The following is a 72,089-nucleotide window of genomic DNA, read 5'->3' as shown; positions in this document are numbered from 1 at the left end:
TAGAAAATAAAAAATACCTCCTTGTAGGACAATTCTACTTAGTTTGAATACATGTCAGAGCACTTTCTCACTTTCACTTGAGTAAAAATGTTGCTTCACTACTTCAACTTTTACTTCAGTATATGTACTTCTACTTAAGTAAAGTCTGTAGTTTTGTCACCTCTGACTATAACACAGAAATAGGTGAAAATAACCTGGATGAAAACAGTTTAAAGACAGGTTTTTGAATTCTTTTGCAGTAACTTTTTAGGTACAAAGGTTTCATCTTTAGTTTGAGACCTAACTGACTCATTTTGGAGGCCTTCACAGAAGAAGTGAGAATTTTGGAATAAGGGAATCTGCACAAACCATTTCCACATCTCTCTGTTCACATCCAGGCTTCTTTTGCTAACTTCCCTTTCTGGCTGTCACTCTGAAACCAACCACTGTGTCTTTATATGCCTATTTTTTCTTCTTGTTGTTGCCTTTTCTCTCCCTGCAGTACATTATCACAGCACAATAACAGACATGCTGTTGGAAGTGGAACAAATTGCTGTCTTAATGGGATTATTTTGAAAATGGCGCACAAACGTTGTTTTCTGTCACCTTTTCTTCCCCACGTCCTCGCTGCGTGATTGGATTGTCATTTAAATTCATCCAGGCAACAAACTTTATCCCACCTTGTGTTTTTGTTCCTTCTGCTGATAGACTTCAGGCACGTGTGCGTGCGTCGACATGTTTGTATGAGGACGGTTTGCGTTTGGCAGTGAGGCGCGTTGCTTAAGGACGTCTCCAAACTGATTTCTCAGAGAGAAAGTGAAAATAAAATCCATTAAGAAGTAAATAAGTTATTTTTTTTCTCAGCCCCCCCAGCAGACAGCCGTGCCTAAACCCGTTGCCAAGCCCTCTTAATCTCTTAATAAGCTTATAAAAGTGAAAATTTGTCTGTACATGCAGTAGCTGCGGATAATTACATGTCTCGTCACATTGTGGAGCCGCCCTGAAATCTGCCCCGAATCGACTCGTCGCTGGTTAGAGCTTTAAATCACGGCAGAATGGATTTCAGCGAGTTCAATTTGTGTTTAGAGGAGAGGCTAAAGAGTAGATCAACCTCTGAGGCCTCACAAGCTTCTCTTCATGTTGCATCTTTCTTTTCTTCCTTCTTCCTTTCATGCCTCTCGTTTTCCCTTTTCACCTGTAATGATTATTCAAAGTAGCTACTTTATGTCCCCTTCTCCTGATTGCACTACTTTCCTGTTTACTTGCCTGTTCTCATGTCTTTAACATCCCCCGTCCTCTTGTTTCTCTCCTCGTTTTCATTTGGGTTCCCCTGCCTTCTTATTTCCTCAGCCTCCCGGTTTCCTCCTGCGCATAATTGCCTCCTCGTTTCCTTACCTACCTCATTTGTCTGTTCCTTTTCCTAGCACCTGCGTGTGAAATTTGAGGTGAGGACCCTCTCAAAATCTGAAACATTTTAGGAGGGCTCAGATATGCGCCCAATTATTTTCTGTTTATCTGCACTACTAGTTTTATTTTTTTCATGCAGATTTTTGAAACAGCTGCTCTCTGTTATCTGCCCAAATGTAACGCAAGCTCAAAATGTCAGAGAGGAAACAAACCACACTCTCAGCAAACGATGGTTTCACTGCCAAAAGCAAAAAAAAAAAAAAAAGTTAAGGGCTGCACAGAAAATGCCAACAGCAGTGAGCAAGCAGCTAATGAAGATTGTGCCGGTGCTTCAGTTTCCCACTTAACTCTTGGAGGATCTGTAGCAGAAGGCTGCAGCCGAAGGAGTGTGTTGAAGTGACCTGCCCAGGCACCAGACAAAAAAAAACAAATGGAAGAGTGCCGGATTTTGCAATGGAGAGCTTCGTGTCATGTCAAATTAGGAGAGCGAGCGAAACGTAAATGTTATCTGCTTCCCGAGAAAAAATTTGAGACACACCTGGCAGAAAAATGAATAAACACGTGTGTGTATATTTCACATTCCAGGTGACTATGAAAGAAAATCTGAGCAAAGTTTTGCTTGTAAAACTGGAGATAAAAGAACCCCCCAACAAGTGAAGCGTGAGAGTAATGCTTGTGTTTATTTGTGGATTTAAACTGCCTACCTAATCTCCTGCATTTTGAGAGCACCTGGACTTTAAGACAGGTGACTGCAGTGGCATAGGTCGCAGCTGCACCAACTTCCACTCTCAGTATGGGGGCGCTACTGAGCTCTGGCTGGCAGGAACGTCGGTCTCTGACTGAGGGTGAATTTTCACCATTGGTCAGCAGAAGGCTCCACTACCCGAACGCAGCAGCACTGCTGCCTGCAGCTGTCTGTGGTGGTGCTCAAGCATTTTTTAAATCTATACATAATAAATAACATGCTGTGTGCTGAGTCAGTTGCATTGTAATGTTTAAACTCTCAGAAAAATATTTAATTTTTATTTCTTCCCGAGCTCCGGTGAGAGAGCAGCACACCCTTCCTGGGATGTTTGGGTGATGTCTTCAGGAGATGTGCGCAGTGCTGATTTGGTGCTATATAAATAAAACTGAATTGAACCAAAACAAAGAGTTTTGGTGCCTCCAAACCAAACAGTGAACAAAAATGAAGTGAAACTAAAATCCTTCTTGGGACTCAAACTGCAGCCTGACAATCTTGTTATCGCGCTTTTTGTGTTTGTCCACAGAGGAGCGTTTGATCTCGGCATTGAACACCATCGTCGTGATGTGTTACCGCACTAGGACCACGGCACTCCCAGACGGTAGCGCCTTTGAAAGAAAAGGCAGTATTTAAAGGGGTTGACTGCCTTTCACTCCTCTCTACTGCTGTTGTGTGATTCCTGCTTGTCCTGGCTGTTTTTTGTTACCTGCCAGCCTGATTTTGATCTTTAATAAACCACCAGATCTGTGACTGCCTGCCTGCCTGGTCATGTCTGCACCTGTTCCTCCTTCCTGCTCTTCTTATTCCAACTAATACCGAAATTTTCTTTCACAACCAATGCGCTTTGATTACAGAAGCAGGATAAAGAAAACCAGTTTCACCAAAATGACTGAATCTTTGCTGTTTTAAAAGGGAAAAGTGACGATGGCTTGATACAGATCAGCACGGCGACACAAAGAGCTTTGAGGGGGGGGAAGAGATGTTGCCTGTGTCCAGGGCATTTTTCTTATTCTAATACTAGCTATCTATGTTCCAAAAATAATATGATAATAATATAATTTATAATAAAAACCACTGCTCCTCATTCTCCTCAACCTTGTAGGTGCCCCAGTCTCGTTTACCCTACAGCTTGGGTTTTGTCTAATACGTTACAAACATCTATCTAATGATATCTAATGACAAGTGTTTGGTGAGAGCTGTTAATGCCGTGTTGGACGAAAGAAGCATCTTTTTTGTGTCTTTGTGTTGATGTACAGTAAATGTTTTTTATGTATAGCATGTTATTGGATGTTCAAAAGCTGCATGTGAACAGATGGTCCGGTCTATTTTTGTTGATGCCGGTTAACCTTTTACTCAAAATAAATGAAAACTGACGGCACCATCTGTTTGCAGCTTCAACACCATCAACTCTGTCACTAAAAGCTCCCCAAAACCCCCAAACACTCTTCGTTGCAGCTTCACGCTCTCCTTGCCAAAAGGAGGCTGTAAGTGAACTTTGCTTACATGTTGTTATTTTAGTGACGAGAAACTAGAGGACTTGATTTTTTTTCCTTTATTATCCTTGGATAAACTGTCCTTTCACAATGTGCTCTGGCTTGTTTTTAATGGTTTCTCAAGGTGCAACTCTCAAAAAACATTACATCTTGAAATGACAGAATTCCTGAGGAGGAATGGGTTCATTTATTTTCTCCTTAATAAAAAAGCTTACAGCAGGATATTTGTCTTTGCTGTTTATTCATTTATTTATTTTTTTGAAGCACATACAAGTTACAGTTTCTTGAAGGACGTGTGGGGGGTGAACAGCAGCTTGTTACTGTCACTGTAATTTAGTCCTTAAAACAAATTTGCAATCAAAATCTGAATCTTAATGCGGAGCTCCAGGAAGCGCAGATGAGGAGAAAAGGAAGAAACAGTGAAAGAAAGTGGAAGACGGGAGACGTAAATAGAGGTGGAGGTAAACAGGAAGCTCATTTCGTGAAAATCTTCGGACTCTAAATGTCCAGGACTGAACCCGAGACTCTGAAAATGAAGCAGAAATCTATCCAGGCTGCTGCCGTTAAAGAGTAATTCCAGTTTATTTGAACCTACTTGTTTCTCATAAAAGAGCCTGTTCTGGTTCATTTTGCACTCTGACATAGTGTTTGCTGTTTTGTTCTACCTGTCTAAAGGTTTTACAGCACCTTCCTTTATAGAAAATTACGTTGTGTTATTGTCAGTGTACTCTTAAAAACATTTTCTTCTTTTTCTTGGGTCAGCTGCTGAGAGTCACAAACATATATGTGCTCCATCTTTCAAAGCTCATCTCATCACTGAAGCAGAAGTTCCAACAAATGCTTCGTGTAGTTTATCCAAAACCAGCCTGACAGAGTTTAAAGTTCCTCCTTCTGATGCTTTGGGTGATTCTCCTGCTGTGATCTGAATGCCTGTAAAACACGGGGTGTAAGAGTCCTCCATATCTAAATACTAATTGGCTCAGTGGTATAAGTACAAATGTATTTTAAAAATATAGGCCATGTTAGAGCCACTAGTCCAAAAAAAAAGCCATATGAGGCAGTTTGGCCATCCTGGAAGTGCCTCCATCCTCCGTCTTGGTGTTTCCCTGCATAAGCTGGAGGATGTAGCTGGGGGACAGGGAGGACTGGGTTTCTCTGTTTAGATTGCTGCCCATGTGACCCGGCCCGGGGGTGGAGGGATGGATATATTGTATCCAAGCAGGGCAGGTAGTGAGTGAAAATTTGTCGTTATTACTTTTGTTGGATGTTCTTCCTCAGACACTCGAGGATGTGTCAGTGGAACTCTGATGCTGTGAACCTCGAGGATGGATTCAGTGCTGAAGGAAGGGATCAGCATCCTCCTGGTTGAGCTCCTCAACCTGGAACCTGTTCCTACTGATGCAAATGAATCTTCATGATAAATGGAAATGTGTGCACTGACATTTAGAAGATACCAACAAAACATCTGTTTGTACCTGGAACACTGATACAGTATTTCATACAGGTTTTCAAACAAAATAAAAAATTAGAACAACTTTTATTTAACTGCCCATCAGCCTTCAGCCATCAACATAATGAGTCAGATGCATTTAACAGCGGTGAAATATTGTCTCCTATTGTCGGCTTGTCTGATGTGCGACAACACAACACCTCCAATTATAGGTAGGAAAACACTTTGCTTCCTCTCTGATTTAGCTCAGTTTTTTTTAATAAACTCATTAATTGCAGGTCTCTCCCATCTGAGACACATTTTCCAGATCAGTGTGTCATCTGAAAAATATTGCCACAGGTTTTATTTCTGCGCTGACAAGAGAAAGAAACGAAAGAAGTACTGTAGCTTAATTTGAGGTCATGAGCTCCTGAAAATATCTGCTGGAAGCAGAGTGTGCCATATCAGTTATATCATCAGTTCATCCTGCTGCAATCTCCTCACAGGACATTTAAGGAGCAATAAGGAGGATAAAAAGGAAAATTAGAGGAAAAGGGAGAAAAATTAATGGCGAGATTGTTGATAAAGAAAAGAAAAGGAGAAATAAAAAAGGAAAAGGAGAAAAAAGGTGGCTAGGAAAGTAAGAATTATGGATTAAGAGGAAAAGATAAGAGATTAAAGGGGAGAGATCAGAGAATGGAAAGCAAATAGTTTTTGGAAAACAGTGGAGTGATGAGGAAAAGTGAAAGAAGGATGATGGGATGGTAAGAGAGACAAAACAAGGGGACATGAAACGAGAAAGGAGAGGCGGTAAAGAATGAACAGACAATGAAGAAAGTAAGAAGAAACTGATCTGAATGTAACTAACAAGGCAGAAATAATTTCCTGCCATAGCATGAAAGAATTCTGCTGGAGTGTGTGTGTGTGTGTGTGTGTGTGTGTGTGTGTGTGTGTGTGCGTCCGTGTGGTTACTGCAGGGAACCTCCAGTCCCCGTCAATGTCGATTATCAGCCCTACTTCACATCAGCTGAAAGTAATTTGATTATTACTATGTCTCCGGGGTTTTTTCCAGTGATCACTGATTTACTTAAAGAAAAGAAAAAGTAGAAAAAAAATTTCAATTTCTTTCTCCCTGAAGGAGGCCTTCAGTCTAATTTGATAACGAGCAGGACGAGCCGCCGCCTGACAATCACAGGAGCCGCTAGAATAAATGCTGAGATGAGATGCACGCTGATGGAAGAGTGACAGGACTTACTCATTCAATCTAAAGTCAGATTAACTGCTAAACGTCTTTCAAAGGACCGAGCTGCTGGTTTTTACAGTTTCGGGCACTGAACTGTGAGCGGCTGACCGGTTTAGGATTGATTTCCTGCTTTCAGGATGGCAAAAGCTCAGCACAGAGACTTGAAACTTGAAGCAGTATGATTCATCACAGACAGCATTTAAGTCACCATTATTTTAACCTCTGTCTGCAGGACGCCCCCACATCTGGGATTTGAGGGAGGCAAGAAACAAACAAACAAACAAAAAAATTGCATCGGTGGAGGCGTTTTCCCAGGCCCAGTTCTCTGTACGGTGAGTGAGCTGATTTCTGTAACAGGATTAGTTTATTCAGAAACTTCCAAACATGCGCTATTTTTGGGTTAAATTTCAAAGAAATTGATCTCGGGCCAGCTTTAAGCAGCAGCGTTCAATCAGATGCATTATAAAAGCGCTGGGAAAAAAATACTGGGCCAAATACCAAAATGTCAAAGCACATAAGCCCTGCCAGAAAACCCTGAGAGAGAGCGTGTGCGTGTGTATGTTTGCGTGGAACAAGGAGGTCAATGTCTGAATATTGCTCTACTTTGATTAACAGCAAGATTTCAGCCACTCCGACAGTAAACTTTATCCTTGAGCATTTCACTGTAACCGCTGCGGTGCAGGGGGTGGGGCTCCATCAGGGATCCGTGGGCACAGAAATGAGGCGCCCCCTTGGCCGAGCACTGATTAGTATTTGACGACGGCTATCTCCCCGAGGGAGGTTTGGACGGCTGACCTAGTTCAACCTCGATGGTCGGAGGAGACGTTTGGTCCCCTGGCCTGAAAAACCTCCGTCTTATTCAAACAGCTTCAAACACGCGACCCCGACTCTCCTCAAAATCTCTCGCTCCTCAGCACAAAAGCAGCCCGGCAGCTGCAGCTCAAGGCCGTGGTGGATTGTGGTTTAGCGAGATCGGCGCTGAAATGCCGTCTGCAGCTCCCTGGCAACCCTCTCTGTTTGTGCATTTGACAAATAATGATGTACTTTCAGCCTTTGCGTTTCCTCCTGAAATTGCTTCTGGTAATTTGGGACTGACGGCCGCTCTGCGTTCTGTACATGCAAGTATGGATTGAGTGCTTTTCTCTGTGCAGAACATTCACTGCTCAGGCTGTAACAATAAATGTTCATCTGAAGCAGACTGAAAGGGAAATAAAGTATAATAAGACAAGTTATGAACAAAGAAGAAAGCAAGTAAATTACAAGTCACATTCATTTTTACTGGAACTCTCAGCTTCTGGGACAGTACAGACCTCGGTGTAGGCATAATCTGTGTCACATAATTCCATTAAAAATGCTCCAAAAGGCCCAAACAATACAAACATGGACGAGAGATCCAGTTTTGGGACAACAAAATTAGCAGCAGGCTGCACCGAAGAGCACATGGCAGTTAGCTACAGCCACCTCTGTCAGTCAAAGCAGCCCCAGCCCGATCTCGAAGTCTTTGTAAATTCATAAAAACCATCTTGCATTAAGAAGTCTTTGTGTTTTTCATAAATTCCTCGGGGCTCTGCCAGCTCTTTCACACACGTTTATTTCTGCTGTAACGTTTAACATGTTCATATGTGGCTCCATGGCAGTCCTTCTCAAATAGTGAGACACACCCTTGGTGCGATGCCGGGGGCGCGCGTGTGACAAGTGGACATTAGAGGAATTGCACTTTACGGTGCCTCCAAGGTTGGTCCTTGAATCTGGTCTAAGCTGTGGGAAACTAACAGGTGGTCTGATTTGTATCCACATGATCACCTTTGAGTCTTGTCTGTGATTATTCTCTATACACATCTTGTCTTGCGTCTAAATTAAAAAATGGGCACATTCATGCTTGTATATTTAAATTTATGTCCAATATAACTCCTCATTTCTTCCAAGAACCCTCTGGAGACAAGTCTCTTTTTTCTTCTATTGCCTAAAATCTGTCACTATAAAATCCGCCTGTTCTGAAATCAAGAGCACGTAACTGTGCAGAGGCCCAAAGGCTTTTATTTTTATTTTCCAGGACATGTGTCAGGCTGGAAACTCAAATACTGAGCTGCTCCACCATTAACAGCCACAGAGGCATGAAATTTGGCAGAAGGCACCCTAAAACAAAGCTAAAGCTGAATAAATATAATCCAGGGGCTTGTTGGCCTTTATTTTCAAGATATCATTCTGAATGTTCCCAAAGAGACAACAAAAAATCTGAAAAACTGGCCACACAGATGAATATTGAGTTTTGATGCTGCTTTTAGTAACCTTTCCAGGTGTAAGAGCTTTGAGCGTTACAGAAATAATCTTTATCTAATCTGCATACAATTTGGAGCTTTTTAACCCTTTCACACATAGTGGTCACTACAGTGGGCAGCTATTCAAGGGCTGTTTTCTTGTATTTGTGTCAGTGTTGATGGTGTACTTGCACATAAACTACTACACTGATGTGTCACTCCATACCCTCCCGCCCACTGGTGTTTAATGTTACTATAGATGTATGACATGTTTCATTGTAATTATTGTTATTTAACCCTGTCATGCATGAATTATGACAACCTCCATCAGGATTTTTTTCTTAAGTATTTTTATTCATCTTTTCATGCCAAAAGATGTTTCACCTGCTCCAGACACTAAAAAAACTGTTGTTTTTTCTCTGAGTTGGAAACCTGGAGGAGGTGACGTGTGCAGGACCTTTAATGATCCTATCCACATTTTAAAGGTTAAAGCTTTAACTGGGCTTCTGCCGCTTTTGTCCTGAGCAAACCAAACTTCTACACAGTCTCAGAGCAGTTTGTAAAACCCTCGCGACCTGTACTGTAATAATTCATTTTCATTCAATTCATCATCAGAAAAAAGTTGCTTAAAGCCAGCATGGCCTTAAAGAGAAAGAAGCAAGAAATTGCTCATTTTAAAGAGAATAAACTGAGGGGTTGACGTGAGTTGAACTCAGGCGCACTTTGAGAGTCATAATTTACATTTTTATTCTCTGCAGGCTTCTTACCAAACAACCAGTTTTTTTATACCATACTTTTATTTGACCAAAGTACCTTTGGGAGTCCCTGACATAACTCCTTTAAGGCAAAAATCTATTTAGACTTACACAAAAACAAAGAGATACAAACTCTGAGAGGAACAAATCTATAATAAAGTTTTGTTTGATTTATCTGCTCGCAGTTGTGTATTTCTGGGTTTTTTTTCCAGGTTTGTGGTATGTTGTTAGTCATTACTGTCCAAATGTTTTCATGCCTGAAATTAGGCGCTGAATGTTGAATGTGAACCTCGGTGGCTTGTTATGGCAGATATTTTCCGTGGTGTGTCAGTTTTGACTGATAATCAGAGAGGATCCTGTGGCGCTCGCGTTTGTCTCCATATGCTCTTCATGCTCTGCGTGCGTGGAGCTGATGTGAACATGCATGAATGCCTCATCAGCTCCAATACAATTGCCTCTGCTGGCGTTGTTATCCCATCGTGGGTTTCCCCGCCCGTCCTGTACGCACGCCACACGGAGGACTTCCTCCCCTGTGGGCTTCTGGGTAATGTTACAGTCGACATGGAAACCGAGCATTTGATTGGATGTCTGAATGAAAGGCTGAAAGGCTGTAGAGTGGGTAATCATGTTTCATATAAATAAATCACTTGTGATTTTTTTTTTCTTTTTTGCTGCCATGCTGCGTTATATGTTTTATAGATACCGGAGATTTCATTTTTTTTGCTTTATTTATTTTAGATGTAGCGTCCTCTCGGCCCATCTGAATAATGTGGAACTTTGAGGGGTTAATAACATAAAAGGAGGTTCTATCATTACGAATATACACAGAATGAGCATGACTTTAGTCGATTACTCTAATAAACAAATGTGGCTGTTTTTAGGGAGTGTCATTTATGCACCAAACTATATTGAATAAAAAGATGGAATTTAAAAAACGATTTTCTTTTGGATGTTTAACTTTTTTAAACAACATTTCTTGGATGTAATTCCATAAAAATGTCCCAGATCCAAACACATTTTCACACAATCATGGCAACTTTTGGCACTTTTAGTTGTGTGGGCCAGATGTTGTCAAAATGTCCCAACACATCTGGACATTTGGCTGACATAATGCAGAACTGCAGCTGAGGTGTGGCAGCCGGCGTCCCAACCCAACATGCCCTATGGTGCCAGTCAGTTAATGTCACCTGCAGGATGGATGAATACGATATAGTTCTTGCTTTTATTAATAAACCTAAAGCATTTTTTATTGCACCACAACAACACAACAGTCGTGTCAAGGTGCTTATACTGCAAGGTGAAAACCCTACAATAATAGAGCAAGAACTCCAATAATCAGACAAGCCCCGATGAGCAGCACATGCTAATGCCGACTTCCTGTTAAAAACGAGATCTTCAAGGCTGAGGATATCTCTACTGATTGGATGTTGAGGAGAAAGGAAAGAAGAGTGCAGAGAAACCCCGACAATGAACAGGAAAAAACACAAATTACAGGAGAGACAAACAAGACTTAGTAACACGCAGTAGCCGTACATACATAAATACATCAGGACTTAAAAGCCAGGGGGTGGAGGAGGAGTTGGAGTGGGAGGTCCCCTAGCAGTCTGAGCCTTTAGCAGCATAACTAAGTGATGGATCAGGGTCACCTGATTAGGCCTAATCTACAAGTTTTATAAAAACGAGACGTTTGAAGCACGATTTTTAAAGCACAGAGGCTGACAGTCTCCCTATTAGTTTCTATGTATGGGGCTGATTACCACTAATAACACCCACTGAATGGACTGATAACATCTGAAGCAGGTGAAGCAGAAGGCTCTGTCTCATTCTACTCATAGAAAACCTACAAACCATAAGTAAGCATGCATGTTAGGCTAACTAGTACGTGCACATCCTACAAATTGGTATTTGCTAAATTGGGTGTAGATGTAAGGTGACATCATAATATAATATAAGATGGATAAGAACCTTGAGATTCCTGAGATGTGTGTCAAGTTTGGTTGCACAGGTCCTGACTGTGCATGAGGAGTTCTGAGATATGATGCTGTGAAGCCTTTAGGATATGAGAGGAACTGATCATTCAGGACTTTGTTACTTCCAGTCCACACATTTGTCTCCAACACATTATCAGTAATAGCCAAAGTTTGATACATTTTATCCACACATCAGCCTGCTAACGTCTTCTGGCCTGTGCAGACAGCACACCACAATCTTGCAGCTTCTTTGTGAGTCTGTGTTAGTAGTTGAACGTGTGTCACATGACCCCTGCACTCTTCTTGGCTTCAAAAAGCTCACAGTTTTATGTTTTTTAGATGTGCAGAAACACACAGTCTGGATAAAACTCTGAACAATGACATTTTTTCTGTACAACACTAAAGTAATGTGTGGTTAGTTTTAGCACCGCCACTCCAGCCTCCACACCCACTTAATCTTTCTGCAGAATTTGTATTTAAGGTGTTACGTGCTGCAGCACTAAAAAGCTCGAAACAACATAAAATTATGTTGCTTTAGCACTTCAAGTTATGTTGAAGGGCTGGAGCCTTCAATTATTCATGTTGTTACAAATGTCAATGTGATTATTGTTTGTTAAAATTCATAACCTGTGTACGTGACCTCTAAGTCACATCACAAAGTTCAGCTGCACACAGCACTTAATGTACTTTATGTAAATGAAAATTCAGTCAGCATTTGCATACTTCCTCCTCCCCCCGCCTGCTTTGTTGTGCGAGCGTTTCAACCTGGATGACAGTTGTGTTTATTTATAGTCATACAAAGTCTGCACAACAGTGAATTCATGTGGGGCATCCTCCCATCATGTTTACCCAGGCTGTGTTTGCTAACAGTGCTAAGCTAACCACACATGATAAGATAACACACACATACACTCAGTCAGTCAGTCGGATCGGATGCCACAACAAAACGCAACCAGACAGAAACAAACACGGGAGCATGTTAACTCTTGCGTGCTGTTCAGGTCAGATTTGGCTTGTTTTGACACTTCATAGCAGTAAAATGATGGCTTTTTGTAAAGTGACCCAAAAATTTTAATATTTTTCATTGTTTATTTAGCTCCAGTAGTGTGGGTCAAATAAAGGAGAATGGTGTTTTACTTTAGAAGATTCTGAAACGTGGCCAAAATCACACCTGAGCAATGCAGTTTTCCATACAGGAGGCATCTTGAAGCCGTCATCACCAACACAGGCTTTTGTACAACATAATAAATACATTTCAGTAAGCTTGCTCAATACTTTTCCCCATTTCTCATTATTACACATAACTTTATTTACAAACCTCTGTGGTTTGGTTTGCATGTGTGGATTGGCTGGGTTGTTACAAACATTTGGTAAGAATTTCATGTAAATAGCACCTTTAGAAATGTATTAACTTATAAAATTGGTGATGTGTTCAGTACTTATTTTACCTGCTGTCTGTTAGATTAATGTGGTGGCATGTTGGTTAGCACTATTGCCTCACAGTAAGAAGGTCCTGAGTTCAATTCCACCATCCAGCCAGGGTCTTTCTGTGTGGAGCTGGCATGTTTGTACTCTGGCTTCCTCCCACAGACCAAAGACATGCAGTGAGTGGTGTTAGGTCACTCTAAACTGCCCATAGGTGTAAATGTGAGTACGCATGGTTGTCTGTGTCTTTGTGTTAGCCCTGCGACAGACTGGTGACCTGTCCAGGGTGTACCCTGCCTCTGGCCCTATGGTAGGTGGGATAGGCTCCAGCCCCACCCCTCGACTCTGGAAAGTATAAGAGAATGAATGGATGATCCTGAATTAATGCTAAATTGGGCATGGGTGGGGCATAGATAAAGTACTAGCTGCAGGGTAACAAAATAATCTAGAAAGAAACAAATTATTGTTTTTATTATAAATTTGAGTGAGATTAAACTAACTGAGAGCCAACTGAAACAGATGAAAAGGTTGGGGGTGGTCATGATGTCATAAAGGCTCATGAGCTGCCATTTCAGAGAGTGTGTAAAACACAAGGTTTGTATCACTGCTTACAATCCTTAGACAGTTTCCAGTAACAGGTTTTGTTTTCTGAGCAGTGTTGGTCAAGTTCCTTGAAAAAAGTAATCAGTAACTAATTACTGATTACTTCCCCCAAAAAGTAATCCCGTTACTTTACTGATTACTTATTTTCAAAAGTAATTAATTACTTAGTTACTTTTTAAAAACACGATTTACAACCTGAATAGATAAAGCGATAGATCTTTCAGCCCAATTCTCCTTTTTCTGCATAATCCATCATACAAAATGTAATCAAATGGAAACGTCTCTTTTTAAAACTTTAAACTTTAAATCTTTTAACTTTATGCATCAAGCAAAAATTAAATTATATGCAACATTCTCTGACTGGAAGAAATTTGTTTAACATTTAAACCTATTTTCTGCACATTCCAGCACATAAAATAAAATATTTTTTTGTGTTTACACTCAGTCTTTCAAATAGATGCAAGTAAAACACAGGAGAAAATAAATAAAATCAAAGACTAGCAGTCCTGTTGCTCTATTTTCACCTGTAAAGCAGGAGTGGGTTAGGCGGAGGTTTACCCTGGTGCAGGTGTGCCGCAGCGGTCAGTTGAAGAATCCGCGAGTTTCTCTGTGAATTTCACATTACGTCATAGTACACTCGCTGCTTGCTTGGAAGTTTAGGGGTTTTTTCGCTGTAAAAAGAAGTTTTCTTCCCACGCACAATGGATGCTAATGTTTTTGTCACTTTTGATGGAATCAAACTCAAAATAAGGTCAGTACTTCCACGCTTTAAATGCTGCACGCTCATACTCTCTCCGCACTCGATATATTATCCATTGTTGATCTGCAGACAGCTGTTGTCACGAACGTCGCACTCGCTTACGTCACTGTCATGAGACATTCTCGCAAAAGATCACGGTTTTAGTAACGCAGTAACGCAGCGTTCCTACGGGAAAGTAACGGTAATCTAATTACCGTTTTTGCAATAGTAATCCCTTACATTACTCGTTACTTGAAAAAAGTAATCAGATAACGCGTTACTGCCCATCTCTGTTTCTGAGTGTTAATTATTGTTGAATTCATATTTGAGATGGAAGTTTTTTGATGATACACAGTAGCAGTGAGGACAGGGTTTAACAGATTATATATGGTTATGTAATAATAATAATAATAATAATAATAATAATAATAATTTGGCTGTTTTCATATTTTTCATATTTTTGGTAAAAACAGAAATGGTTTTTTGTGATAACAGATGTTTTCTTTCTTCAAAAAAAAGACCAGTGTTAGAAAACTTAAAAAAATACTCTGACTGCTCTCTGAAACATTCATTAAAGATTAATTATCCATCTTTTAATGTCAGAAAGGGTATTTACACATTCTGAATAGATCCGTAGTATAAAATGTTCACTTACTGTGAGGGAATTTTTGGTCCATACTGTGAATACATCAAATATGAACAGTAGGATTAAGGCAGCTTTTTTTCTTTATATCCACTCTGAGTTTTCTGATAGAGCTGCAATCAAACGCAGTGGAGGATCACAGCAGTGCGCCTCACTTATCCCTAACCTCTAATAGTGCAATAATGCACTATTTTCAGTAGCTGTTTCTGTAACACTGGGTATCGAAAAATTGCACTGACATTTGGCACTCACTGGTTGGTCTCATTAAAATTTCTTTTCATTAGTCCTGAAACGGACTTTCCTTCAACAAACGTGAAGTAAATAATCTGATAATCAGACACAGTTTCCACCTCCCTTCATTATTCCACATGCCAGAGTGTGAAGTGATGAAATCCTTAGTATTCAAGGATTCTTGTGTGGTTTATGATTAGTTTTCTCTGATATATCAAATGCTTTGGTACACAAACCCATGTGTGAAGTTGAGCTTGAAAACTCTTTCTGCAAATACTTAGTTACTTAGTTTGTTAAACTGTTTGTCTGTCACCATTTATGCGAGCCGGGCCAATTGACTGGGAGCTTCAAAAGCAATCAGTGGGTGTAGCTCACTGTGTAGGTGACAATTCATGCACTCTTTGCATGAATAATTTTCAAATCCAAATGGCTTGTCTGCTCAAACATAACTGGCCTGTGAATGAATGAATGAACCATCTGTTTATTCTGACACTGAAAACACACCTTTAGTGATGACTTTACTGATCATTGGATCCTCATATGATGCTGATGGCCAGCGTCCTTTTAAAGACCAAAAGCATGCATGGCATGTTGTGTTAACCAGTGACTGTTAACTGGCCAAAGCTGCTACTGTGTGTTTTTGTAATCTCTGTTAAATAAAGTAGAAAGTCAGCTCATTTGATTTGTCATCTGCAGATGGACACAGCACACTAAGGTACAAGAGATGTGCAGCTGAGCATGAGCAGAGGAGACGTCAGTCTTTTATAGAAGCCTGTGACTCACATAATTTGAACTGAGGGCTTCCATTATCGTGTATTTTGGTACAAAAAGCATTTTAAAGCGAGATAAGATGATCTGCATTGCTGTATTACCTTCTTTTCTTGTTCTTAACTGAACAGGAAGGCAAGTTATGTGTCACATAAGTCCATTAAGGTCCAGAAGGTCCAAAAGCATGTGGTTTTGGTCCAGAGGTCCAGTTCAGGGACTCCAGTTAGCTGAAGACTAGCGACTCAGAATAAAAAATTAATTCTGAAGACGTAGATTTCATGAAGGGGTAAATTATCTATAGGGGCCAGAAAGGTTTTTGCATCAGGCTGTAAACATGTTTCTGCTGTAAAGTTGCATTTTAACATGCGGACTGAGACGCTGCTGGAGCCTCTGGTGGACGTTAGAGGTACTGCAGGTCCTTAGATTGTATACCTTAGAGCAGGGCTGTCCAACTCCAGGCCTCAAGGGCCGGTGTCCTGCAGGTTTTGTCTTTGATCCAACACAGGGGGTTTAAATGGCTAAATGACCTCCTCAACATGTCTTGAAGTTCTCCAGAGGCCTGGTAATGAACTAATCATTTGATTCAGGTGTGTTGACCCAGGGTGAGATCTAAAACCTGCAGGACACCGGCCCTTGAGGCCTGGAGTTGGACACCCCTGGATTAGAGGTTGCTGCTTGATTAGAGCTCTCTAATTAACTCGCAACCAGTTCAGGGTCCACTTAGATTCTTGCCCAGTGTCAAATGCAGAGACTTGAGCACTTGACTGAAAGTTTAGCTGTTTAAGTTTCTTTACTTTCATAGTTTCTGTTTGAATCTGTGCTGTTTAGAATTCCCTTTCCTTCTTTGAATTGTCTTTATATTGTGCATTATTAGCCAATTTTTCTGCTTTCAGCCCTGGAGGATGTCTCTGTTTTAGTTCACCGGGAGAGTGCTTTTATTGTGCAGAAGTAATAGAAAATTCAGTGTGTTTATCACCAAGTTAGCAACATTTTTAATATAGCGGGAAAACACTAAAGTGAGCAACGACAGCTTGACTGTGATTCTCCACTATTGCAAAAGTCTGTACATTTATTACCGCTTCGTATCCTAGATTGGGAAATCTCAGTTGACTTCCTCTCCCTGAAACGTTTCACAAAGACTTTTCCATGTTTGTTGTATTCGTGTTTGTAATTTGTGACAGAATTTATAAAGTCGTGTTAATCTGGTCATGCTGGTGTCACAGTGCCGAAAGAAGTATGAATTTAACAGAGAATGATATGATATTTATTAACACCATAAAAATATCTCTGAGCTGGATAATCACAAGTGCAAATGGGTGCAAGCCGAAGGTAATGGATTTCTTGATAAGGACACCTGCAGGTCTCATAATTTCACAGTTTCTCGGGCATTTGAGAAATTTGTTTTATAAATATGATGAAGTCCTTTTATTTGGCTATTTATGAAGCCTTCTGATTCTTTGCTTTGTTTTGTTTATGGCAGACCTGTAGCAGGGCTCAGAGAAATGGTAATAATGCTGGCAGTCGGTTAATGGTACTTTTTTTCAGTGCTGTGAGTCCTCAAATCGTCTCTGAACTAATCACAAACTGTCCTATTGGCTGGATTAAAATCTGTCCCACTGTCTTTCTGTTGTTGTTGCACACACACACACACACACACACACACACACACACGCACACACACACACTGTCAGGTTAGCAGGTGGTGTAGTGAAGGTCCTGGTGTTGTTTGCTGGCCTATGCTCCCTCCTTTGCCCAGGATCACCGCTGCACTTCCACCCTCCGCCCCTCGAGAGTCACTCAGGGTCAGGCAGGTTTAATCACATCCAGCTGGATTCAGTGACTCTGAAGAAAGACAAAAAAAAACACCCTCTCAAGCGTTGTCCTCCTGAATGTCAGGACAGTTTAAACTGAAATTTGTGTGATGCACACAGACTCTGCACTCAGATCATTAAAGTCTTAAATCGAGTCCAATGGGAGGATTCAAAACAGGACACTGAACACCTGAAACTAACGAGCAGCTAATTAAAAGGAACCCATTATGCTCATTTACTGAGATAAGATGCACTTTATTGTGCCAAAAGATGGCAATTCTTTTGTTACAGGAGCTAAAAAAGCAAACAACTCATCCAATAACAAAATAAAATGCTGGCTTATTGTAGTAGAGTAGCTTGGTAACTTTACTGATACAAGCTATTTGCACTATTTTTTACAATTACATAATAAAAACAGTTGAACAAAGTAAAACTGTTCAAGCATAAAAGAGTTCAGGAAAATAAAACAAGAAGCAACAAAAACCAAATATTAAAGACAAAACAAAAGAATAAAATAAATCAGTTCAATAAACTAAACTAAAATAAATTCGAATAAAAATACAATAAAATGAATAAGAAATATAAAACTCTTCTGGAGTATCTTAGGACAACTTACATTTCTGGGCCACACATTATGTGTAATGTGAGCATCCACTGTTTCAAGAATATATACATGACAGGATATAAGAAAAGGCAGAATAGCCCCCAGTTAAACATAAGGGGACAGTAAAGGTCATCTCTGTAAACTGGGGTATGGTTCAGATTCAGTTTGGCTCATTATGGCTCATCTCCTATAAACTGAAGCAAATGTCCACCATGTGACCCTCTGCTTGGTTCACTGATGTCCCTGAACCAGAAGGACTGCAGGCAGAAAGCTGTTCCTCTGAGCTGTTTGTATTAGAATAAATGCAGGAGTCACGTTTGTGTTCCTGTTTGCTTCTGACAGTTTTTTGTGCTTGTCCTCTCCAGTCAAACCTGTTTAGAGTAATGAATTTCTTACTGTTTGTGACTGACGGACATGACAGACTACATACTGCTTCCTTAGGATATGAAGGAGGTGCTAGCTAACAGTTAGCTCAACATTAAAGGTCTGTGTGACTGTTTGTATGTGTGGCCAAGTTAATCTTAATTGCACACTTACACTTTTGTCTCCACACAGAAGCTCAGCAGTCGAATTTGGGAGAGATCACTATGAGAGCGAGGACTCTGTTGAGAAAAGGATTTGTGGCTCTGTCTGTTTGCCTGAGCTGGACCTCGCTTTTGCTCAGAGTGTCTTTAAAATTCCTTTCAGAGTCCTGCATTTCAAATCCAACACAGTCCCTTAGTTATGACATCTACAGCGTCCTGTCTAAACTTGTAAGGTGTACATGGTGTGAGCTTACCCCTAAAACATCCTTTACTCTTTAGGCTGGCACAGTCAGTTACATTTGTCTTTGCAGAATCATAATTCCAGCAGTCCGCAACCCCTGGGCTGGTCCGTGAGTTGTTTGCTACTGGGACGCGAGAGTTGAGGCTCGGGTGTGAAATTCATGGTTTTCAGGGTTTTTATCGGTTTTTATCGTTAACTCGTCTGGTACCAGTACTGGTTTTATTTTGTTGTATTTATCCGCGACACCTTAAAGGCTGCTCCATGAAAATATTGTCGGACATAAACCGGTCCGTGGCGCAAAAAAGGTTGGGGACCGCTGATAATTCCAGTGCATGAAGTGTGAGGAGAGCGAGCAGAAGTTTTATGGTGTTTAGTGATTACAAGAAAATAACTAACTAATAAAACTGTCAAACTTAGAGTACTAGCTGAATCTACTTTGTACTGGCAGAATACAAAGTAGCTTATAAAAATAGCTTTTAGACCTTTACTATGTGTGTGTGATGGTAAGGGGTTGTTGCGTAACTCACTGCTGTCAGTCACCGCACCATGCAGCGCACAGATCAATTCAACACCTCCTCTCAATTATTCAACCTGCGCTCCTCACAGGAAGTCTGAGTGAGAGCGCATCATCAGGCCCCCCGCCGCTGCCCCCTCCCTTTCTCTCTGCCGCACAGTCATTAACCCAGCAGCTGAGTTGGAAAGTGGCCGGCAAGTGGCAAGAGAGTGGAAGGACCCCCAGCAGAGAGGCAAGGAGGGGGGGACCTTCAGCAGCACCCAACGGATCCTGTTTCCGGTCTTCTTCCCCTCAGTGCCCCCAGGTCACCTCCCTGGCCCAATCACGGCTTCCTGAATAATTCAGCATGTTCATCAGCCATAATCTGATTATTCGCCGGCTACTGAAAAATGAATAATGAAGGAGCAGAGCGGCGGCCATTTCCATATTTTCTCTCTAGCTCAGTTTGCTGACAGGAGAGGACAGATGGACAAACAGATACATGGACAGAGCGGTGGGAGAATGACACGGATATTCTGGTTCTGTTGTTCACAGTTTGGGTTATTTTTGCTCTAATTATATGCATCGTACAATGATTATGAAAAAAAGCATTCTTTAATTTTTTACAGTGCTTGAAGTTATCAACTAACACTAGCAGGTTTACTTAGCAACCTGCAGACACCCATCTGCTGACTTACAGACAGACACCATACTAAAATTTTACTTATCAAAGCTGCAGCACAGACGTCTTGAATGACCTGCACCTCACAGGAAGCCAAACTGTCTGTCAGAGAGAAAAATGCTTAAAAAATGCACCGTCTACAGAAACATGGCATGGAGGTCCAGTTCAGTGACAGACAGCATCTGACTGCAGCTCACTGTCTCAGTATACAACAAAGCAACCATCCTTTTTTTTGGAACCAGGCTGTAAACATGATTTTTAATAATGTTTAGTTATAATGAACGTGTGAGTCTGTGGGGACTGACTGACTTCTGGAGCCAGCCTCAAGTGTCTATTAGAGGAAGTGCACTTTTTCATGGAGGTCACTGTTTGCATTTGACAAACAAACAAGGAACCTGCCGACAATTAGAAGAAGATAAAGTGTCTGAATATCAGGAGTTGGACCACGCCTCTAAACACACCCCTTTTGGTTTTTATCTGTATCTGCTAGGCCCAGGAGCCGCCGCCAGTCCCCTCCGAGGCCTTCCCCAAACCACAGCTCAGTTCATGTTTAAGCCATTCACCTTTATCGACTAAAACTGCTGTCAAACTTAAAATGAGGACGTGGACCCAGCTGGTGAAATACGGTCATGTGAAAAACTAAGTGCATCTAAGTGCAGCAATTACTTGAAATAACTGACTCTATCAGTAGTTTTAGTTTCTTTTATATTAGTACCTACTTGGCTCGACTTGGCTCAGTTTCAGTCATTTTCCATTACAGTTGAGTATCACCTAATGTGCGTGGGGTTGTTATAGCAACGCAGCCGAAAGTCCCGTGATGTCATTTGCATGCAACACAAACACGACAATGGAGAATGTCAAGGCGATGGTGCACCTGATGCCTTTTTTCTCTTTTACTCTGGGACTATGGCGTTGGGGTTTGTGCAGCCATTTCCTCAATGCCAGGTTTAAAAAATTACGTTTTTTTGGGAAGGAGTTGAGTGATGTCATTGACTGGCCAGCCGGTGGCATGCAATCTGTTGAAGTCACATTTTCAGATTGAACCTCTGTGTTCAGAAAACACTGAAAACCAAAGTAGAGTAAAATCGCTCTGAGTGGATACTAGCTGAAAAGAGGTGTATCATTCCCACCGCCGCAGTGGAATTTTGGCCCACTCTTCTTTATAATATGGGTGCAGTTCATTAAGCTCCGGCTACTTGGATCAGGATCGTCATCCTGTTGATGACCCAGTTTCAGCCAAGCTTTAGCCGTGGGACAGATGGATCCCTTCTAACTCCAGAATACTTTGAAATAGTTGACTGGAAGGTGCAAAAATCATCACACCTCCACCACTGTATTGATAGTTGGTGTGAGATGTTTGTGCTGATACGCTGTGTTCACCTTTCTACAAACATAGTACTCTACTTTATGGACAAACATCTCCACTTTGGTCTCATCTCTCTAAAGGACATCGATCCAGAAGTCTTGTGTTTTTCACAGATGCAGCTTTGCCTTTTTCAGTGTCTTGTCACCATTTTTGATTTTGAATGAATTATAGTAAATCAGACAATCGTACATATGCATAGGAATTTTCTCCAGATAAAAAAGATAAACTCTGGTTCAGTTTCCATCATCAACATTTCTTCTCCAACTTTATCCATGTCTGAGCTTCTGTTTCTCTCATATTTATAGATGTTTTGTCCTTTTCTTTCCATCACATTTTCTGTCTTCTCCTGCAGTCTTTGTAGGTATCCCACCATGCTCCTCCTCTTTAACATTCAAAGCAGCACTAGAATAATTCCCGTTTAAATAATTGATTTTCTTTTACTTTTTGTCTGCTGGACTGCTGGGTAAATAATGGATGGCTCCATCATCATCAGGGACTCCCAGACCCTATTTGCTAGCTGGGTGGGGTTGTGTATTTTGGGAGGATGCACAAGGTGCAGATGACAGAAAATGTGACATAATCTACCTGAGAAAAGGAATATTCTGTAGTGACCGCTGTCTGTAAACTTTGGCTATTAAAACATTTTTTGTGTTTAGTTTATTTTGAAACTTCTGTTTTTAACTTTTCCTGCACATCACACTCGAGCCAAAATGGCAGAGCATCTATTAAAACTTAAAAAACTTTGTTTCTCTAATTAATATGGAGTATTTGCTGATGTACAGTTATACATGTTTTGGCAATTAGAGTGGTGCCCCTGCTAAATGTAGGATAATGAGAGTAGTTCTTAAAACAAAGGTTCACATTTACAGTCAAATATCTCCACACTAACAATCAGTGTTGCTGGTTTAAGAAATAAGAAGAGTGCTGCTGGTATCCCTCAAACTGCTGGTGCTCAAAAAGAGATTATGATCAAAAAATGTCATAAAACTTCCAAGTCTAAGTTAGGTCTGGGAAAAAATAATAAAATTCCTTCATTTTACTGGGCTTTAGACATTTAAATACACCAATGTGTACTGGCTTTGTGACTGTAAAATAAGGACTTTTTAATATTTTTCTAGCCCACCTTGAGAGCCTGGACTTGAAACTATTTTGACCAAAGATCTACAAATAAAACTTCATCTTTCTTCTTGTTAGTATTGTCAATGTTGCATCAACACAACAAATCACGTTGGAGGGAAAATTAGGAAAATGATACAGGATTACAGGAACAGATAGACCACACAGACCTGCACGGACACAACCTTGTTCTTCCTGGTGCTCATTGTAAAAGTGCTGCAGTGGATTTGTTGCCACCCCTCGCCTTCGTCTTCAATTGCAACTTTTCTATCGGGGACGGTTCCTTTGCATTGACCAGTTATAATTTTGTTGACCATTAATTTTTGTTAATGACCTTTTCTTTCTGATGAGCACAAGATGATAACTAAATAAAAACTAAAGCACAACGACAAAAACTATGATGAATATATTGATACTTGAGAGATGAAATCAGGGCAAATTTGGAAGTGATCAAATCGGATCATCTTGATAGATGGACACATTTGATCTGTCCCTGGGAAACGGTACAACAGTGCACCGTGCTCCCATTGTCCCTCTATCCCATGAAAATGTGACATAACAGGAGGAGGAGAAGAAACACATGGACACGGTGTCAAGGAAAATAAACCGTGTGGAGCAACTCTCAGCGCTAAAAACACAACAAACCTTTACACTTTATATTTCAGTCAACTGAATCTACTTTAGATTTATTCTGCTATAATCTTATGATATTTAAACTGAAGGACTTTGGACGCCTGAAATGTGACAAAAACTAAATGACATTTTAGTCTAAAGACAAAGCTAAGAGTAAAACTAAATCTGCTGTCAAAATGAACCCTGTCCAACAAATGCAGAGCTCCAGTCACGATACCCTCCATCTATTTGTGGTCACAGCTGGTGGTTAATATGGGGGAGAACTCCTGGAGGGATGTAGTTCTCAGAGGAGCTGCCCACTTGTCAATTACCCTCAGTGAGTCCTGAGAACTGGTTTATCTGAAAGCACCTATTAACACGCTGATGGGATTCCCAGAATGCATTAGCAGACACACAGCATCACACTGACATCCTGTTTATGTCTATGCTGATGAATGCAAGTCCAATATTCATGCTTCTTTAAGATTTTATTTACCCCTAAACAACTCCTGAGGAAAAAAATTGAGCTTTTTAGCTGCTGACTGAAGTGGAACTAGTTTCTAACTGTGACGGGTGCCTAATGCATTATGTGGGTAAATCGGTGACAATATGAAGCACTCAACCATGCAATCCATGTCTCGGTGCAAAACTAAAAGTAAAAGAGCAAAAGTGAGTGTGAAATCAAACTTTATAGTTAATGATGTGGTTTTCTTAAATGATCTAACATCTAACATTTACAAGACTGGGCGGCATGGGGGTGCAGCGGTTAACGCTGCTGCTTAATAGCAAGAAAAGTTTACACGTGGGTTCTCTTCAGGGACCGTGATATCTTCCTCCCACAGTCCAAAGACATCCATTAGTGGGGTGTGAGTGAGTGTGAATGTCTGTCTGCCTGTATGTGTTAGCCTGTGACAGACTGACAACCTGTCCATATACCCCGCCTCCCACCCTGTGCTCCTGCATGTTTTAATAACATAATTTGACCTCCTTGCAGCTGCACTTCAAAAAGATTTAACTTTACAGCGAAACATCAGAGCTGCAATTCAGTTCAGTGGCACATTTTAAACCTTTTCACCCCATTCAAAGCAAATCACAGGTGAGAGCACTGAGCCTGAAAATGTGTATGTATGAATGCCCCTTTAAGAGCAGATGAGTATGCCTAATGACAGGCTGTGCGGTGGGATTCATTATACCTGTTTTTGTGGAATTTCTCTTTATATTTTAATTGCCCTAATTGTCCACTACTTCAGTGAAATGCAGAAAATTCTTAATTTCCTTTTAGTTTCTAGTATATAAGGCAGCGTGGTAGAGAAACACGTAATGTGCCATGAGTGAAGCCAGAACCCGGCTAACAGTAAGACGAGTTTTTATAGAGGGCTCTACATCACAGACTTCTGTTAAATGAAAGCAGGATCCATTCTGAGTTTTCATGATCGTGGTTTAAAGTCTTTATCGCAGTCAGGTTTTGGTCTGTGGAACTTTTAAAGTCCTGAAATTTCTACCACAACTTCAAATTTCCACACATGCATCACAAAGACACAGAGATATACAAACACAGTTTTAATGAGGGACAACCCCAGTACATTAATGTGTTGATGCTAACAAATTTTCTTCTTATCCCCAAGTGACTCCAAGCTTCTCTGCTTTTAGTCGGCAGTTTATATTTGTGGAGGCTCGCTTCCTTTTTTCTTTTCTCAAACTCTTTGAACAACCTTTAAAAGCAAAGCCAATCCCTCAGTGCGACCTGTCTGCATCACTCCACTAAAACATGTCTGGATTCAGCTGAAAGATTTGACTGAATAGATGCTTCAAAGCGCCATAAAAGGTTTAATGGGGCTCATTTGTGACCTCATTCAGGTCAGGTAACGAACATTTTCTCTCTTCTCGAGGAAGTTGAAAGGAAAAAAGAAATCAGGGAAAGAGCCCAGCATGAAACAACCTCTGACCTCCCACTTAGATTAAGGGTTTAGCGAGGTAGCCCTTTTTAATTGAATGTCCTTTACTTTACATCCAACGTCCATTTCCTTTTAGCAAATAAAGAACTTTTGCTTTAATCAAGGCAATACTTCATGTCGGTGTGTTTCTGGCAGGGCACCCACACGCTCAGATCACCTTTGCTGCTTTCTAAAAGGATTTTTCCTACTAAAACAGGCTTTACTGAATAAAGCTATTAGAAAATGAGAATTTATCACCTCTGTATCGAAGCCCATCAAGCTCCCTTCTCATGTCAACACAGACACTTCACGAGCACATTAAAAATAGCCTTGAAATGAACAGAGTTATATCTGCCCGGAGTGAGAAGACTGCAGAACACGAGTGGGCGTTCTTCAGCCGTTTGATGTGGTTGACTGGGATCACCGATGCTGCTCCTAACCCTAACCTAGCAGCTGAAGAAGCCCCCTTGTGTTCTACATAGACCTCTGCTTGGCTGCGCCTACCGAACGTCTGAGAGTTAGAGAGACAGTACGGGACTCTGGGAAATACGCTTTGCTTTTTGTCCCAGTGCCAGGTTAGATCACACGGCGGTGAAGCTCATTTGGTGCTAGAAGTTTGGTGATATGTCAACTATACTTGCGGGGCCAGTGGGTGCATACGCACAGCTGCTGAGGTTAAATACCAGCGTGCAGTGAGCTGGGTTCATATTTGACACAGTGCCTGGGAAGATATTTATGGTCCAACATTGATTCCCAAGGATTCAGCGGGACGTGCACGTGTGTGCTTCTAAGAAAGCGCACGCTACACAATACATTTTATAAAATAATTGAGCAATATAATCAGCTGCATCTGAAACTCAGCAGTGGCAAATGAACCAGTTCTACCACTCACAGCCAATCTCCAAAGCAGGAGATTGGCTATAATCATCTTCAGCTGCAGTCGGACATGGTGGAGCCGAAGTATGACCAACCACAGGATGAGAGACTGGCGATGAGGTTGAATTATACTGAAAACCCCCGCGACAGCAACCGCCGAGTCAGGAAACACAAGGTGTGAAGGGTTAGGGGCTGAACTTTCAAAATAAGAGCAACGCAATTGTGGATGATGTCATTCTCTTGTTGAATATGTCGCTCTAATATCACCAGCACAGCACTGAAAGGATCCATTACACTATAATTTCAAACTTTGATTATATTCCCCACAATAACTATGTTTACATTGTCATTTGCTTTGTGATATGTTCGGCTCTGCACATCCAGCCATCTTCATTTTCTCACTGTCTCATCAGTAAACTGAAGACTATTGTCATGCAGATGCCGAGTATACGTTCTTTTGTGTGCTGCAATAAAGACGAACGCTTGTAGCAAGCAGATGCTTTGAATTGGAGATGTCTTTATTGGCTTCTTTTCAGCCACACGAATCTTATAAACAGTGAAGGAAAGAATAACTCACCGCCATTACTTCTACGCTTCAATTACAAAATTTTAAATAATTTAGAATAAAGCCCGAGTAAAGGCAAATGCATGTGAAGTTTGTTAAATAAAAAGTAGTTGGTTTGCAGTAAAATTGGACGTTATTTGACTCCCTAATGCATCACTGTGAAAGCATCATTTCAGCCACACAGTACATCCTCCATAACGACAGCCTGAAGGAGCAGCACTCTAAAACATCAAGTGAAAGTGTGTTATGTCTGAATGCCAGCAGGTGAAAGGTCAGCACTACACTGGGCAGGCAATTACTGATGAATGAGTGCCAGCATGCACGTCCTTCAGGTCAGAGGCACGCGGGGGGATATAATGCTTCATCCCTGATAAGCTGTTTTCAGCCGACCCGAGGGCCGCAGGAGCACCGGGCAGACCTCCGTGTTTTGTCTTTACCTCTGTTATTATCTGTCTTAACTGGCACTTAGAGAGCATTTGGGCTTTTTATCGTGTGCGCATCACCATATTCAGTGGATGGACTCAAAGTAACTGGATCCTGCTGCATGCCATGAACTACCCACACCATTAAACACAAATCCAGCAACTAAATTCAAGTTATTTTAAAAAGCAGGAGAAAATGTCAGTGCCATGTTAGGTGGAGAGCAGACATGAAAATTCCTGATGTGTTAGATTACTAACTGAAAGAATTACTGCTTTACCTCACGTTGAGCAAAAACAAGATGCCTATTGTACTAGTATGAGAGTTTGTAACAACACGTAAACGCTAAAAGTGAAGACACTAAAAAACAACTTATCCTTTTCATTTTATACCTCAGATGATTCTTTTACCACATTTTTCTTCAGTGTTAAAATTCCAGCTAAAGCTATGCAGATGAGAGAAACGTAGGAAACATTTTCTCCTGGTTTGTCATTCTTTGCTCTTGTGTTTTGTATGTTTTGCTCTCTCATTGAGGAGCGAAAGGTAGCGGTTCCGCCCAAAAACTGGGGTCTGCCAAACCCAGCCTAGACTTCAGTGTCCATGCCATTCACTTCATTACCCCACCAGTATTTCAGAAGCAGCTACCTGTCTGAGCAAACCAGTGCCCCCCCTGACCCAGATCCAGACTTGAACATTACTCCGATCTCTTTCCCATCACTTCACTTGAACTAATAACATTCTCCTCTGTCTCAGCCTTTCCAGGACAGTGGAAGTAACGTGTTAAACTTTAACTACCGCTCTTCAGAGTCCGCTCTCCTCTCAGCATTGCATGCCCTGACACACGACCCAATCATATTGTTGCATGACACATGCTTAGAGCACAGTTTCGCAGCAGTTTCCGCCATGTGGTGGCAGACATGTCTACTCGTTGTCACAATAAAGCTGAAGGTGAGACTGCGATGTCCTTTGTATGCACTTTTGTTAAGATATTGCATGAAATGTTTTGTTAAGCTGAAAGATTAAACTTCAGTCACATCCTGATTAGTTAAAATCCAGTGTCATCGTGTCCAGGTGCACAAATACAGAGCACGTCATTGTCCAAATACTTTTGGACCTGTCTGCACAGTATTTAAAGAAAAAACAAGCTTTGATGGATTTTGAGGCAAATTAAGAGACTGCTACAAATCAGCTCAACACTTCACTCACCTGGAAACTTTAAATCCTTCCCAAACAAACTGATTTGCCGGTTATTGAAATTAAATCAAAATTTAAATAATATTTTTGGGGTTTTGTCTCAGCAGAGTGGTTCCATGCTCTAAGTTTGTGTGCGTTTGTGTGTCAAGTCCACAGTGTTGCTCATGCGTGTCGAAGCTGAAACTCATCTTGTGTCTGTAAACATAACCCACATGACAAACAGACACAAACACAAAACATGCAACAGGCACCTTATCAGCTCTCTCAGCGTCACGCACACTCGCAGGAAGTGCTGCAGTGTGTCTTTGATGTGTCTGAGTGCGACTACTTCACTGCCCGCTTGGAAAAATGGAACGAATCAGAGGATTAGGGAGGCCTGGGAGTCACTGCAGGCTGTGTGTTTGTTGTGCGTGTGCATGTGTAGTCTTTCGGGGGGGGGTCATGCTATGTTTGGTACACTGATTGCTGATCCAGTTCCTCTTCATCAAAGAGAAGAGGAGGAGGAATGTCACCAGCAGAGCTGGGAGCCTGGCGGGGAAATCAGGGGGGAGTTTGAGACTTGACAGTGTGATTTGAGAGGGGGTACGGTCACATTCTGGCAATTAGGAGGAGGGAGGGTTGTTTCCTATGCTGACACTCTGTGTGTGTCGGGGGGGGAGTAAAACATAAAGCGATGATGAGAAACCAGCAGCAACCACACAAAAAATAATGTTTTCTTGACTGCTGGCCTTTGTCAACTTCTTCCCGTCGGGTCTGCGGGGACGTGCAGGATCCTTGAGGTGTGTCGTCGAGCAGACGAGCGTGTCATCCTTCGCATACGGCGGGGTTTCACACGAGAGCAGCCGAGCTCTTCAAAACGAGTCCAAGTACACAGAAAAGAGGCTTCAACAGGGAGATGGCTCTGATTGGAAATCTAGTTTGAAATGAAAATACATCTTACTGTGCAGTGATGCAGACAGTCTCCGTCTCTGTCTTTGATAATCCCTCAGTGCAGGCTGTAGTGCTTACAACTCACAGCCAATTTATCAATAAAGTTTGAGTTTGAAGACTCTTGTCATGAAGTATGTAAGAAGGAGAATGTTTGAGTGTTAGGGAAAACTTTTCAAGGGGGACTTTGTGTGGTTTATTGTGTATTTTTACAATTTAGATATTAAATAATCAGATCTACAAAGGAAAAGGTTTATGTAATTTAGCAGGTAATATATTTCTTCTATAATTCATTTTAAACAATTGTAGAATGTATATTTACAAAAAAGCAAAGACAAAAATAAGTTAGAAAAACATCAAATGTAAAGCAAAAAAAAAAAAGATAATTAGTACTGGCCAAAAGTGCTGAGCCACCCCTCGTTTTTTTAGATTTTGCAGGAAAATTGGAACTAAGTGAAGTGGTTTGAGCAAAAATACTTAGAAATACAGAATATAAGGCAAAAACAGAGCCTGCAAAAGGTCTGTATTCGTATCACTACCTTTATTCTTCAGCACAGCCTGAAATCTCTGAGGCAACTGTCTATAATTTCTTTATCCGTGACCAATGCTCCATTGTGTGTTTTCCTATCCAGGCATGTTTACTGCATGTAAGCATGGATAGGAACATGTTTACTGCATTTGCAGCACCATATGATTGTTAGCTGGTGAAAAGCACTGACAATCAGATGCTCTACACGCGGTGTTGCACGGTGGATCAAAGTCTGATGGTGCTTTTCCGTGTTCACAATTCCATGAATGTTATCAGGATCTCCAACATCACTGACTGAAATGCAGCTGAAACCATGACAGAGCCTCCACTGTGGTATACAGATGGCTGCGGACTCTCACTGTTGACGTGCTGCGTACATAATGATGACGATTTGAACAAAAAAAATTCAAATTTGGATTGATGACTCCATCAGACCTGTTGCCACTCATTTTTGGTTCAGTTCTTGTGTAATTTGACACACCTCAACCTTTCCTCCCTGTTTCCCATCATTAATAACGGCTTATTAACAGCCACGCTTCCACTGAGACACTTTTGTCCTTCACTCGTTCACTCGTTAGCTAATAGCTCTTTGGAAATCACCTGTCAGACTGTTATCTTTGGTATTTTTAAGATTCAACTAAAGAAATGTGAGCAAATCATGCGTTTTGGTAACAAAGAGCCTAAAGATTCAAATTAAAATGGGTTATTTACTAAGTTTTCAGTGTTAAGTAGCTTAGCAACAATTCCTCTGAAAACAGTCAGCTACAAGGAAAACCTTGAAATATCACTCTGGACCATTTTAAGAAGATTGCAAAAACGTCTGACTCCTTTGAAATGAGGTGTGGCTCAAGACTTTTATTTATAGAGAGTTGGGATTATATATATGTAGAGAGTAAGCACAACAAGACTGATCGGTAGAAAGAATGAGGGTAAAAAACAGTGGATCAAGTAAATGTCTATGAAATTTCTTACTGTGGCATCAGAGGAGACAGTGAGACTTCCAAAGGTGACAAAGTTCATTATCTGGGGACTGTCCCTGAAAGTTTTATGAAAATTTGATGAGTCATTATGTTATTTAATCTAAAAAAAAAAGTAAATAAATAAATCAAATAAAAAAACAACCTTGTTCTAATTTCTTAGTGAGTCAAGTTATTGAGGCGTGAATACTGTGAATAAATGTAAAACTCATGACGATTCACATTTACAGTCAGCCATTTTTTGTGGTGTTTTAGGAAGTAATTCATGGTAAGAAAAATATGTAGCTCTGTTTTCAGGTGGCTTAAATGTGTAAAGAATGTACTTCTTTTTTAATGTCAGTTCCATCCTGGCATGCACAAAGCTAGCTTCCCAGTTTCCCAGCTGGACTAAAACCCCAAACATCAGTCTCAGGCTCCGTAGGTTGGCTGGGATATGCTCCGGCCAACATGCTCCAGGTTTGAGGAGGAAGATTTGGCTCTCAGTCTCTGTTTGATGTGGACCATTTCGCAGGAGCAGTTTTGGGTTCGTTTTGTTTTCCTTTACTGGTTTCTGGTTGTTTACATGAATCATATGAGAGCTAACCCTTCAATGAGTTGCTTTTTCATTTATTTTTCATCCTCTGATCATGACATTAGCGGTCTGGTTGCGGCAACGCTCACAGAAACACTTTGCTGTCCCTCGTTGTCCAAATACTTTTGAACACGTACAGTTCCTCCATGGAACAAAATCCGAAATGAGTATGAAATCCTTGTTGTGGTGCTGAAGGAAAGGTCACAGAGGGTCACCCAAAATTATTCAAATTCACCCTCTGAGGATGATGAATATTCACGGATCTTTTATGCCGAGGACCAGAGTGTTGGAGGCGACTTAATTCAGAACACAGCGGCTGTGAGTCCACGAGTGCAGCAGGAATACAGAGCAGAGTGTGCGCTGGACTGAAGCTAGCTCTGTCAGTTTGCTGTGGATCACACTGATCCTGCTGTTTGTCTGTCGCTGGTGTTAAGCTTCTGTTTACGGCAGCCGGGGGGATGTTAATTAAATCGAGGGCTCTTCACACCATTGTTATGCATAAGCAAAGTATTTGAATGAAATGAGAGAAAACACTTTCCATTTGTTGTCCACCTCATCTCTGCTGTCGATTACTGGTCTGCAGGTGAAAGCTACAGAAACTGACACACTGCTGATGGCATTCAGATGACTGGGTGTTGATTTAGATGCCCACAAGGAGACAAAGTTCTAAAAGAACCCAGTAAAAACTACATGCAGTAGTACATAATCAAATAAAGTGAAATGAAAATCTGTGACTTTTAAATCAGTAACAGTTTAATAAGAGAGCATTTGACTTTCCCCTCGATAGCAGACACATTTGGACATCACTTTCGTGACTTTGGGGACTCACAGACTGCCATCTCTAGATTTTAGTACTGAAACCAAGTTTGAAGAGTCACATGGCAACATGTTAAAGTCCTAAAAGTAGCTGTGCTTTGAATCCCACGGACAGAGGAATGGGATTATGTTCATTGTTGTATGACTCAGTGGAGACCAAACCAGTGCTAAAAAAAGGGGGAATACTGGACTATCAGGAGGACACTTCAGTGGTGTATTCATGTTGCAGTGCAGGAAGGTCGTATCAATCACACTGTGAAGCTTTCGTGTCCTCTTTTGTCAAGGAACTCTAAATTAACAACCTTGGCACAAATATATACCTGTCAAACGTGATCTTGAAAAAAGCCACAGAGCTCTTTTTACTTTCCCTGGATGGAAGGAAAAAAGGTTTAACAGTGAGCGGTAACTGACACTTGGCGTGATCATAATTAACATGTGTTTCATATTTCACACAGCTCCTGGTGGAAAGGACGGGGGTGTTGGTAGAACTAGTGTTGGAGCCAGAGTGCGTGTCTGCGCGCGCGCGTGTGTGTGCATGTGTATTATGAAGCTCAGAGATCAATGCAGCGTTTGATCTGCATGTATCTGAGTGAAGTGAGCTTCCACAGAGCTTCCAGAGCTACCAGCCCAGGGGGAGGCTCAACGTAACGGGCAACACCTCACTGCACCACATCACCCCCCATCGCACACACACACAGACACACACACGCACACGCAGACAGCGTTTCATCTACTCTGCTGTTTCATCTCACACACACGCGTGCGCGCGTACACACACGCGCGCTAGCAGCAGCGTCACGTCCATCATGTTCTTGCAGGAACAAAGGCTCTGAGTTCAGACTGACAAGCATCTGAAGCTGACTCCCGCTCACATTTGTGCACTCTGAAGGAGTGGCTTCAGATACTAATTAAAAGTAGTTTCATAGTGTTAACTGTTTAGACATATTTCTGCAAATTCTTCCCTGATAGTGGTCCTTGAAAAAAGTCAGAGGTTCATAAAAATAATGAGTCATGTCGCAGATCTATGCTTACATTCTGACTCAGGAAGCATTCCTGTTGCAGAGCTTACAAACAGCTGGTGCAGCTGTTTCCTGTTCGAGGACTTAAAGGGAAACAAGTCCCACTCTTGGCCCTGTCTGGTAGAATAAATCAGATGGGTCAGAAAACTACTGGTGTGATTCTATCATGTGGACAGGCCTAACTTTAAAGCTGGTGATTTTCACAGTGATCATGTGTGTACAAAGTCCACAGGCAGGCCCACGTGGTTGTGTTTACATGCAACTTTTTCAGAGTATTGGAAATCGTTTGGCGTAGATGAAGTTGGTAGGAATGCTAACAGAGTCGGAGGAGTCTTTGATTGATTTTGAACTGTTGTGGGTCAGAAGCAGAGCTTTACAAAGATGCAATAATAATCGGTGCAATAATAATCCCACAGAATGACCAAGAGGTACCCTTCAGAGCTGAAAATGCAGGCAAGTATCAAAAATTGCAGTTCCTCCAATGCCCACACGAGGGTCCAACAATGAGTCAGTCTCCATATACTCCCATGTTAAAATGTCCAACTTTACAGCTGAATTAAACAAATTTGCAGCTGGATACATATAACAGTTTTGGTCTAAAGCAAATTTCCTCTTTCAAACAACTGCTGTATACAGAGGGATCATTTTTGTTTTCTCTTGTGTGTGTAGCTCAAACTGCTGAAAAGGTTAATGCTGCATGAACTCCATGTCAGGGTAACCAACACGATACTAGGCAGGTGGTCATAATGTTATTCCTGATGTAGGCGGTCCATTGGAATGAAACACCAATAGAAAAATATACAGTCAGAAAGGTTGACAAACCAGGGTTTGCTCCTTCACTAATAAGTTGTCAATCACAAGTCATTAGCCAAGCAATGAGATGGGCAGTATGACATTCTCCAACTAATACTTGTTGTCACAGTGGCTATGCTTGTCTTTTATATTCAGTGACTTACACAGATTTTTTTTTTTCATACTGGGGATATGGGGCTGTTGTGATGACTACTAGGTTTGTTTTGTTTACACATTGTGTTCTTGACTGTGCAATGACTTTTTACATGATGTAACCACTGTATCGACATGCTGCTGTGCACTTTTTGTACTCTGGTTAATGGGAAATGGTCATGACTATCCTGGGCACAGTAACCAGATTGTTGGATATAGAATCAGCAACACTGAAAATCAAGGAGTTTGCTAATGGACACATTATCATTTAAAGGCTGCATAGCAGACTCACAGCAATAGGTTTTCACAGTAGAATCAAATCTCACACACAGACACACACACACACACACACACACACACACACACACACAAAACCGCACACGTATGAATCCTGCAAACACGTGTCTGAAAGCAGCATGAATTCCTGCCGGACTGCCAGATATAGACACAGAGTATGAAACACAGATCCAAGACCAAGCTTTCCACCTACAATGCGCGCGCGGGCACACACACACACACACACACACACACACACACACACACACACAGACAAATACACACTCACAGTATACCTGCACTGAAGCAACATGAATTCATCAGTTAAAGCCACATGATGCGCTCAGAATCTCTCACACACCTGAATTTGTGTTAAAAAAAAACATGCATTTGCTCACACACCATGCAACATGCACTCCCGCTGACATGCTCAATATTCATACAGAGGAACACACACACACACACACACAAAATGGACAGACACACACACACAAAGTCCCTCATATGCATGTGCACATTCATCTCATAGTCTCCCGGCACTGCTTGCAGCTTGTCACTGTAGACTTGGCGTCCCGCGATGCGGACAGGTCCAGATGGTGCTGTCACGGCTGTCACCAAACCGCATCTCCCAGAATACACCTGTGACAGCTGGAACATGTGCGCCCAGTCAGAGCGGCACCACTACAGAGACTAATTATCACCAGCAGTCCAGCCGCTGCCGCGTACACGGGGCCCGCGCCTCGTCGTCACCTTACAAGGTTGCCGAGACCGGCGACAAATCAACTGTGTCGTTAGCGTATGCCAGCTTAGAGAGAGAGAGAGAGGGAGAGAGCAAGAGAGAGAGAGATGCTCTGTAGCCATGGAAACGCATAGCAACCATCCTGCAACTAAGTGAACCTGCATTACTGTTTTTTTGTTTGTTTTTCCAGTAAAGAAAACAACAAAATGTGAGAACAAAAAAATGAAGCTTTTTCTAAGAGAAAATGCCTTTCTGTCATTTACCCGACGGCCTGATAGAGTTACTGGCTACGTTAGCAATCATAAATCATAAATCATGGCCCATGTTAGAGCTACAGGCTGAAGTAAGTCACAAACCTGGCAACAAGTACAAATGTTTAGAGAATTTTTTGCCTATTTAACCATCCAAATGCAAAAGTGCTTATCATGAAGCTAAAATGCTACCTAAGCTAGTTCAAACATTACTCCAGTTACAGACGAAGCCATAAGAGCCACTTTGTGGCTAACCTTGGGTGAGATAATGACTTTAAAGTTGGTGGTGTCACTTGTGTCTCTGAGTCTCGCCTCCAAACTGTACAAGTTGCTCGTACTAACTTGTGTGACACTGAAAAACAAAGTGGAACATTTTAATTAATTTAAAACAGTTTACCATCATTCAGAACAGGCTGCAAGCATCCACTGGATAAAAGCAGAACATTCCCGGCACCACGCACTCATTCAGCTGCCCTGAAATCAGTCAGGGTCCTGGTTTTTTTTCGACCCAGTGTTTTGAGTTTCCTGTGTTTTTGTCATTTTGAATTATGTATTAAGTCCTGAGTTTTAGTCTTTAGTTATTCTATAGGGTCTAGTTTCTTGTGTTCCTTGTTTAGTAATTTTCCCTCTGTGTAGCTGACCCCTGTGTCTCCCTCTGTGTGTCTAAGTGGATATAGTGATGTGAGTATTGTGCTTTGTTCCCACTCCTTGTGTTCTGTGTTTCCTCATCCCGTCATGTGCTCCTCCATGTTCTCTTTCTCCCTTCAGGCTGCCTCTGTCTACTTCCTGTTTTACTTTGAAGGTCTATGTCTCATGTAAGTGTATTCTGCTTTGCTTGCTTGTCTCGTCAGTTCTGATTTCTCCCAGCTGTGTTTCCCTCCTGTCTCCCATTCCCTGATTGACCCTGTGAATATATAAGCCCTGTGTTTTCTCCTGCTGGTTGCTGGTTCGTCTGTGATGTCTTCCCTGAGTCTCCCTGTGTTCCTCCCTGTGTTCCTCCCTGTGGTCCTCCCTGTGTTACTCCCTGTGTTACTCCCTGTGGTCCTCCCTGTGTTACTCCCTGTGTTCCTCCCTGTGGTCCTCCCTGTGTTACTCCCTGTGTTCCTCCCTGTGGTCCTCCCTGTGTTCCTCCCTGTGGTCCTCCCTGTGTTACTCCCTGTGTTACTCCCTGTGTTCCTCCCTGTGGTCCTCCCTGTGTTACTCCCTGTGGTCCTCCCTGTGTTACTCCTGTGTTCCCCTGTGGTCCTCCCTGTGTCCTCCCTGTGTTCCTCCCTGTGTCCTCCCTGTGTTCTCCCTGTGTTCCTCCCTGTGTTCCTCCCTGTGGTCCTCCCTGTGTTCCTCCCTGTGTTCTCCTGTGTTACTCCCTGTGTTCCTCCCTGTGTTACTCCCTGTGTTCCTCCCTGTGGTCCTCCCTGTGTTACTCCCTGTGTTCCTCCCTGTGTTACTCCCTGTGTTCCTCCCTGTGTTCCTCCCTGTGGTCCTCCCTGTGTTCCTCCCTGTGTTCCTCCCTGTGTTACTGCCTGTGTTCCTCCCTGTGTTCCTCCCTGTGGTCCTCCCTGTGTTACTCCCTGTGGTCCTCCCTGTGTTACTCCCTGTGGTCCTCCCTGTGGTCCTCCCTGTGTTACTCCCTGTGTTCCTCCCTGTGGTCCTCCCTGTGGTCCTCCCTGTGTTACTCCCTGTGTTCCTCCCTGTGGTCCTCCCTGTGTTACTCCCTGTGTTCCTCCCTGTGGTCCTCCCTGTGTTACTCCCTGTGTTCCTCCCTGTGTTCCTCCCTGTGTTACTCCCTGTGTTCCTCCCTGTGGTCCTCCCTGTGTTACTCCCTGTGTTACTCCCTGTGTTCCTTTGCATGTCTCTCTGTGAGTTTTGGTTTCAGTTTCATGTATTTAGGTTTTCCTAGTTTAGTTATTTCTTAGTTCCTGTCCTCGCCATCTCCACCTTAAATAAACTCACTCCTCATACCAACCTTTGCCTGCACTTGGGTCCTCACTTTACCTCCACACGGCCTGCCTCGCCAGCCGTGACAAAATCAGACCAAACTACCCTGGATACCTGTCATTGGACAGGAAAAACGACTGGCCACAATCGTAGTAACATGCATATGTTGAAAAAAAATAACTGCTTGAACAGCAGACAACACATGAAAGTTCATTTTACCACCAGTTCTAGCTATTTTTTTAATTCTAACTTCAGACAAGTTAAGAAGAACGTTAAAGTCTTTAACACAGTAGTACAAATACTGACTTCTATTTCAGGGTTTTTTTTCACAGGTTACATGGTTTTTTAAGGGTTTTTTTACTGTAATGGGATCTCGGATGTGCTGCTGTGGGGAAGTGAAGGACTAGTCCATTAATTGAGAGTCAAATTTATATTTCTATCTCTGTCAAGGTCGACAAGGCAGCACTTCCTCCCACAGATGGAGTTTTTTTTACCTCTTCTCTTTGTCAGCAGGATGAGCTGATTGTCACGCTGGGCCGAATGTGTTTTCTCCGCTTTTTTACCTCCCTTTTTTGTCTCCCATTAGCACACTGTTCACTCAGTCGTACGCTGCGTTTGGGGATGGCGGCGGCGGCGGTAGCAGCGAGGGGCAGATCCATCATGCCGTGCTGCGTATGGTAATTGTTATAATAGATGCAGAGCAGTTGCTTAAGGGCTGATGTTTTGGGAAACTGTTATTGAACTAATTACTCATTTGCATACTTTGTCTTCAGTGTTTAGCTCCAGATTTTGTCTCTCTCTATGGAGTCGCATTAAAAGTCATTGAAAAGAGGGAAACGCTGAGCCGCTTTGCTGGCTGACTAGAGTCGACTCCCAGGCCTCAACCCCTGCCAGTCAGCTCCTCGCGATCACATGGTTAATTCTCACCCTGTTTCCTGTCGCTCAGCGGTGTTCATCTTTTTTTAAGTGCATCACATGAATGAAATGGAAACACACATGCAGTTCTGACAAGTATTATGTAACAATTAAACAAATAAAACTACAGTTTATTGAAAATAACAATAATTTTTAGTTATATTATGAAGCTGTTGAGGAAAAAATGACATCACCAGAAATGGATCAGGACCAGAAAACAATGGAACATAATAGTCTACATCTCAGGACACACTTCTTAAATAATCAGGCCCGGACTTCTCTTAATGACCTTATAGTACCATATCACCCCATTAGAGCACTTCGCTCTCACACTGCAGGCTTATGTGTTTATACACCTCTCTGAATGTAATGATTAGTTATTATTAATCTCTGGCTCTCATCCACAGCGTGTCCTAGCCCTGTCTTCCCTCACCCCAACCAGTCCCGGCAGATGGCCGCCCTGCCTGAGGCTCTGCTAGAGAGTTTTTCCTGAAAAAAAGGAGTTTTTCCTTCCCACTGTTGCCAAACACTTGCTCATGGGAGGCAGTCAGAATCTTGGGATTTTCTCTGTATTATTTTAGGGACTTCACCTTCAAATATAAATTTCTTTAAGGTGACTGTTGTTGAGATTTGGACACCTATATAAATAAAACAGAACTGAAATGAATTGAACTGCCACCACACCTGGACTTCATGTTCCTGTGGGTGGTGGCCGCACAATGCTGTGAAATCCTGTTCTGAGCTGCTGCACCACAACCGAGCTTTGGATATGTGAAAGAAAGGCAGTAAGACTTTATAATATCACCCATGTCCGAAAAAGCGCAGCATGTTTACAATATAACTGTTGTTAATGTCAAATATTGCTTGTTCTTCTGTAAAATGACCATGAGATTGGACACATCTTAAAAGTACTTAATTTTACTTGCAGTTTTATTATTTATTTTCTTTGTCTTCTCTAAAAAACAGCTTGTTTAACCCCTTATTCTCACGTGCCTTGTACATGACATTGTAATTTCATATGAAAAATTTTAATAAAGGATTTTATTATTTAAAAAAAAAAAGGTTTTACGCTTCTCACCCTCAGTGAACACTACTTTGGTCACATGGTGGAAAGAGGGGGTCCAACAAACAAACAACCAGCAAAAGGAGGCTAATGGTGACAAATGTTGGTAAAATGAAATATTATGTTTTGTGGCATTGTTCAGTGTTTAGAGAAGAAGTTGATATTGTGTGGATGTGTGAAGGTCATTGCAAATGTTGAGCTAGATCAGTGGTTGTCAAACTTTTTACCCCACATCCCCACACACGCCCCATCTAAACAAAACAATGACAGAAAAGCATAGCTGCAACTTTATTTAGATAATAAATTCACAATGAATCCTTCAGTAATTTTTGTTTTAAACAAACAACTTTCATTTCAAACAACTATTTGTAACTTTTGTCACTAGACTGCTTCATTAGTCTGCACCACATCTTCAAAAACGTTAAACAGAATGTGAACATTGCCAAACATAGAAAAATAAAGTTCAGTCTTAGTCTTATTAAACAAAGAAATCCAGAAACTTGAGCGGCATCCCCAATCACACCTCACTGGCTTAAAACAGAATGAACTGGGTTGTGTTGTTGTTGTTGATGTGTGTAGGCTTAAGCCGAAAAGCTGCAGCCGCGTGTGTAAGTCGACAGCCGCAATATAGAAGTGTACTGAAAAGTGCAAACATGAGGTCGGGTCTCTCGTGCCCCAATCCTGGGTTTCGGCACCACTGTAAACGATGCACGACAGACCCGACCACATGTTTGCAATTTTCAGTACACTTCTTTATTGTGGTTGTTGACTTACACACGCGGATGCGCATATTTTTAACATAACTGCTGCAAATTTCTTTGTTCTACTGTTAAAGTGATTCTGATGTTAAACATTAGCTCCACATGACTTTTCTGCCAGTTAACTTGTGCCCCACCTGTCACGCCACAAACTTCAAGAACCACCGAACTAGAGAAAGATGAGGTTAAGTTAGGTCATACAACACAGCTGGAAATCATAATACTTGTCATGCAGAGAAGAGCTTTATGAACACCAGCGAAAAATGCTAGTTTATGCCTTTAACCTGTAGATTTGAATATAACAGGTGGACGTACGGGACGGTGGTTAGCACTGCTGCTTCAGGAGGGTCCCGGAGTGCTCCCTGTTTGTGTGCAGGTGTTCTCCTGGAGCTAAGATTTTTCCCACATCAAAAAACATGCCCATCATGTCTCAGGACATGCTCACATCCTGATTTAATTTAAAAAAAAAAAAGATTTGACCAAATTTCAGTCTTTGTTGAAAGTCAGCACGAAAACACAAGGCCATGAATCAAATTCTTCCACTGAACTCTGAATATTTCTTCGGGCTGATTCGTCTGCAGACAGAGGAAAGTTCTGCAGAGATCGTTACATAAAGCAAAGAATGCAACAAAGTGGAAAACAACAACAGTATATGAATAAATCTTCCAGTTTGCATTGAGGCAGGGATGCCTTCATGCTGGACCTCAATTAATTTCCTTCTCCTTTGAAAACTGTACCGTGCTAAAGGCTGCCCGCTCACATTTATAATCCTGTTTATTAACTCTTTGATCACATGTTTAATGATGTGAAATGTTCAAAAGACAAAGAAATAGGGATGCTGTGTATTTGTGAATCGATTCACTCATTTCTGCCCCCTCCCTACTTCTCTCTACAGCTGCCAGCAATAATTGGCCTCCACCTGTGGGTGTCTGCCCAACAGCTCATTGGCTAATTGGAGAATGTGAGTGTACAAATCAGCAACCAGAGCCCTCCACAAAACAGACTACAAACAAGATCCTTTCTCTGCTTCTCCACTCTCCAGACTGTGACTGAGCTGCTGGTCTCTGTAGCCTTTAAGGCTTGTTAAAGATGCAATCGCCGAGTCATTTATTAGGAACACCTGACAGTTGTGTAGTGCTACTCTCAGGACAGACTTTAAGACTCTTTCTACTAGAAAGCGGAGATTATTAGTATGTTCCTGGAACTTGTCAGGATCTTATTACTGCACTGAGGTCTGCCTTTTTTTGGTTTGTTTTAAGGAAACACACCTTTTTGGATTCGATATTCAGCAAAAAGTCTTTGCATGGAGATTTTTTACAGTGTAATTGAGGCCGATTCTGATGAATAGACGTCCTTGTGGCCTTTCACGCATTAACTTGATGTGCCACACAGCAAAACAAAGTATTGTGATCCTGCTAATGACCCCACCTGTGCACGGCTGTAATCCAAGTTCAGACGGACACCTCTGATGATTTGTTGCGCACATAATTACAGACGAACATATACATCGCTCTCGTGCGAGGCTCACCACAGTTATGCTTTAATCTACCGAGCAGTCGACAGCCTGTAAACCTGAGTTATTATTTGTTTACCACATATAAAGTGTACATTGATCACAAACAAAGTGAAAGTGCAGGCGGCTCACAAACTGCCAGAACAGCTTGCATCAGCAAAAAGAAAAGAAGGGTCTAGATGTGGCGGCTGAACGAGCCGAGCCGATCACGTCCCTCCTCATTCGCTTTTGGTGACAAACTCCCCTGTCATTAACCTCTCTCTGCATTAATAGCAGTGTAATTAGTCCCTCATCCTCTATCCATAATGTTGAGTCAAGAAAGTGACGCTAATTTAGATCTAATTAGGCTTTTTGCAACGCCATTACATGGCTCTGATATGCAGAGGAGCTAACGACAGGCCGCGAGTCCGGATGTGAGGAGCTGTCGGGTGAATGCTGCGCTGCTAAACGACTGCAGAGTGACTGAGCACAAAGGAAGCCAAGTCACCGCCTGACAACTGAAGGCAAACTGCAAGTAAGCACTTCTGTCACAGAGGTTTTCACAGGAGAAACAGTTAGTGTGTCAGAGAGAGGCTGGGGATCGTGCAAGGACACTCCAGCAGCAGCAAGCAGCCGTTATAAAAACTGACAGTTCACAGTATGGATGTGAAACTCTTCCACATATATTATGCTGATTATTCAGTAATATAATATAATAAGAAACTATTTAAAAAGAAACAATAACCTTCAAATTAAACAATTTATGCCATTTACTTCCTGCACAGAATGGCTCACAGAGCTGGGTGTGATTCACAGAGATGAATCACAGAGATAGCAAATAAACAGATCAGGCTGATCCAAAGATCTGAAATCTGTGAGAATTTCCAAAAACTGAGAGCAACATATAAGTTGTTTGTACTCTACCTGAGCACTTAGAGCACTTTATACAGCACACCTGTTTCTTTCCGCAGACTATTTTTTTATTTGTCCATTTGGATATTGTTAAAGGTTAAAGTCCAAAGGTTTGCTGACACAGGTTGTTAAGCTTCAGCTCCACTTGTATGAGTCACAGAACTGGACCGCTTGACTGCGTTTGTGCCGTCGGTGCCAAACCTGACGAAGTTTGTGCCTTGGTTTTGGTGCAGAGGTAGCTGGGAATACTAACATGTGTCAAGTCAGCCTCAAGTGGCCATTAGAGGAACTGCAGTTTCTGCTACTTTATGTTTACATCCTCAGAAGTTGCTTTCAATGTAGAGCTATTATTTGAAATAAAAAAAAAAATAGAGTTTTTCTTCAACAAAAAAAACCAATTACTGCTGTCTTAAATCTAAATGTGTGTTAAATCTGAATGTGGCATGCTGCACATATTACAACACCTTCCCTCTAAAATACAGCAGCTGGTTCAGACTTTCATGCCTTCACTTGAGGACCGACCCAGACCTTCACGCTGCTTCATCTCTAAAAAAAAAATGAGACTAGAGCCCAGATTTCATTCTTTTCGAAAATATTTCAACATGTATGGTTTTAAGATGTGCATGTAACTGAGCTGCTACAAAGACTGCTGGGTGGAGTTTGAAAGTGATTGCACGATTCAAATCCTCACACAGTCTTCAGAGATCCCCTGCGATCTGTGTAGAGGCACCTCATTTCTCATTTGTTCATATTTTCCTCACCGTCTGCCTCTAACAGCCACATGCAGAGCCTTTGTGCATTCAGTGTCTCGGTCCAGCAGCAGCACCTGTGGATCTGTGTGAGGTCCCGATGTCCAGTTAGCGGTTTGTCTTTTGTCTTTTAATGTGTCTTTTAATGATGAGCCGCTGTGATGGGCTCGAGCGCTCGTCTAAATCAATACGGCCTGGACCTTCCTGTGCTAATGATTAAAGGCGATCGCCCTGCACATCCAGGAAAAACACAGGGCAGCACAATAACTAACAGTGTATCGAACTCAAAATCAAAGCGCTGTGACACGGCGTAACGAACGGCGGATCCGCTCCGGTTAGCGGAACACGTCGTCATATCTTTCATTGTGAGTAAATGTGATTGAATGTGTTTTCTCCCTTTCAGAGACCATTAGCGGGCCCGATAGTGATCACTGGGGTTGACATCACACTGGTTTCAAGAGCGGTGGCTGCTGCTGCTTATCTAATGGCCCACAGGAAGAAGAAGCCATTAGCAAATAAGCAAGTCTATCCCTGTAAGAGCTATTAGCCCCAGCTTTATTTCTCTGCCCACAAAGTTAGTGAGAAACACAAGATGACAACTGTCAAGGACATAATGACGGGTTTGAACTTGGCTGGCTGGAAATGTGCTTATTATTGTATGTTTTATTGTTGTACTTGCTAAATATTGGTGCCCTGTGATTTGTGACTAACACGAGTTAGGCAAGCAATTTGCATGTTTACATTAGTTGTTTTGTAAGCAGATGTTATTTCAAGTGCAAACCTGGGAAAGTCAGATTCAGAGAGCAAAGCCCCCTAAAAGTTCACATTATCTTAGTTTGATCTCACCCTCCAGGAAACCCCTGAAGTATCTATCCAGTCTGAAAGCAGTTGCATATCCTTCCTCAAATGTTTTACATTCAATGTGTAACATATTTCAGATCTTAGAAAAATAAATGTGTTCTTAAGTGTTATGTACTCCCCTTTTTCCAATACAAAAACTCTGCAGTGTGAAAAGGTTTGAACGCCTGCAACATTCACAGCAATTTGTCACAAAAATTGGAAGGAGGTGTGAAAAGTCAAAGCTCTCCACAGACAGATCCTCCCAAATGACTTGCACTAGATATTAGAATACCGCTCAGAGGTGAAGAAAACGCTGTCAAGTCGTGACATGATCTGACACGACCTCATCTGCTTCATGCACAAAGCATATTTACTCTCTCCCCTCTTGCAGGCATATAAGAGTGCAGCAGGAGAGGAGGTAGACACAATTAAGGTCGTCGGCTTCAGCCTCGATCGCAGCGGCTGTGCTATTTGGCCTCGTGGCAGGTGGGCTGCCCGAGTGACATCATCCTGCTTTCAGGGTCGCTGTTTGTCGGGCACATTTTCTCCACTGCCCTCTGACTCTGCCTGTCGTCGGTGTGGCTCTTGAACAAAGATAAACCAGAGCAATCAGGAACAGGATGATTCCTCTCTTTTATTTCACTAATTTATTTCTCCACCGGGGCCACACTGAGACTTTCTGGAGCCTAAAGCAGAATTCAGCTCGACATCCCTCTGCATTAAACAACCTGTCAATCAGTTCAGGAGCTGGTAGCAATCGAGTGTTTTAAGTTAAAAATGAAACTCCCTGAGGCAGGATTCTAAGATTATTTCTTCTTTTTCTTGTGTGCTTGTAATTGAGTTATTTATCTGCTTTTTTGTTTCATCGTATCGAGCCGGCGAGCCATCGAGCCACCGAGTCACAAGCTCTCGCCGTATTGAAAACAGGCTTTGAAGACGACACGTATTGGCATATGGTTAGGGACGGTTTAATTTAATTTGCGTGGTATCTTACAGGTCCCCTGATTACAACTGTTTGGGAGTTAATTGGTGTCGCTCCGTCCTCTGAGGACAACAGAAGGCAAACCGAGGCTGGCACACACATCTCCAGCTCCTTTTTGTTTCGCTATTACTGTCTCTTCATTCATCAAACGTGTCAGATCACCAAAACCGCTCCATCTACCTATTTTCTGATGCTGACGCAGGGAGATGTAGGCCAGATCGCTCCGCCAACAGGAACCTACCCAGAATGCAATTTACCGTTTTATTTTGTCTTTTTTGGAGTCGACTCCAGTCCTCTCCGCCGACTGTTTCATCTGAAATGGAATTGCGTTGGTTCGCAGTCAAACTGGCAAAACAGAGTGCGCGCACGTCTGTAAGCAGTGCCCAGTGATCAAACGTAAAAGATGGCACGGCGCGTTCGGCGCCACATGGAGCGTCTATGAACGATGTGGTCATCCAGGTCTGAACTCGACGCCAGCCGATCAGTGAAAGACGATGATTAGCAGATCTGAGGCAGCGCTAATTGCAAAGTGAAGGCAGCTAAGAGGAGAAGTCTGATCTGATTGTTTGACAACTGAATACAAAAATATGATCTGACTGTACAAGCACAAACTATTAAACTACAGAAGTTATTTATTACACTCCATTAAATGTTGTTCTTTGCCATAAAATCTTTTATCTTAATAGTGAATGTGCTGTTTTCAAAAAGGTTTATCTAAAAGCTGGCAGAGCCGATAGATTTCACCTTGTTATGTGAGCCTCAGCTGTAGCCACACACTAGTTTTGGCTTTACTGATCATCATCATGTTGTGGCAGAGAGAGGAAAACCAAGTAGAATTAATCACTGGTTGCTCTATTGCTTAAAAAAGTAATGCATTACTTTACCTAATTACTCTCCAGAGAAAATAATTTGTTACACTACTTGTTGCATTATGTTATCATTATTATGTAACATGTCCTGAAATGCACTGTCACATAATTACCTGTTAATAGTTTAAACCTCAGGCTTCACACAAATCCCTGTCCTAATGAGGACACACGTACAAACCAACAACACAAAGCAAAGATGAAAACCAGCTCAAAGAGACTTCAAAGCCATCGCCACGGTGATCCTACTGTAGAAACATAAACAGGAAGAAATGCAGGCTATAATGCTGCAAGCCTGGCTGCTCATCACTGCTTTTGTTACCTGCTGAAAATCAGGCTGGGGCTGCTGTGCTGCGGTCAGCCTTCACTCAGCTTTAACATCACTCTGGGTTCTGTGTGTTGACATGCTGTCAGCACTTTACCACCGTGCTCCTGTCTGTTTGTGCAGTAAAAGTAAAAATAATATGAAAACCTTGACTCTTCAAAAGTTGTAGGTCACTCCATCATTTTCCTCCTCCCTGTACATGGTATAAATTGTGTGTTAGTACAGTAATGCATTACATTACTGCATCACTAAAAAATGTACCGTATTACAGTAATACACTGCTTTGGAACATGTTACACCCACTTTCAATCAAGGGTGCCGCACAATGAAAGGGTCTTCTTTTTCAGAAACAACTTTCCCAACTGCAAAGTGATTGCACAGGTCAGACTGTCTGACCAACTCAGACTGACTGCATTCACTCTCACACAGGTATGCAAAGGTTTGCAACTAATTGCCAAGTACGATATAAATGCACATTCATCTACACCGATGAAAGTAGTTCATGTGTCCTCTTTGGAAAAGGTGACACGACACTACGGGCTACTACTGGTTGTAATCTGGTTTTCAACACTGCAAAAAACAAGACAAATAATAATAATAATAATAATAATAATACTAATAATGATAATACATTTTATTTATAGGCGCCTTTAGGACCCTCAAGGTCACCTTACAATAACACAAGAACAAGGGTACATGACGACAAACTTACATAGATAAACTGCAGCCAAGTTACAGGTAACAGCTCACCTGAGGTCTTCTTATCCAGCGATTCCAAAAGTGGGGGGCGCGCAGCCATTGCGGGGGGGGTGTAAAAAAAGAATGCTTGGACACTGGTAGCATAATGGACAGGTTTTTGACGGGGCTCCCACACAAACGCAAAGCAGAAGATGAAGCATCGCCAAATATGCTTCCAAACCAACTTCCCTCCAAGCCAAAGACTAGAAAATATGATGATATCTTGCCTTTGGCTTCAACTGCACAACAGCAGTGCCAAGGTAGGTATCCCTGACAGAATTTGATTCTGGGGGGGGGCAAGATTTTCTTGTAAAACAAGGGGGGGCCTAGCAAAAAAAGTTTGGGAACCACTGGTCTAACCACTGCCACTTTAGAATAATCCTATCAAATGTGAGTGATTTGATTATCTCCTTGTGATGTTTTTTTAGCGGTGGACTTTGACTGACTGACAGCTCAGGCTGAGCAGTTTGGAGATAAAGTTAGAGAGGCTGAGATGATTTGATCTGATGATGTGCAGAGGAGGGATAGTGGATATATTTGAGCTGCTGGGTAGGAGTTAAAGAGGAAGACCTCAGAAAAGATGGAGGGAGGACAGAAGGACAGCGTAAGATGGAAGCAGATGATCCACTGTGGCGACTCCTAAAGGAAGCAGCCAAAAGAAGAAGAGGAAGAAAAGGTTTTGTCCTCTACCAGCTAAGGTGTCAATCATGTGCACCTGTCTGCCCACTCAGAGGCTAAGGGAAGGGTTCTGCTGATTTTTCTTTTTCCAATTTCAGTGGTTTAAAGATTTAATAAGACACCAAAAATCAGTTTGACATGATTTGTGACTTAAAAAGGGACGACTTTTGTAATTTTAGGTGGACTTTAAATGTGCTCAGTTTCACGATTCTGATTTTAATCAAAGGCCTGGATGCTAAAAGCTGTTCATTAAATCAAGCAGTCTGTCAGCTCTGATCAGCTGCAGCTGCTCATACAAAAACAGCTACACACTGACATTAAGGAAGAAAAGGACACATAGACGAAGAAGCTCGCAGGGAGGCCTCAGCGCCGGCATCAACATGCAGAACGGCATTCTGGGAAGGCAGAGGAAAAGAGAAAGGAGGCTTCAAATTGAAAGTGGCAGCTGTAACTGAACTCCAAATCAGGTTTTTTCTCTTCAGTGGGAGGTCAGAGGTCATCAGAGACGGCAGGTCTTCATCTCCTTGAGATTTTTCTCAGAATTGAACAATGGCAGCAGTGCAGTGACATCTTTTTTTTTTCCTTTTCATTCATTGCGCCTTTAAGAAATCCATCACATTATCCACAAGTCCTGGCGGGATTTAGATAACTTCCTGTCATGTCAAGTTGATCTTGAGCTCATCCAGCGCCTCGCTGTCATTCGGCAGCATCGCTCCATGTTTAAGGCTGGTACAAGAGTTCTGCATTTACAGCATTTGGCAGCACGCTGTGACGCCAGGCAGTTATTACCCAGCTCCCCCGCTAGTCACTTTGGCTGAAGTAAACATCCCCCACCTCCGAGGCCGCGCGTCACGGCTCGTTTCTGTGTCTGACTTTGTCGACAAAGAAAACAACTGTTGTAAACACACACTGTTAAAACTTCTCCCTCACTGGCTCCACCTTAATTATTTCTTGTTAACAGACACAAATATCATTTTCAAGATTATAGTCGTGTATTAAAAAGCAGGAGGGTTTATTTATAATAGATTTTGTACATGGCTTTGTAACATGAAGTATCTTCTGCGCGTGCTACGGGTATTTTGTCCAGTTAAAACAGGGACATGTCACCATGACAACCCAACCATTCTGTCTGGTATTTGTTTTTCTCAAGCTAACAGAGTAGTTTTTATACCATAACCCTAGTTTTATGACCTAAACTCAACTAAGTTCTGTATTCCGTACATAAATCACAATTAAACAATTAAAGAATAATAAACATGAAGTGTGAAAATGTGGAAATTTGGTGTCTGGTATGAGTGTCAAAGTGATTCGCTGCACCACCAGCCCCCTGTAGTTTCTAAAGGTGCACCTTTTCACCATGTAATGGGGGAAAATATGAATTCTGAACTGAAGTTTAATTAAAAAAAACTTGAGATGTTGGATAAAATTGAACTAAAAAAAGGGTGCAAAGATTTGCTAATCTCATAAACCCATGCTTTAATACACAATATGACATTTATATGAGCTCATTTTGAATCTGATGACAGCAACATGTCTCAAAAAAGTTGGCACGAGGCAACTAAAGGTGGGAAAAGTAAATGGCACTAAAAAAACAGCTGGAGGAACATTTGGCAACTAATTGGGTTAACTGACAGCAGGTCAATAACATGATGAGTATAAAAAGAGCATCTTAGAGAGGGACGGTGTCTTAGAAGTAAAGATGGGCAGACGTTCACCACTCTGCAAAAAAACCTAAAAATTATGGAAGAATTTCAAAATAAAGTGGGTTTATGAGATTCAGATACTCTGGAGAAATCTGTGTGCAAGGGACAAAGTCTATGATGTTCAGACCCTCAGGTGGCACTGCATTAAAAACGGGCATGAAATAAGAAGCCATATGTGAACACTATCCATGTCTACATCTAAGCCTGAATGCCAAAGGCTGAAATATCCTCGGAACTACGAGTAAACCAGCTGTCTGAGAGCAAAGTGCTCTGTGGGCGTCGTATGGTACTATGAGCTCTTTAAGATAAGATGGCGCCTGATTATTCAAGAAAATGAAATAAAAATAAAACCTAATTAGAAAATATAAAACTGATTGTAACTCTAAGATGAACAAGACAATAATATAATATATTATGCTGATTAGCCACCCCTGCCTTTTAAGCTGTTGGTCCTTTGCATGACACCTAAATGACACTGAGACACAGGCTTTATGGAATCGGACACAAAGACCTCAGAGGATCTCATAAGCTATGAGCTGTCGTGTATCAGGCTTGTGCCAGAACATCTCCCCCGCACCATGTCGCTGGTTCTTGACTTGCCTCGCCTTGGACTGCTGTCATTAGTTACTCATCACAGAAGCATTGCTGTTTTGGAGATGGTCCGACTCCGTTATCTGGCCATGAAAATTTGACATTTAAATGACCTCTGAGACGTCAGTGGGGGCCATTCTGTTTTAGGCTCAACTTTCGAGAAGCCTGAAAAAACAAAACAAAAAAAGTGTTTTCAGCACAGGAAGATTTTACAGAATCATTTTGTCATCTTTGCACCTATCAGTGGCTGCTGGAGCTTTTCAAAATGATTCACACTTCAGCTGGATTACCGCAGTGATAAGGTCAGTGTGATAAAAATAAACCGAGCCAAATTCACTGTGCTGCATCAGCCATCCGCAGCAGGTTTTAAGCCTCCACAGGTAGATATTTAGAGTAAACTAAAATTAGATCAAACCAAAAAAACATGTTTGACGGCGCCCCATTCCTTGGAAAATGCACCGAAGGAAAGAATTGTCTGGAGGGCTTAAATGTGCAACGACACAAGTGAAGGAGCTCTCACTGCTGATGATGCTGAGGATGTTACATAAGAGCAAATGTTATGTGATTTAGTGATAATTACATTCAGATCCTGGGTGATGCTCTGCTCCTTCCCGAGCACACGAGTTGGTTTTTAGTTTCCAGCTATGGCAGCAGCGGCGATGATGAAGTGGAGCTGTGATAATTTTGCTGTCAGTTTTATAAACAGGGTCCACCGAGTCTGACCCGTGGCTCGACGTGCTGCCCATGAATCAGCCGAGCCCCGTAAACATTTGGGCAATAAATAACTATAATTAAAAAAATACTGGTTATTGCATAAATTAGGTAATCAATTAGACTGCATTTGGTATTCATGCGCTGCCTGCTCAGCCTGCAGTTTGACTTATTAGACTCTCCGAGGCTCCACTGTGGTTCAGTGAGATTTGGGGGTTGGTATTTTCTTGTGCATGAGTATGTGTGTTACACTGAGAGAGACTAATGGTGCCTCTGCTGCTGCTCTTTGCATTTACACTGCAATAATATTAAAAAGAACAAGAAAATAATACAGAGTTGGCCCAATATCCAGTTTGTTGTTTTACCCTAATACAATAAGAAATTCACAAGTTGCTGTATTTAATAATGAGGTCAGTGTATGTACAAATACCCCAGAGGACTGAGTTTCACAGTTTTTTAGGCCATTTTTATTCTACACTTGTATTTTTGCGATGTTGTAGAGAGATGTCCTTACATGGTCATCTCTCTTGTTTGTGAGGGGAAGCCAATCAGAGCAAAGTTGGATTGAGAGAGGATGGGGAGCTGCATCAGGGCCCAGAATTCTGCTGGAGGTTTCTTCCTGTTAAAAGGGAGTTTTTCCTTCCCACTGTCACCAAAGTGCTTGCTCATAGGGGGTCGTATGATTGTTGGGTTTTTCTCTGTATGTATTATTGTAGGGTCTACCTTACAATATAAAGCGCCTTGAGGCGACTGTTGTTGTGATTTGGCGGTGTATAAAAATAAAATTGGATTGAACTGAGTACAATAAGACAAATAAGCATAACTGTCAATTGTGAGTCATTTAAAGTCCAGTCATACAAATATGTATATTGTCACGAGCCGCAGGAAGGACTCGGGCGGAGACTGAAATCACAAAGATTAGTTCCTTTATTTTACTCTTCACGTGTGATATATACAAGTAAGGGAAGAGGGGTCTGAGGTCACCAGGGTTCATGAAGGGGTCAGGAAAACACAGGGGAACTTCACACAGCTAGCTTTCTCCTCCCAGGGATTCTTCTCCACGCTCACGCCGCACCGACTCACCACACTCACGACCAGTGTTGGGCAAGTTACATTGAAAAAGTAATTAATTATAGTTACTAGTTACTTCTTCAAAAAAGTAACTGAGTTAGTAACTGAGTTACAATATTCTGAAAGTAATTAATTACTTGAAAAGTAACTATTGCGTTACTTTAAAAAAACGTTTAACCCTCTGGGGTCCAGGTTATAATTGGCCATTTTTGACTACTTTTGATTTTCCCTCCACATTTTACCTTTAAAAACTACTGTTTTTAAAGGTAAAATGTACTTTTCCTTGTTTGGTATCATTCTTTCCAGCACAACCTCAAATGTCTGAATTTACAGTCATGTTTTCATTTTGACATTAACTTAATTGATCTAAAATCAGACAAAAAACATAAAATCCGAGTAGAAAAAGTTATATTTTTACTGTAACAACCACAAACATTTTTCTGCTCTCTCTCTCTCTCTCTCTCGCTGTCACTCCTAAAACTTCCCCCCTCTTCCTAAACAACCAAATGTCATGTTGCCATATCATTTTCTGATTGGTCGACATGGTGCATTTTTCCACCAACACCAACGGGCTGTTTTTTGTTTTGTTTTTTTTTATTTTTTGCTCATAAGCAGAGAGCGCTCGCTAGCACTGTCCTTAGACAGTATACGTGACGAAACTATTGAGGAAAAAACGCCGCGTATATCTTGTTTATCATGACTCTGGTTTTACGTGGCCTATCAGCACAATTTAAAAACTGGTATATATCACCTTGTTGCTTTGTAATCTTGAAGTGGTCATGTGATTGGCTTACCACGACTACTTTATTCTTCCTCAGTCAAACAGCAGCACTCATGCGATTGTTTTGCCCGCTTAGCTCCAGGTGTTGTGCTAGATCGTGATTACCGTCCGCGGGAGCGCGCAGCTGCTTAAAGCTGTAGCGTCCAGATTACTTACAGCTACTTCCGTGCAACTGATATGAGATGCGGTAAGATGAAGACAGCTTCAACCGTCTGTTTGTTGAAAAATAGTAACGGACCGCATTTTCTTGTTAGTAACGGTAACGGCGTTGTAACGATAGGAATAGTAATTAGTTAGATTACTCGTTACTGAAAAAAGTAACGCCGTTAATAACGCTGTTACTTGTTACACCGTTATTCCCATCACTGCTCACGACAGGGCCACAGCAACAAATCCTCTGGCTGGCATGCAGAATCTAGCACAAGGACAGGAGAATCAATGTCAGGAAAAACGCGAAGGAAACTCGAAGAGGGCTGTAAAACTGAAGTAACACTGACAGGGGTTAGACAGTAATCCAGTGACGAGGTGCTCCCAGCTGCTGCCTTAAGTAGTGAGTGAAGAATCACAGGTGATCACTGCAGGTCCGAGGGCCAGTGGCGGAGCCCGCAATGAACTCCGCCCAGGCAGTGAGATGGAGGTGAGAGAGAAAACACAAACAAAACATATGTAGCCATACTGGGCCAGCCGGTCAGGCACGGGGACCATGACATATATTTAAGGTGGCCCAATCTGCTGATTTCAGCTGAGTAACTTCTGTTTTTACATGAGTTCTGGTCACAGTATACAAAAGATTCAGTAGCGAAGCCAATGTGTAAATTCCACAAACTTGCATTTTTTTCCTAGTGGCCAACAGATGGTGACTACAAAAAAGATGTAGTTTGGAAGTCCACAAGCAAACAACCTTTTTGCTTCCTTGATTGATGAGCTTGAAAACTTAGATGTGCCAGGTTTCAAAAAACTAAGGCTACGTTCGCACTGCAGGCGAAAGCGCATCAAATCGGATTTTTTTTGACCCTATGCGACACATATCCGATCATGGTATGACAGTGTGAACGGCACAAATCCGATATTTTCAAATCCGATCTGGGTCACTTTCGTATGTGGTACCGAATCCGATACATATCTGATGTTTTAGAAAGCGACTGCTGTTTGAACGGTCATGTCGCATTAAATCCGTCTTTTACATCACTGACACAAGACAGGCACCAATTATCAGCGCCCGAGAAGACATTGCGAACGCTTCCTGGCCATCCAGTGTAGATTTTAGTGAAACTGTTGGGAAGACAACGTGAACATTTTATTTGTACTGTATAATCTGCAGATTCTGACAGAAATCTGCAACTATCCTTTGAAGCACCGCTCCTCTCTAAAACAGCAATAAGGATAATTATTAGGTTATTTACATTATTATGTAAATAACAAAATAACTTAAAGCAAAAATTGGGAAACGTAAAGTCCGAAGTCTTTATTAGAGATGGACCAATCCGATATTACTATCGGTATCGGTCCGATACTGACCTAAATTACTGGATCGGATATAGAAATAAAAAATGTAATCGATCCATTAAATATCAAAAAAGTAAAACTTGTGACACGGCATAACTCGGCTCATAACCGTAGCACGTCGGAGCAGTGTGCGTCATGTGATAGAGCGGCTGTGTGTATTTGTAGCCTCACTACCAAACCAGCATTTCATCTCCAAGAAAGTTATCCCAGAGAGAAGTAAAGCAAGTGTGTAAGTTCATCTCTGAATGTTTGTAAAGCGTTCCCATATTAAGCTTAACAACCCATATATGGAGCGACTGCCTCTTCTTGCTGCTACTTCAATCGTGAAACTGCTTAATGATCAGCTGATCGGCTTTTCTGTCGCGAGTCCGTCTCTCTTCTTTGTTTTTGGCCCACTTCGCACCAGAAAGAGGAAACCAGCGGCTGAACAACAGCAGCACGTTTAAGCTTGATAAGCCGGTGTTAGAATTTATTTAATATTACTTTCTAGACCAGGATCCTTTTCTACGTAGCTGACGGCTGGTAACTGTGCAGGGGCGGATCTAGCAAAGTTTAGCCAGGGGGGCCGATAGGGCATTAACAGGGAAAAGGGGGCACAAAGACATACTTTTCTTTCTTATTCTCATTTAAAATGTCTAGCTTTTAATAAATAATTATCTGAATCTTACACCCAAAGTTTTAATCTGATGTAAAATGTATAGAAGTCCATTACTGTATATAGTAACTGTTCTAATATACCCTAGTAAGCTATAGTACTTTTTCCTTTGGGAAGGTACCATCTGTGAATTCTGCAATTCTGTTGAAGAAAGATGTTGAATCTATTTAATTATTCTTGAAAAATAATTTATTTCTGTGCATTTTTTTTTCACCCTGCATCAAATTAAAGTTGATTATGTCGATTAAGCATCATGAGGTGGAGGGTGGGGGGTGGTTCCCTATTTTTTTTTTGCTGGGAGTTTGCAACCCTATTAGTTAGGTTGCTTAATATTTCTGCTTAGTACTCTTTAAAATACCAGAATAGGAAGGATGGAGTAGGTTTAAGTTTATTAGATTGATCAGTGTTGCTGAACTATGAAATATTTTGGGCGCAGTGTTTTTTTTACATACAGGTATAACAGAATAGCTTTAGTGTTGTTGTTTATTTAAACTTGAGTATGAACTTATACAAAATGCAGCAAGATATTAAAAAAAAAACAGTTTTATTGATTAAAAAACACACTATATCGGATTCATATCGGTATCGGCAGATATCCAAATTTATGATATCGGTATTGGACATAAAAAAGTGGTATCATGCCATCTCTGGTCTTTATATTAAGGGCCATCAGTCAAAAAATATTGTTTGCTCTGGGTCTAAACAGAGCGCGTTGTGTGTGACATCTTCTTTTGCGCATGCTGGCCGCTTTGAGCGTTCACACTAGAGCGCGTTTGCTGTCGCATTTTATTTGTAGTGTGAACAAGCAGACAAAAAAATCGGATTTGATCAAAAAATCGGAATTGAGCATTAAGACCTGCAGTGTGAACGTAGCCTAAGATGCCGATGTTGAAAGTTTCATCCTACAAGCCAAGTCTTTTTGCACCGTTGTACTGAAGCATCCAAGCATCCACGTCTTTGCACTCTGGCTCTTATCGAGCCCATAATGTGTAGTTTGCATTGGCCTTGAACAACACCAGAACAAGTATGTGGTCGCCTGTGTCCACACGTCTTTGCCTCTCATTGCCATTTGTTCTTTCTTTAAAGAAATGTGATACAAATTTTCAGCTAACATCTGTATATGTACAGCCTTATTATACAGCATGCATGATGTCACAGCAGTTTGTAGATGCAGTCTAAACCTCATGCCACATTTTTCACCATGTCATCAAGTTGGAATATTTTAGTCTTCCGCATAATTGTAAACACCTTTCCTTAAAATTCAGGCCGACATTTTTGCTATCTTTGGAAACTTTGGGATCTTCAGGCTACACGGCATGAACGTGTGAAGCTGAATCCACTGGGGGACTCACTGCTGCTATGAAGAATATGTTTTGAAGGCTGAATATGAGACAGAATTAACTCGTTAAAATGAATTCTTTATTTTTGCAGGGCTCGCTTTTGCCTTCTCCTAAATGCATTGCAAACAGGTTAGCAGCGAGGGTTCCTCCCACACTCGTCTCCCGCGGTGCACCTAACTTAGCGAGCATGAATAGTTGATGGGAAAAGAACAACAATTGTTACTTAAGTCTTCATATAATATTTACGGGACAAGCACGGCAGGTCTGCAGCTGCGGCCTTGTAACGAAAGCACAGAGGAGGTTTGTGCAATTAGCAAAACAGGAAGGAGAAAAGAAACAAAAGAAATGTTTTTACGGTGAAAGGGAAAAAATAAATATATTAATGCAATTGTTCAAACTACTCCCTTTCCACATGAATTTAATTGGAGCCTCTGAGAACTCTGCCGAAATAAAACTGAAGTTGATAAGTGTGCGTGGAGCCGACAGATTGCCTCATATCCATGCAGCAGGCTCAGCCCACATTAAGAATGGCCTCGGCGTCTTCCTCCTCCCTCTGAAGGCTGCTGGAGCCTTGGCAGCAGCTGCTTTTGTTTATTCTGCACCTAACATGTCCTCCCCCAAAAGTTTACCCTTGATCAACAAGCATATTAGGTTATGCTAATATTAGTCGTCATTAGAAATCTGCTCACGGCGCCGGTTTCCTCTCCGCTCACTGACTCATTTGTTTTGATTACTCCGTGTTCCTCCCCGAGTGTTAGCGCAGGGGCAGCAGCTTTGCCGGGCAGCGTGGGCGCCCTAGCACAGGTCAGGGGTTAAATTCTGCACATCTATATCATTCGTTTTAGCTTTCAGTTAATGCGCAACTCCCACCTCCAGCTCTTAAACGTGACAGAGGTGCACTAATGGACAGCAAAAGGGCTTTAATGTACTGAAGAGCAACGAGCAGCCGGCGGCTCGGGCCTCCGTTCGCTCGGCTGCAGCAGAACAGTGGCGGCGGTCTCTGCTCGCATCAGCCCCAAAAACAAAAACACTAACTGCAAAAGGAAAGAACTGTTTCTTAATGAGAAGGAAAACAAGTTTCCAAGATGCATAAAGATCCAAGATGTATGTTAATGTTTGTACAGGGCATATATTACATTATTTTCATTGACATGGTTTAAACACAATAGCACAGTGGCACAGTGGTTAGCACTTATACCTCACAGCAAAAAGGTCCTGAGTTCAATTCCACCACCTGGCCGTTTCTTTCTGTGTCGAGTTTGCATGTCCTCTCCGGGTACTCCGGCTTCCTCCTACAGTCCAAACACATGCAGTTAGTGGGATTATGTTAATTGGTAACTCTAAATTGCCCTTAGCCACTGGTGACCTGTCTAGCGTGAACCCTGCCTCTTGCCCCAAGACAGCTGTGATAGGCTCCAGCCCCCCAGCAACACTGACAAGAATAAGTGGAAGAGGATGGATTTAAATAAAATCATATAAACACCACTAATAACACAGTTTAGTCTATTTGTACTCTCCATCTCTGAATCCTCCCTCTCCCAAGGTGGTCCATGACTACTCTTGATGGTACCTCGCTGATAATGGAAGGTGATCAGGTGGGCTTTCCAGGCTATGAAAGCCATCCCAGTCTCTCTTACACTCCACCTCACATCAGTCCTGTTTTTTGTTTGTTATTTTTATTTCTTATGAATTAGATTCTACTTAACGACAGCCTGGAGGTGCAGTGATTAGCACCACTGGTGCGTGTGCATGTTCTCCCCGTTCCTGTGAGGGTTTCCCTGGGTACCCCAGCTTCCTCTCACATGACGGAAACATGCATATCGAGTTAATAAGTGATTCTAAAGTGAGCATAATTGTGAATGTGAGTGTAAATGCTTCTCTGTTAGCAGTGTGATGGACTGGTGACCTGGTAGGGATGTACCTGTCATTTCATCCTATGCCACCTGGGGAAAGTTCCAGACTTCTGGATGGAGAAGCAGTGAAGACGCTGGATGGATGTGTGGTTTGAGCAGGAGTCTTGTGTGGACTCAAGGAGTCTTTGTCAAGATGCTGACTGAATGAAATTTTTGCCAGATGTCTCAACAACTTTAGGATTTCTGTGAAAAGTGAAACTAGTGTCTTTGTGTTTTTTAAAGTTGTTGAGGCTTTTGGCAAAATATTATTTTCAAAGTGTTTGTGCTGCGTGACTATATTTGGGTTATTTGTGGTACAGAAAAAAAGGACTGAGTTTTGATCAAATCTGACTCAGTCCAGTTTTCAGATATTATTTTTGGCCTTTATAAAGATCAAGAAAACTGAGCTGAGAAACTGAAGGATGGGTGTCTCGTGCAAAGCTGCCCTGTTAAAATGCCATAACTTATCAAATTCAGCAAAGTTTTAATCATTTTAAGCAGTGCAGAAAAGCTGAAAATGTAAACATAAGTTTGACCCATCAGAGCAGAGCTCAGTACTGATTACTGTCAAAGCTGTTAGCTACCGAACAGTTAATTTAATTCAATATCCTTTACTCGCTGTAAGTGCTAGACACAGATATGTAACATTTGGGGGCAGGGGGTGCTTTATTTCATTTCAATGAACTTACTTCCTCAGACATTGATTATTTCAAGTAAAAGTCAAAGTAATATCCCTGCCTTGGTCAGCTGGTCACATGGCACGGCACAGAGCGGTGCGACTGGAAGATGAGAGGTGGGGTAAATGTGGAGACAGCGCTAAACAAAGCAAGTAGATGCAAAGCACCAGGATGAATGCTGTCTTCTACACAAGTCATTTTTATATATTACTACTTTGTACTGACCATCATTTTAATGAGAACGTTTTAATGTAATAGTTACGCATATTTTTACATTTGAATTCCAATCATATGACGGTAATCTTGAGAGGTTGAATTTTTAGAAACATGAATGATTAAAAACAGAATGAGGAGGTTTGAGTTTGGTTTAGGACTTTCTCATCTAAATGAGTTATTTGCATTTTGCTGAAGCTGTTGTAAAATGCAGAAGTGAAGAAGTTTGGTCCTGGCAGCTCTGACAGCTCAGTTTTGAAGTCATGAACCTCAAGCTGCCGTTGACTCATCCTGTCTCTCTCTCGCTCTCTCTCTGAGATTTTCACGCAGTAAATCCTGAAAATCAGACACGCCAAAAACGTGGACATCATCAATGTTCCGGTGCTCCTGCTGAGAACTAAATCCATCATACGCTGTATTTCTCTTATTCCTTTTGTGTGTGTGTGTTTTCTCATCTCCCCGCTTCACACAAACCCAGGCAGATTGTCCGGCCTTGTTCAGAGCTGTGAGGGATCAGCAGGTTTCAGACATCCTGTTACCCGCTTTTGTCTTCTCAGTAGTATCTGACAGTGATCATAGGAGCTGTGCGTGTTTGTGCACGATTACAAACGTTAACTGGAGCAGGAAGAATGCACTGGAGAGAAACTGTACCCCTCAGTTTAGTTTGAATTGTTAAATCGGTCTGGGCCTGAGAATCTTTCATCCTGTTTCAAACTGTTTTTTCAAACAGTAAATATCTTTTTTTACTCTTTGAAAAAAATAAATAGCCTTGATGCATTAGCAGATTTTTCCATCTCCATGGCTCAACTAGGTCAGTTAGGTTATTGCATCTTTCATTGCATTTGGGGAAGATGTTGCTCTACACCAGAATCAAATCACCAACCCCTTAATCTGAATGTTGCTCTGAAGATTTTTGTCTGATACATTTTTGTTGTTCACTACTATTCTTTGACGAGCTCATTTTGACAGCTGAGTGTCTGCAACAGTTGATATCGACTGCAGTTTGCTCTGCTTCCTTCTCACGCAGCACAAGACTGCGACTCTGTTATTGTTCACAGACGTGGGAAACGTGGGAGGTTGGGCGAGACCCTATGGTCGTCTGAGAGGTCCACTTCCTGTTCCGGGCTGCGGGAAGCTTGAGCTCGACTTCCCAGATTAAAGCCTCCGTCACCACTCGGTATCAATCCACCTCGAGGGGGAACCAAAGTTGTTCACGCTCACAAATATCGATCCGTGTATCTGCGATCACAGGCAGACAACACGCTACAACACACGCACACGCGCGTAGACACACACGAGTTGGACGGCTTCTTGCTTTATCTGGGATTTTCTCCCTGATAAAAGAGCCCGCGGTGAGCTCGTTAAGACAGCCTGTGGAATAAGGAGGGTGGCTTTGCTCATCCCTGAGATGGAAGATGAATCTGAGCCTAATGACCTTCACTGACAGACGTAATTCTATCAGGACCCAATCAGCTGCAGCAATTAGGCGCTCTTTGTGAGCCAGGGAAAGGGTGTGTGGATCCTAACCGGGGTCAATTAGAGAGTATAGAGCCGCCGCTCAACTCCCACTACATCACTGTGTCTGTCGCCGGGTGACCAGCCTTCCCTTCCCTTTAATCACATAATATAAATGTATCTCACTTGCCCTCCCTTCATCTCTCTTTCTTTTCCACTCTGTCCCCAGGCAACTTCATCTTGGTCAGCCAGGCTTTTTTCTGTTCCTGGAAAAAGACTTCCTGTCGTGGCCTGGAGGTTATCAGCCACAGTCACCTCTGTTTCCTCATTGAGCCTCTGAAGGGTCACATCCTCAGTGCAGCTGATCTTTGTTTTAATCCATCTGTGCACCAATACATGTTTTCTGTTGCTAGGCTTTTCTTTCAGAAAAGAAAGCGTTTGCTGCTCCATCAGAAGCTGGTCCGAGATGATCACTCTGACACACTCACAAAAAAGTGAAGCAGAGCATTTAAAGTGATGTGAAGCCTTATCATTTGAAACTTTGGCCATATATGAGAGACATATAAGAGATGCAGAGGATTTCATGTTGTCTGCATTGAGCTTTGCTGCTGAGGTCAGTACTGTACGTCCTTTCTCGCTTCTAAAATATCCTTTACAACATTATTAGCCAAATTATGAGCCTCTTCTTGTCATTTTACTACCGCTGGTCAGCAGCTGTCACTGACTGTTACCATGGAAACATGTCTCCTAGCTTTTAACATATTATAGTAAAACCAAAGGCGCTCTCAGACATTCATTCGTCATCGTTTATCTGACAGCATCCAAAAGTGTCGCCTTCATGTCTGAATGAGCATCCCGGAAAACATGCAGCATTAACAGAAAGGTGCCCACGTGATTCCACTTCCTGTGTCTGGTCATGTGTTTAGTGAATTTGGGGTTGCTGGACTCACTGATTAGACATCAAAGACTGTATCTAAAAGATGGATGTAGTTTCATAAAGTAGTCTTTGTGGAACTGCATTTTTTCTTATGGCCAGCAGGGGGTGACTGTTCCCATTTGCACAAAAAGTTGGACTGTAAAAGAGAATGAGGCAGCTGATCTCTTAATTTGTGACCTTCTGACCAGTTATATTACCTTTGTAATGCACTGTGTGTCTGGTCCTTATCTCAAAAAGCATAATATAAAAAAGCTAATGTATAAAGGGTAAAATTTCTACTTTCTGGTTTTATTAAGTAATATGTGATGCTCATTGTATAAATAGTCCCTTTTTAAGGTGAAAAAGGATGATTCACTTTGTGATTGACAGGTCTCTGCAGCACGAGTGTTCCTCAGTTTCACAGTCAGGTTCGGCACTTTATTGTAGCTATTTTGACCTGACAAACAAGACTCGAGGCTTCGACATGTTTGACTACTGTTGTGGTTCAGTCTCAATGAAGTGCTGATCAAACTGGACTTAAAAATGAAGAAAAGCAGAAAACAAAGTGTGAAAGAGCTCAGTGTAGTGTACGTGGGGAGCATTTGCTAATCCGGTTAATGAGGTTTGAGGTCAGAGCGCTAGCTTTGCTTCAAATCTCAGTTTGGATTCAGTGTTTTTGAGCTTTGCTTCTCCTAATATGAGCCTGAAAATTGAGAAAATTATAAGAGCTCGATATACTGGATCTTAATGTGAGTATATTTCACATAATTTAGTTTTTAATTCACTGGTAACAATTTTAAAAATGTAATAACTTATTCTTCTTGGATACTTAATGTTGTTTTGCTGTGTTTTTATTCAAATGTACTCTGGAGTTGGAAAACTTAGCTTTTCATTATGATAAAAGTTGAACAAAAGAATTGGATATTGAAGCAGTTCAGCTCTGCACAGGTCAGCGTTACTTCACCTCGGTTCCCAGTGCTCCCTGCTGCTACTACACTTACCGCCACCAATCCCAGGATAATATGCTGCTGCTGTGAGACCTGGATGATTATGAATTATCATATCCAGCCGGGCTGACAGTCCCTGAAGGCACCACTTTGCAGAGAGGCAGCTGAATCAACTCAAGTAGTCACACAAGCACAGTCCCTCCTCAGATCACCACATCTTCCCTGTAACCTGCTCTCATGCACGCCTCCATCTGCGACGCTGGTGAGCTCATCACTCAGCTGGCTGCAGGAGGAGAGAAGAGAAGGAAGGGGAGGAGCCCGCCGGGGACGCCGCTGTCTAAAAACAACCAGCAGGGATTTTTTTCTTTGGTTTTCTTTTTTTACTTTGCTTCTGCTTCCAAAAACACATGTCGTACCCATCTGTCACAGCCAGGCTCGGTGGGGAGGCACCTGACGTGTCATGTGACGCCGCTTGTCTGAAGTCTTGCACAGACACCAGTTTTATTGACAGCAGTGTGGCTTCTCTGTGATAAGCTGGCATGTGTTATGACGGGCTGCTTTATGGATGGGTGGGTCACTTCGCTAGAGAAACCTACAGACTGTATATCTCCAACGCTGCCAACACCGTGCCATCCAACAGCTGAGGGATTTAAGTTCTATATAAATATATAAATATATGCATGTGTTTGTGTGTTTTGTTTACTGTTTGCCGCACTCTGCACGCTAGCTGTTTTTGAAGGCGTGCAGGTAAAGAAGAGGTAATTGCACACAAGGGGATCTGTGTCTGTGTGTGTGTGTCTGTGTATTAAAGATACCGTGGAAGTGAGAGGTAGGGTGTGTGTGTGTGTGAGTGCTGCTGAGTGTCAGGCATGTGCAGAGCTGCTTTTTCACACCAGTGCAGAGTTGGCACAGGTGTCAAAAAAAGTAATTAGCAAACAAACAAACAAACAAAAGCCCGAGCAAGTGAAGAGAGGAGGAGCCGACAGAAGATGGCTGTCAGCAGAGAAGGAATCACATGACTAAACACTGACAGGAAAACTGGTCTCATACAGCTATGATGAGCTTTTAGGAAGGCAATTCTCGGGATTCTTTTAATTGTTTTTAATGATCAAGTATCAGAGTTTAGTTCTTGCAGCTACGCTGGCAGCTCTGTGAGGCGATAATGCTCTCTACACACCAGGAAATAAAACATGAGACACACTCTGGGTTTTGATGGAGTTGTGAAGTGGGAGGTGTTACTTTAGGCTTTCAGGTTTTGGAATTAAAGTCCTCTTCGTGCTCTCAAACAATATTAAGTGACAGTTGGAGTTTTTCAAATGATGTTTCAGAAAGGGAGGAAATTCTACTTCAACAACATCATGTAGGCTGGTTTAAATACTCTTCAGTCTGGGGTTTAAATTCTCTGACTTTTTTAGTCAGTTTGAATTTGAAATAAATTTGAATCCGTTCTCTAAACACACTAATCCTTCCCAGAGTTGCTGGATGGAGCGAGTTATGAGAATGTGATATACCAAAGGCTCTGATTTACAGCAAGGAGACTGGCCACATTCTAGTGTGGCTGGAAACCACAGCAAACCACAGCCGATCACCAACGCACAGGAGTCACCAGCCATTATTAATATTGTAGAAGCTCCCCATTTTATGACAGCTTTCTGCCCATTTGTAGAAGCTGGCTCATGCCAACATGGTTCCTCAAGCTAAAGCATCACTCGGAAATCAGAGGTAGAAACTCAATCTTTAAACTGGAGGCAACAAGACTGTTTGTTGGACTGTGCTGAAGTGTTGGTTGGTTGGTTGAGGTGAATTTGATGCTAGTGGAGCTTCCTGCAAAGAACAAAAATACCAGACTTAATGCTAGGTCCAGATGAAATGAATGCATAAACTTCATCAATACAACTAAAAGATGAAATGACGACATTTCAAAGAACATAGATGCTATTTCAGACTTTAGATATCTGATATATATTACCTCACAGCAAGAAGGTTCTGAGTTCAAATCCACCAGCTGACCGGGGCCTTTGGGTGTGGAGTTTGCATGTCCACTCTGGTTTCCTCCCACAGTCCAAAGACATGCAGTTGGTGGGGTTAGACAATTTAGAAACACTTAACCTGTCTCTCTGTGTTAGTTCTGTGATAGAGCCCGGTGAGGTCCAGCCCCCCGTGACCCTGATAAGGATAAGCAGAGGAGAAAGGATGGATAACGTGCACTTATATGCTGCTTATACTCTGGCACTATAAGTAGCATGTTGGCTTGCCTATAAACTTAAAACACATTCGTAGTGTGATAGCATTGTTGCTAATGTTGTTAGCTTCTTTTTTGCTGGTATCTGTTAATAAACCAAAGTTTTGATCTGATGATGATGAATGGATACATCACTGCACATCCAATATTCTCAGCATATTTTACATTGAACTAAAATGCATGCGTACCATACACCATTAAAGATAAATTTATTAAGATGAAATCGATGGCAGGTCTAAAAGAAAGGTGAATGACATCAAACTGCTTTATCCCTTGAGGATAGCAGTAGAACTTATAGCCTGATTTGTGATGCTGAAGAATAAAAAAAATCATTAGAAATCCTCATCTGGGGACACTGATATACACATCAAAGGTGAGATCTATGCTAATCTCAGGAGACTCTCAGAATCACTAAAATCCTTACATTAATATTTCTACATGAAAGCCCCAGTAGAGGTCAAAGGCTCATTGAAATCTCGATTTACCAATTATTCACTAAGAAACATCGGAGTTGTTCAATTTTATTTGTGCTGCTCTGATGGTGGCACTTGAGGAAAGGTCACAAGTTCCCTAAAATCATTAGAATTCATCCTGTGGTATTATAACTGTCCATATCAAGGTGAGGTCACTTGCTACTGATTATTAAACTGCTGGTAAGAGGGTCCGACTACAGTATCTTCACCCTCGGGCCGATGATCCACTGTTGCTTTCACTCGTCGGTCAGATTTGAGAACTGGTCGCTGGATTCTCCGGTGGTTTGTTGGACCGACTTCCTGTTTTCAGCGGCATGTGGACAGAAACATTAAAAGTCTGACATTTATTATTTCTGTAGCTGTTGGGAGCAGCTCGCAGAGTCAGCAGAAGCAAAGCTCCTGACAGCACGCAGAGGTCGGCCTCTGATGAGAGCGTGCTGCACGAGTCCTGGTTAAATGATGTCTGAGCACGAGGAAATAAAAACATCAAACGTAAAGTCAAAGCAACCCAGAAAACGATTGTTCCAGAAATAACCTCGAAGAGCTCCTGTGCGTGCCCGCTTTGCCCCACCCATCCCGACCGCCCACGCTAACTGGGTCAGTGAGGTTGGCGAAAACTAATAGTGCATCATTTTTAATTGCCCCTACACACAATTTCCTGACAGATGCCATAACCGCTAATTAGTTACTGACAGCATTATCAAGTTTTCTTCTAGTACAGAGGGGCCGATCCTTAACGCTGCTGTCAAATTAAAGTGTTGTGAACTAACAAGCAGATAGAGGCGCCAATTAAATGAGGAAGGGCGGCTCGTGCTCTGGCTCCGTCCCCTAGGCTTCACACGAAAGTTTGACTGCGCTCTCTGAGACGCTGCTGGAAGCAGGAAGATGTTCTGAGACGAGAGGCAACAAGAGGCCTCTGGCAACTCAGGACAGTTTCTTAGAAATATTCCAGCAACAAACAAGAGCGGGTCATGCAGAGTTTTCAGATGTGTGCTGGTCCAAAGTTTGTGAAGTCTTAAGAGTTTTCTATGTTTCTGTAAGTGTGGGGTAAAACTCTGCAGATTTATGTACAAGTCTTACATACTGAGAATCGAATCTAACAACAACAACAATTTAGTGATGATCATTTTCAAACCATAAATTCAATTTCAAATTAGACTAATTCAAATTCAGTTTTCAAAAGCATTTATTCAAGTTACAATTCAGATTCAATCTGAGCAATTCAAATTTAACTTATTCAAATTCAGTTTCTGATGGCACAGACTTCTGCCCATAAGCTGTTTTCAGTCAGGCGAATGAGAATCCGGTGTGAGACGGCGTACTGTTTTAAATATTATGGATCCATGACAGCTTAACAATAAGGCTTCTGAGAACCTCAGTTTTTTGCGACTTATTAAGCTGAGAAAGGTTATGAAATCATCCCTAAAGACTTTAGAAAGTCACTGGACAGATTATGTGCAAATGAAGGAAATTCAAGACTATTGTAGCTTTCCCTTTGGTGAAATCTCATAAAATGTGTGGTAAGAACAAATATGGAGGGAATACACAGATTGGTAATGCAAAGTGGTGGAATCCACAAAATGTTGCTGTGAAGAAATCTTTCTGTGGCCTGAATATTGAACTGCCAGCTGTTGCCCAGGGAGTTCTGCTTGGTCATTGATGTTTCATTCAGTTCTCTGTTTGGATTCCTACATCAACAGAGGCACAGGTCATCCAAACGACTGTCGCTACGGACAACAAATGGATAACACCGACCACCCTCTGCACCATTCACTGTACAGGCAGCAACGCTTTCTCTAATGTCTGTTTCATTCTATCACAAACCAATTAAAATACAAATTCCAACATAATAACATGCAAAAAAAAAGAATCTCATTATTTCAGCTTCGCTGCAACAAAGATGAACACAGAAACTCTTTCCCACCTCATCCCTTCATACCTGTATTTATTTGTTGTTGTTGTGCTTTAGTCATTGAGTTATTTTATTTTACATTTCTTTGTTTTCTTTTGTAACTCTTTATAGTCCAACATCAATCCTCAAACAGTCAGAAGAAGAATCAGAATCGGAATATCTTTATTGTCACTGTAACAAGTACAGTGAAATTAAGTGCAGTCCCTGCGGTGTCAAGAGAAAAAAAGTTTAAATATAATTACAAAAGAATAGTATAAAAAAGAGGAGAACACAGTCATTCAGTAACAATAAAAAAAACCTTATTGCACAAACCTTATTGCACAAACACTATTGCACAAACACTATTGCACGGGATGTATTTGTCACAGTTTTTGTCAGGAGGTGATTATTTCAATTCAAGAAAGAAAAGGGAAATCTGAATGTAAACACCTAAATATACCTAAAAGCTGCCATGAAGTGTGTTATAAGTTAGTTTTCATTTAAAGATCACAAGTAGCTCTTTTAAACTATGTATGGCTATTTAAGATTTGTAAGTTTGTATCTTATATTTTTTCATTATCTCTTCCTCAATATTGTTTTCTTATTATCTCCTTTTCCTCCTCTTTTTCAGTCTCCTCCATCAATTTCTACAGAAGAAGACATACAGAAATATCCTCATTTATTGCCAATATTTTCACACTTATTGATTTTCAGGAGATGAGACATGCAACCTTCCCATCCTTGGATGGTTGACAGCAATTCGGCTAAATAGCTAGCTAGAAGCTAACATTATGCTAGCTAATGTTGGGCCTAAAAATCACACTCTCTGATTTGCAGTGAATAAACTCTCATATGATGTGCAAAGGAAATCAAATAAGTGTCTGGAATGAAATTAGAGCCACTTTGAAAAAAGTTTCAGTAATGCCAGCTAACAGCGGCTAACAGTAGCAAAAACCAATAAAACAGTTCAGGATATCCTAATTCACCCCAATATTGCTGTCATGTTAACATTGTAAGGTTATCATTCAGCAGTAGTGAAGTACAGCTGGGGTCTTTTAAATGTTCCTGCATATTTAATATACTTTATGGCTTCTTTGTCTCTTGCGTTTCATCGTTATGTAGACAAAATCATCAAATTCTCCACTAAAACGCTGAAAAATTCACAACCGTCAGTTTTATTAGCACACTAGGTTGACATAATCAGACTCACGTGAAACTGTTTGCATGCGTGCAGGCAACATTAAAATGCAAATGTTGTCGTGGTAAGTACCGCTGATCCTGACAAATTACAGATTTGACTAATGAGCTGAGTCTCTGTGACAGCGTAGAGCTGATCCTGACAACACGACACAAATGCAGGACAAACTCTTTGAGTCCTTTTTAATTTTTTGAAAACTCTGAAATATGAGCATTCCAGTAAGCCGAATCCTGTCTGTGACAAAAATTTCTAGCATTGGTGAAACATCTGCGAGTGAAAGGTTAGCCTTTCCTCCACACACACCTGAGCCATTAATAAATCTCCGTTCCTCTGACATGCTCAGTGGTCACATAAACATCCTCTACTGCAGCGTTCTTGTTCTCGCTGCTTTTATCACAGCATTTTAATCACTCTGCTGTTTTATCACCGCACAAATAGACTGAGCTGGAGTTGGACGATGGGAGCACAACAGCCCAGTGAATGCAGCCGTGAACGCTAACGGGCCTCTCAGAGAGACCTTTAAATCTGAGGAAAAATACATGACTTCATCCATAAAATCATCCCTCACTCCGCTCAGCCGCAGCCATTAGTGGTAATTCAGCTCTCAGCTTCCCATCACAGCATACGCTAACTGCACCTCCTGCCCCAGAGCTCACGACTAAAACAAACACTCCCGGTTTACAGGAAAAATGCCTGAAAGCAGTGTGGATGTCAGTCAGAGTATTTTGCATGATGTATGAGGTTGGGATGAGCGTGCACCTCGCTGTGACTCTAAATAATTAAGGGAAAAAATGAAAGCTTCAAACGTTGTCTTTGCAGAGGTAGCGTGACTCACTGGTTAATCAATGCTAACAGGGAGTGTCAGGGGACCAAACAGATCAATTCCCCTGGCACAGGGAAGGAAGCCAGTTTCAACCGTGATGCTCGGTCAGACTGACAGCCAGCAGAGGAAAGAGCAAAGAGAGCAGAGGAGGCAGGGGAGACAGGGGAGACGATGCATATGGATTAGGAAAGTGCTCATAAAACAGATCCTTAATATTGTAACAGACAACAGTAAAAACAGTGAAGACTCGAAAGCTTCAGTGACTCCCATCTCTACGTATCTGGTTGTACCCTAACCAACTCCTCCTAGAATGGTTCCTACCAACTCAAATTTGCAGTTCATCTAATGTCCACTAGAGGCTCCAAAAGTGAGTCAGTGCCCATAGCCAGCCTTAGAGCAGCAATAACTGTACATGTTAAGCTGTTTGGTCTCTATAGCTAATTTGCTCCTCATAACAGCCATTCAGGATATGAAGTTTGAGTTCAGACATGAAAAAAAAAATTACAATCATTTTTTGTTGGCGGACTCAAAAACCATTAAAAAAAATCTAAATGATAAATGAAGCTAAATCATCTGGATAAAAAAGACATCAAATGGTCGGTTTCTCATCTTATTTAACATAAAATCTTATGATGGTCCCATTAGAGAGAATAAAGCAGGCCTTGTGACTGACCAGCCGCTACGCTTTGAACATTCAGTGTCCCTCAGTTTCTCAGTCAGATCCACTCACATCGAAGCTTAACCCTTTAAAGCCCACCATAGAACCAAGTCTGCCAGAGCTTATCTTTATATTTTCAGTGAGGCTTTCATTGACACAAAGGAGGCCAACTTTGAGATTTATATAGTAAGCAAAGAAACAGAACACCTCCAAGATATTAGTGCAAACTGAATTTGGACATGTGTTCGCCACCCTGAAATTCCTTTGACTCCTAACCTTTACAATGAACAAACCAAAAAAAACAACCATTTTTTAAAAAACGTCTCCTTTCAGATTCTAACGGTTTCATTGTCACACTTTAACCGTACCATGCTGCCATCATACATTTTGACTCGACGGGCTTCCTTTGGGCCGTGAGAAACATTTTCTCAGCGGATCACCGGAGGGCCGCCGAGTTCACCTCGTAATTCCTCCGACAGCAGTGTCGCTGTGATACCTCTAAGAGGCGAATCCCCATCTCTATCCTCAAACCCAACAATCTCTACGGCACCCCGCGTCTGACTTGAATACCATCTGAGAGTTTAAAATGAAGCCGGAGAGAAAGAGGAGAGAGAGAATCAGAGGCGTGTGGTATTTGTTTGACAGGTACATGTCTCTATAGGCCAGTGCCTTTCCAATTTAAGAGGCCCTTAAGCTGGGAGCAGCAGCTTAACATTATTCTCTGTGAAGAGAAAAAAAGAGCGCCGCTTTCTTTTTTTTTCCCCCATCTCTCCTTGCTGCTTTCAGAACGGGCCCTGCCGACCCTTCAAGGACGCTTTGTTGCAACTATTTCATCATTTGGTTGAATTTTAATTATTTGCCAGGCTTGTTAAGTCCCGCAGTGACGACGTTGAGCATTCGCTGTGAAGGAAAAGGAAGCGAAGTGACAAAGGTATGATGGGAAGACCAGGGGGACGATGCCGGATGACAAAATATTTCATTAGCCTCTGAAATGTTGCCTCACACAAACATCCAGAGCTCATTGGCCTTTGACTGGTGGCAGCATGTGAGGTGTGACAGAGCTGAGGAGCTCACCTTTCCTCTCATTTGCAGGCCCACTCATTAGATAATTAGGGAATGCAGCTGCTAGTAACGAAGCAAACTGGTGTTTGTTTAATTAGCTAAAAATCTCTGTTATTTTGTAGTGCTAGTGACCTTTAGGCATTTACACCAGCTGCCCTTTCTTCATGCAGATCCACAGCTGCCATTTAGTCCACTTTGTTATACTGCCAAAGTAATGTTAGCATTTTGACTTTAAGATATCGGACTCCGGGGAATGTTACATGATAAATGCAAGATGTTATTCGTAAACAAGGCAACTGGAATGTGAACTGCAGTGCTAATATCAGCTACATGCTAATATTAGCATGTCATTATTAGCAAGTCACACTAAAGAGTTATCAGTTACAGCATGGCAACCACTGGCTGCTAGGCAAAAAGGTGTATTCCCTGACTGACTGGTGTTTGTGCGTGCATGTGTGGATGTTTGGTGCACTAAAAACCTCATGACCACTTTGGTTGCTTGCAGATTTCCACAGTAACCCATAGTTTTTCCTTCTCGCTGTCACCTTGCTCACAGGGAGGGTCTCTGATTGTTGGTGTTTTCTCTGTATTATTGTAGCATCTTTATAATATAAAGCACCTTTAATCAATGGTTGTGATGTGGCACTGTATAAACAAATATGTGTGAAAATGCTAAAGCTATATGAGAAAATTGTGTATTTGTTCTTTAAGGTCCAGAACTTTTTGTACTACAGCATGTTTTTCATAGTCTTGCCTCTGTACACCAGGTTTTAAATCAAACAGTCAAGATGCGATTGAAGTGCAAAGCCCCAGCTTTAATTCCAGGAGTTTTTAAAGCAGTCTGCATTCACTGTTTAGGATTTACAGCCATTTTTATACATGCAAAAACTCTGAGACAATAGACTACACACTTAGTTCAGTTGTTCAGCCTTGTTGATGTCACTCGATGGATTGTTGCTTAAATGGTTCAGTCTCTGTTCGCCCCTGGGCCTCCTGCTCTCTCCAGTCCCTGGAGGGGGCTTTCCTCCTAACTCCATTAATTACCACTCCTTAACTGTCATTACCATTTTACCCATGAACAGCCTCTTCACCCCCTCTTCACTACCAAATCCACCACAACCACCAACTTAGCCCAGTCTGAGTTTAAAACCCTCCACCAGCAGACATGTGAGGGTTCTTCCCCAGAGGACTCTCAGCTTAACTTCTTAAGTCTCCAGAGTTTAATCCTCGTGGAATGAGCTGCATAGTTTGATATGTCCCCATGGCTGAGCCAATCGAGTGCTTCACTAGCGCCAGAGAGCCTCTCCCATCAGGTGACATCAGCATCACAGAGGCCCGGGGCAGCTCAGCCATCCACTGAGGCTGAGACGCCAGTTTGAGCCGCTTTCTCTGCATCATTAACAGTCGGGTCACACAACAGCCGAGCTGGACTCCGGCCATCAGCCCCACCGCAATTAATGGCTACTTAGCCGAGGCAATTGGACATTACGGGACAAGAGAGGAGGTGTTATGACTGCAGTGCACGAGTCTGTTATGCTGCACTATGAGCCCTCCAGATATACTTTACAATTATTTTCTGTGTGAGAAGCACGCTGCAGGCAGGAGAAATCTATCAGTCTTCTCCAATGTCGAGTAATGCCAAATCAGCATTCCCCACACACAGCCTTATTCCATCTCTTCCTTTTTTTTCATTTAAGGTCTCACATATCTATCTACCCATGCTGAGTAGACATCTCAAAATCTCAAAACCAATTTGGCATTATCTCCATCACAGGCGACCCCTTAAATTTGCATCAGTGGAGTGGGTTTGGCAAGCAATTACCCCGATGCAGGACATCGGTAATTTGACGAGAATCTG

At 41.8% G+C, this 72,089-nt stretch overlaps 1 long non-coding RNA gene and 1 pseudogene across 1 annotated transcript; one reads left to right on the top strand and one right to left on the bottom strand.

Moving 5' to 3' along the window:
- Positions 1-36,202: 36,202 nt before the first annotated feature.
- On the bottom strand, positions 36,203-37,691 carry LOC109203037 (splicing factor U2af large subunit A-like; annotated as a pseudogene).
- Positions 37,692-37,693: 2 nt separating this feature from the next.
- LOC112842394 (uncharacterized) lies at positions 37,694-38,481 on the top strand. The gene is made up of 3 exons (XR_003214143.1): positions 37,694-37,785; positions 37,882-38,023; positions 38,431-38,481. It is a non-coding gene; the product is annotated as an uncharacterized LOC112842394 (long non-coding RNA).
- The last annotated feature ends 33,608 nt before the right edge of the window (positions 38,482-72,089 follow it).

Source organism: Oreochromis niloticus, linkage group LG2 (assembly GCF_001858045.2).
Source record: "Oreochromis niloticus isolate F11D_XX linkage group LG2, O_niloticus_UMD_NMBU, whole genome shotgun sequence".
NCBI lineage: Eukaryota > Metazoa > Chordata > Actinopteri > Cichliformes > Cichlidae > Oreochromis > Oreochromis niloticus.
This window is presented reverse-complemented; position numbering and strand designations above follow the sequence as displayed.